Source organism: Rattus norvegicus, chromosome 4 (genome assembly GCF_021556685.1).
Source record: "Rattus norvegicus strain SHRSP/BbbUtx chromosome 4, alternate assembly SHRSP_T2T, whole genome shotgun sequence".
Classification (NCBI taxonomy): Eukaryota; Metazoa; Chordata; class Mammalia; order Rodentia; family Muridae; genus Rattus; species Rattus norvegicus.
This window is the reverse complement of record NC_141537.1, coordinates 70780776-70852864: the sequence shown is the minus strand read 5'-3', so window position 1 is coordinate 70852864 and position 72089 is coordinate 70780776. Positions and strand designations below refer to the sequence as shown.

The 72089-nt window shown below is 38.4% G+C and overlaps 1 long non-coding RNA gene across 5 annotated transcripts; it reads left to right on the top strand.

Moving 5' to 3' along the window:
• Positions 1–32744: 32744 nt before the first annotated feature.
• LOC147994823 (uncharacterized) lies at positions 32745–70804 on the top strand. 5 transcript variants are annotated; one of them, XR_015686506.1, is made up of 6 exons: positions 32745–32926; positions 40764–40976; positions 57840–58066; positions 59538–59650; positions 65111–65152; positions 65834–70804. It is a non-coding gene; the product is annotated as an uncharacterized LOC147994823 (long non-coding RNA). The 5 variants fall into 5 exon arrangements; XR_015686505.1 differs by having other exon boundaries at positions 57799–58066; XR_015686507.1 differs by having other exon boundaries at positions 57799–58066; positions 59435–59650; positions 65834–69450.
• The last annotated feature ends 1285 nt before the right edge of the window (positions 70805–72089 follow it).

Sequence of the window (72089 nt, the reverse complement as noted above, 5' to 3'; positions counted from 1 at the left end):
AGCTTATTGAGTTTTGATTTCAACAGGTTACTAGAAGAGAAGAAAAACAAAAGATGTGAATACAGACAAGAAGGGGCCTTGACAAGGAAAAATACACAGAGATGGATTGGCAATCTCAAGATTAGGGATTGTCGTTTTGTCCTCAGAACTCACCTGCTCCTAGGTGATAAATGGCTTTGTAGCAAAGGAGCCTTATAGTCAGGGGGGCTTAGAAACAGGAAAAGAATGAAGACTTCTCATGCTTCTTCATCACTTCCTGTGACGTGACACCTGTAGCTTCATAGTTGTCACATTGCTGATTCGTGTAACTTTCCAATATAGTTCACGAAACAGTAGGAAATATTTTACCCTAAGACTGCAACTAGACTGGGTGATACTTCATATATTTAAATTTACTTCATAGAGATAAGGATGTATGCAGTGGAAAAGTGGGCTTCCCTTTATGTATGAACGGATGAGGGTCTAGATTCAATATGCAGGGTTTCCAAAAACGGTTTTGTAGCTATTTTCAGTAAGATAGACAGTATTCCATATTTATAAATTTGTTTATAAATTTAGCACAATAAAAACCTCAAAATACAAAACCATACTCATTGTTCTCATCCTTAGTCCTCCATGCCCCAATTGATGGAAATTGCAGGACTATGTGCAACAGCCAGGCATTTTTTTTTCACTTAAGCATCTATATCCTAACAAAATATTGCACTATTACTTATTTTATTGTACTGATTATTTATGTTATCATCTGTATTTTATGATAAAAACCAATGATGCTTTGGGAGAAAACAAAATACCAATACCTCTCAATATGACCTATCCAAGTCTGCCTTGATCTACATTGCAAGATAAAGTTATAACGATCAGGGAAGAAGCTCAGTGTGCTCATTACAAATTGATCCTACCTCTTGAGATTTAAAATCCAAGATACAGAGACTCAGGCTGATCTTTATCAGGACGTCAAAATCATGCAATAGAATTTGTGATCGTTAGCTACCATCTTGTTTCCGCTGTAAGTACGGTATGGAAAGAGAAAGATACTAAATATGGAAAGAATAACGCATTGCAGACAAAAGAAGAAAAAATATGTGGTGCAGATAACAACCTTTTCACACTGAACTCAGGCTGTATTGAAGCTGCCCTTGATGGCTGAACACACTCTGGTTTTGTAAGGAGCAAGCTGTAGCTCACGCTGGCTCCAGTCAATATCTGGTATTCACTGCCATCTCACATGGTCACCTTTTCCTGGATTGGGTCTGTGACTGGTTTGTGCACTAAAGGAAATGCACATTTCCGTGCTGCAGACAAACTGCTTGCAAAGAGGTTCAGTGTTGGGTGACCTGCTTTTGAGGACTGGATTCCCAGTCTGCACTTGGATGCATTTAAAGGATACTCGGTGCAGATGTCCTCCTTGACCATACTTGTTGACTATGGAAAATGGCCTAAAATTTTAACTGTTTTCTTCCTCTTAATACCAACAAGCAAAATTGTGTCCATTTTCAGGATTACAGCTCATGTGTTTTCTTAAAGTCTGCGTAATAATTTCAGCATCAAATGAACCTGGAAAGGAGGAAATATAAGTAGTGAACACAAGACAAAAAAGGGTTGGTTCTATGACTGGAAATTTTAAGACAATGACTCTCCTTTTGCACTCAGGACTCACCTGCTCCCAGGAGACAGCATGCTACTTAGCAGTGGAGCCTTTCATCCATGGTGGCTTTGAGATAGCACAATATTGAGGTGTTTTCTCTCTCGATCAGAAGCCTTCCTGTAACATGATCCCTTTGCAGACTCATAATTATCTTGTTGCTGCTTTGTTATTTGCTGAACTACTTCTTGCTGTAATAAGGTAGCTTTTACAAAATCTCAGCAAATAGCCAGAATGACAGTTTAAACATGTTTTATATTGATTTTATAAATCCAAACTTTAAGAAGTTATAAAGAAAGTAGGAAAATAAATTCTCATAGTATTAGTTAACAATATAATCCTAGGTCACTCAGTCATATTCTTTCTATCACCCCCTTCACCCCCGGCCTCTTCGTGTGTGTGTGTGTGTGTGTGTGTGTGTGTGTGTGTGTGTGTGTGCGTGAGAGAGAGAGAGAGAGAGAGAGAGAGAGAGAGAGAGAGAGAGAGAGAGAGAGAGAGAAGTGAGGTATGCTATGTAGCCTATTCTGGACTCAAATTTCTCAACTTCCATCCATAGCATTATTACTCTCAAAAATTCAGGCATACACAACCATACTCAGCTTTCTCTCTTTTATTTCTATACCTACTTTTCCAATTAGATAGTTTATTTTATTTACTATTTCTTAACTTCTCATCTGAATTCTATGATCAAATGGTGCCTTTAGAGAAAGCGAGAGTCTTGTATGTTGTGATTTAATGACACCGCTAGACTGGCTCAAACTAGATCACAGGATAATAATGCCACAAGCAGGTAGGAAAGAGAAAGAAGAAGCCCAACTTAAGTGAAAATTTCTGGTTTCTTTGGAGACTCAGTTGTTTTATGTTTTGTTTTTCTTGAACCGGTCTTCTGAGAGGATGTTTCTCCTGAAGACAGACGTGGTGTTATTCTGGAAGCAGCCTGGAGAAGGGCATGTAATATTTGCTAGAGCAGACACTTTAGAGAACATGTGATGTTTGGAATGGGAATAAATATAACCCACCAGACAGTAATCAATGCTGTGTTGGCCTTTGGTGATGCTTGCTAGTCTTCATTCACAATTCTGTATGTTATTGGTTTGCCTTGCCATGATTTGCTCGCCATCCTTTGTCATGACTTCATAAAGAGAAACACCACCAAAGAACTTCTGGTGGTGGTCTCACAGCTTTTTGCTGCTTTTGAGGATGATTGGCAGAGACTAGTAGTTCCCTGTGGATTGATCTGCCATTACTGATTCATGAATGCTGTTTGAGAGTGGATTAAGTGACTGTTGCTGGTTTGTATAAAGTGAACTGCAGATATCCTGACAACACAGATTGGGTTGGCTGCAAAGAACTATTTCTAAAGACATCCCCATCCCCTTTGCTCTATTATTCTTTCTTTTCGACTGCCTCTGGTCGATGGTGGAATAGAAGGGAGGTTAAACCATTTAAGCACCCTTATTATTTTAGAACTTTAGAGGAACCCTCCAGCGATTATGTCAACACACAGAGTAGCATAAATATATATTCTCCATCTCTCAAATATCATGACTCTGAGTTAGTATATAGTACTTACTATAGATGTTTATAAAAGTGTAGGAAGGACTATATGGAAGACTCCATACAAAGCTTTATAGTGTTGGTAGGATATTGGAGTTGTTACATGAACAGTTTGAGTATAAATGTAAGAATCATTTAGAAGGGACAGACTAGATGAACACACACACACACACACACACACACACACACACACACTACAGAGCTTCACTCAGTTTGAGCTTAGGGTTGAAATCTAAGTGGCAGATTTGAATCATTGATAGAATAACAGTTATGCAAGTTTAAAACACATTGATATCTGGCTATAACTGCTTGTTTCTTGACAATATCAGGATCGAATTGTCACACATCAAAATTTGTTCTTGAGATTTGTACATTTAAGCTCAGACAGATCAAGACTGATGCTTATTAGCATGGTAGAATGAAAACATGGAAATGTATGATTTTGGGTAGCCATATAGCTGTTACGATGAAAATTGGATACAAAAGAAAGACAGTCATGGGTGGAGGGGTCAAGAGACAGAAAAAAAGAGAAATATGTGATACGGAAAGCAGCTTCCTATGTTTCACTTCCAGCTTGTTACTCATTTACTTCCTGTAATGGCTATTGCTGGGTTCCTGGTTGTCAACTTGACTATATTTGGAATAAACTGCAATCTAGATCTGGAAGGCTCACCTATGACCCAGATCCTAAGGCTAGGAGATACAAATTTTTGACCTAGATCTTGGCATGGAGATCTTGGGGCATGGTGACTAAGAATCCCAGGAGACTAAGGCAAGGACACCTCTAAGTTTAAGGTCAGCCTGGGACAAAAGAAGTCCCAGATCTAGTCGTGGTGGTACAAACTTTTAATCTGTGCCACACCTTCTGCTGGACCTACATAAAGACATTGGAAGAAGGAAGATTCACTCTTCTTCACCTGCTTGCATTTACTTGCTAACACATCTGTTGGAATGTACTAGCCTTGTGGAACTGAGCAACTACTGGATCCTCGGACTTCCTGTTCACAGGTGACCATTGTTGGGCAGTTAGACTACATAACAAATCCTCTTACTATATAGAGACTATACATAAGTTCTGTGCCCCTACAGAACCCTGACTAATACACTGCCCAACAACCCCTAGCCACTGCTCTGGCTTGCACCAGCTCCAGTTAAGTTCTGACACTTCCTTCTCAGACTATCACCTTCTACTTAGGTTGGCTCCCTCTGTGGTGGGTTTGTTCACAGGAGGGAATGCACACTTCGGTGATGTAGACTGACAGATGGCACAGAGGTACTGTGCAGTGTATTTTCCCTCAGAGGTTTTGATTTCCAGGGTTGGGTCTGAGACTAACAACTTTGGAAACAGAAAGGTTTCCTTATGTTTAGGTTTCACTTTTCTCCAGGAGACAAAAGACTACAGAACAGAGGAATCATGCATCCATGGCCACCCTGGATCTATAAAGGAAGACAGTATATTAGGTTTTGTCACCAGCCTTCCTGCTTCCTGTTATGTTTTTCCTTGGCAGAGGAGTCTACTACATAATTGCTTCTAATTATCACCAAAATATTCATGATGAGAGAGAGAGAGAGAGAGAGAGAGAGAGAGAGAGAGAGAGAGAGAGAGAGAACTTCTCCTACACGGTAGCTATGATTTTTGATGCTTTATCCACAAAAAAGTATTTTATAACTATTTTCCTAAAATAAAAAAGTAGTAGAGTTAACACATTGTATTATTGCTAGGTAACACTCACATTAGAATTTTCTTTTTTAATAATATTCTTTTTTTCGGAGCTGGGGACCGAACCCAGGGCCTTGTGCTTCCTAGGCAAGCGCTCTACCACTGAGCTAAATCCCCAACCCCTTTAATAATATTTTAAATTCATACTTTGAAATTTTTATACTTGTGGACAATGTAGCTTGACCATGTTCACCTTTATTCTTCCCCTTCTCTTCCAACAACATTCCAGAACCTGCCAACATGTGTTCCTCCCTGTTTAATTATGTAGTTAGTTAGCTAGCTAGTTACTTAATTAGTTAGTTTTAACCCATTGAGTTCAGTTAGTGTGATCCATACACAAATGGGCATAAGGACATTCAGTAGGATATGAACACCCTACTAATGGTGACTTACCAAAGGAAAGGGCCTTTCCCTGCCCTGACAGCCATAATTTACCAGTAGCTCCTCAGTCAATGGTGGGGACTCAGAAGCTTAATTTCTTCACTTTCTTTTGTTCCTTCCCTATTCATTTATGTATAAACAATGAGATATGGTCATATTCTCTCACATTGGCACCCATTGCCTTCTTTTCTTCCTTACAAAACCCTTTCTTCCCAAGAGTCCTCAATCTCTCTCTCTCTCTCTCTCTCTCTCTCTCTCTCTCTCTCTCTCTCTCTCTCTCTCTCTCTCACACACACACACACACACACACACACACATTCTGTACATCTCTTGTTATGTATTAACATTTTTAAGTCCTCTTTCTCATTCTAATTACATTATTAGCTTTTTATTTCTTTTTTATTTCTTTTCTTTTATTTTTTTTATCTTTTTCCATTAGCCCTCATCCCCTATCCCTACCCCACATGGGTGTTCCCTCCATCCATCCCCCTTACCGCCGCCCTTGCATTCCCCTGCACTGAGGGTCCAACCTTGGCAGGACCAAGGGCTTCCCCTTCCACTGGTGCCCCAACAAGGCTATTCTCTGCTACATATGCAGTTGGAGCCCTAGGTCAGTCCATGTATAGTCTTTGGATAGTGGTTTAGTCCCTGGAAGCTCTGGTTGGTTGGCATTGTTGTTCTCATGGGGTTGCAAGCTCCTTCAACTCTTTCAATCCTTCCTCTAATTTTCCCCAAAGGGGGTCCTGTTCTATGTTCAGTGGTTTGCTGCTAGCATTGAGCTCTGTGTTGGACACACTCTGGATGTGTCTCTCAGGAGAGATCTATATGCAGACTCTTTCAAGCTTCATCAATCTTATCTAGTTTTGGTGGAGATATTTATATTTATATTTATATTTATATATATATATATGCCACATGTGCGACAGGTTGTGAATGGCCATTCCTTCAGTTGCTGCTCTAAACTTTGCTTCCATATCCCCTCCCCTGGATATTTTCCCCTTTTAAGAAGGAGTGGGAGCATCTGCATTTTGGTCATCTTTCTTCTTGAGCTTCCTGTGGTCTATGGATTGCATCTTGGGTGGTTCGAGCTTTTGGGCTAATATCCACTTATCCATGAGTGCATACCAAGTGTGTTTTTCTGTGATTGGGTTACCTCACTCTGGATAATATTTTCTAGTTCATTCCATTTGCCTGTGAATTTCATGAAATCATTGTTTTTGATAGCTGAGTAGTACTCCATTGTGTAGATGTACCACGTTTTCTGTATCCATTCCTCTGTTGAAGGGCATCTGGGTTCTTTCCAGTTTCTGGCTATTATAAATAAGGCTGCTATGAACATAGTGGAGCATGTGTCTTTGTTATATGTTGGCGCATTTTTTGGGTATATGCCCAGGAGAGGTATAGCTGGGTCCTCAGTGGAATGTCCAATTTTCTGAGGAAACTCCAGACTGATTTCCAGAATGGTTGTACCAGTTTGCAATTCCACCAACAATGGAGGAGTGTTCCTCTTTCTCCACATCCTTGCCAGCATCTGCTCTCATCTGAGTTTTATCTTAGTCATTTTGACTGGTGTGAGGTGGAATCTCAGGGTTGTTTTGATTTGTATTTCCCTGATGACTAAGGATGTCGAACATTTCTTTAGGTGCTGTTTGGCCATTCAATATTCCTCAGCTGAGAATGTTTTGTTTAGCTCTGTACCCCAATTTTAATAGGTTTTTTGACTCTCTGTAGTCTACCTTCCTGAGTTCTTTGTATATTTTGGATATTAGTCCTCTAGCTTCTTTATCATAAGTGATGTCTTAAGACAGAGCAAAACATTGTGGACTAGGCTGAATTTACTGTCACTGCTAGACTGGCTCAATCCAGTTAGTGGGTAAAGACATGAGAGAAACGCTTGTGCACCTTTATGAATTGGAGATAAAGGGTAATTTTGTTCAGTATTCTGTTAATATTGAGTTATGTAAAATGAAGCACACATGTAAAAACCTACGTCTCAACCATCATATGTGTTGCTGTACATTTTCATGTACAATACAAGGCAGCCAACATAAAATATTTTCAAAGTATAAGATAAACAGACAAATTTGCTAACTTACTGTAAATGATCAGCAACATTACAATTATGAGTCTGAAGGGTTCACTTCACAGGAAAGCTTCTACTGAGGTGTGATCATTTCATCATCTCCATAAGTACTGAATTCAAAAAGAAAGTTTGTAGGTAGGAGAACACAATAAGGAATATAAAGGAAGACAACAGTGTGATATAAAAATTCACTGCCCTACTCAAGACTCACAGTAAGGGGGTTATGTTTCAATTTTCAGCCTGTCATTCCATGACTTCTAGACACCATGAAGCCTTGTGAGAAATGAAGCTCTTTGCAGGATGCACTAACTCCAGTTAACTTCTGTGACTTCTTTCCAACCAAGAGCATCACCTTCTCCTTGAATTGACTACATAAAGAATATCTGTACAAAGTCGAGTGCACATTTCAGAGCTGTTGGCACAGAAGTACAACACAGAGTCACCTACTTCTAAAGATTGCATTTCCAACATGAAGGATGAGTTTTGGGAACAGTCTGCTCAGGATGACTGCTTGATCATGTCTAGTTGTTGAATAACTTCTTGATCCTGTAAACACACAAAACCCTAAACTCTTTATTCTTGTTCTGTGATATAAGAAGACAATATGCCACTTAGGACTATAAGCTCATATTTTCCCCCTGTCCTTTCCTCTTTACCAGATGAGTCTGAATTAGAGTCTAAATAACTGTGTCATCAAAAGAAAATGGAAAAGAAAGAAACAGAAGATAAAATGCATGCCAAAAGGGATATAGGCAAAGAAAGGCAAGGATGTATAACTCACAATCTCTGGGCAAGAATTGCCCTTTTCCCTTGATGACTCATCTGTTCCCAGTAAAAAGAAAGCTGTGCAGCTAAAAAGTCTTGAAACTAAAATGGCATTAGCAGCTTTCCTGTGAAGCGATCCCTTCAGACTCATAATTGTGATGTTGCTGATCATTTACAGTAAGTTAGCAAATGTGGCTGCATATCATACTGTGAAAATATTTTATGTTGACTGCGTTGTATTGTACATTAAAATGTACAGCAACACATATTTTATTTCGATAACAAACACCATAATTAAAACAGTATACTACAAACCATATAATCATTGGTGATAGTCTCTCTCTCATCCTCTCTTTTAGTTCAGCTATACAGGCCATGTTTGATTCTAAATTGTGATCTTCAGTCCTCCTCATTCCATTGAGGAATTATAGGCATTGAATACCACGCTTCTGGGTTTTCTTTTATTTGTGTATTTTTCTATTAAGTATTAAGTAATTATTGTATCTTAAGCTATCATTTGTTTTATGATAAAAACCAATTATGTCTTGGGAAATTTCTAAATGCTGTTTTTTAAAATTTTTATTGCTTATTTTATTTATGTACATTTCAAATGTTATCCCCCTTCCTGGTTTGCCCTCCAGAAACCCCCTTTCCCACCCCCTTCCCTCTGGTTCTGTGAGGGTGCTCCCCCTCCCACCCACCCACTCCCACCTCACTGCCTGAGCATTCTTCTAGGCCCAAGGGCCTCCCCTCCCATTGATGGCAGTCATCTGCTACATATGCGTCTGGAGCCATGAGTCCCTCTTTGTGTATTCTTTGGTTGGTGGTTTAGTCCCTGCAAGCTCTGGAGGGGGGTTATCTGGTTTGTTGATATTGTTGTTCTTCCTATGGGGTTGCAAATCCCTTCAACTCCTTCAATCCTTCCGCTAACTCCTCCACTGGGGTCCCATTGGTCCCCACATCCAGTCTTATGGGTGTCTGCAAGCATTCACATCTCTGTCAGAGCCTCTCAGCAGACATTCATATCAGGCTCCTGTCAGCAAGCACTTGTTGGCATCAGCAATAGTGACCGGGTTTGATGGCTGCATATGAGATCGATCCCCTGGTGGGTCAGTCTCTGGATGGCTTTCCTCAGTCTCTGCTCTATTCTTTGTCCCTGTCTTTCAATGTGTTTTTTTGTTTGTTTGGTTGTTTGGTTGGTTTTTGCTTTTGTTTTTGTTTTGTTTTGTTTTGTTTTGTGACTGTGTTTCCTCACTCAGGATGATATTTTTTAGTTTCATCCATTTGTCTGCAAATTTCATGAGGTCATTGTTTTTAATGGCTGAGCAGTACTCTACTGTATAAATGTCCCACATTTTCTGTATCTGTTTCTCTATTGAGGGACATCTGGGTTGTTTCCAGCTTCTGCCTACTATTAATAAGGCTACTATGAACATTTTTAATGTATAGAAAGTTCAAGACTTCTGTGACTAAATAACTAACTAGTTTCATGAGGAGACATGAGGATAAAGGAAGTCTCTAGTATATGTTAAAGTTAGATTTACACTATATAGTAATTTTCAAACACTGTGGTGTTATGTTAATAATTAAAACAAAGTAAACCAAAATAGCTCTCTGCATATCAATAATCATTATTCTGGGAGTATAATACCATAATATGATTTAAAGGGCACATGATAAGTACATGGGATGCTCCTTATAAGTGTTTTCAATGCTAGGAGAAGACTAAAGGAAAAGTGTTTTCTTTTTCAGAAAAAGAAGATACAGAATGCTGTAGTTCATTAGAAGGAAGAGGGTGCCTGACTCATAGAAACATGGTTTTGTTCATTTTAAGCTTAGGAGAGAAACTGAGTGTCAGAACTGCATCCTTAACAAAATGACATTTGCATGACTTTCAATACGTACCAAATGTGGCTAGACTAGGGTTCTCTTCAAGAAAACAATTACTATACCAACAAAATTTGTTTCATTCTCTTAAGATTTAAACACAAAATCAGGAAGCTAGAAAGATGGTCAGCAGTTAGGACATCTGGCTCTAGGAGATGACAGGAATTCAGAGCCCAGCACTTAATCCAGTGGCTGACAGTTGTCTATAATACAAACTCCAAGATACATTCCCTTTTCTTAACTCCATGGGCATCTCCAGTCAAATATGCACATGTGTAGGCATCCTCACATGTGTGTACATACGCATACACACACTTAAATATTTTTGAAAAACTGAATCTCAAAAATTGTTACTTAAGAACACCAGTGTTCTGGAAGGATGTCAACAGAAGTTGTGATCTGTAATGACTTTCTTACTTCAGTCATGAGCTCTGTGTGAAGGGAGAGTGATGGTGGATAGGTACAGACAAACATGAGGCAAGCAAAAGAGGAGAGGAATGTGGTATGAAGAGCAGCTCTCTCAGACCTGGCCTGTTGCTCGTGTGCCTCTAAATACCCTCCAACCCAGGGTGAAATCTGCTGTAGTTGATGCCAGATCTTGTAAATTTCTGTTACTGCCCTCCAGTTTCTGGCATCACCCACTTCCTGAGTTGTGTCCACACCAGTTTATGCACAGAGGGGGATGTACATTTCAGTGCTGTGTACAGACTGCTGGCACAGAAGTACAATGCTGAGTCTCCTTCTTCAGAGGATGGGATCTCCAGGGTGCAGTGTAAGTCTGGGACACACTGAGCTGAGAATCTCTTCTTGACCAAGTCTGTTTGGTCAATAATGTCTACCTTTCGAAAATTAATCAAAAATGTAAGTTCTTTTTTCTGGTTCTGTTGATACCAGTAAAAGGCAGTATGCGCCTTTTCAGGACTACAGCTCATATTTACTCTCTGTCCTTTCTCTTTGATCAGGTATCTTGGAGTCTGGGTTACTTCAGCAACAAAGGAACCTAGAAGAGGGTGAAACAGAAAATGAGAACAGCTCAGGAGAGACTCTGAAAAGGAAAAATGTTGGGAACTGTAGTTTGCAGTGTGAGGACCATTCTTTTCCCTTTTGACTCAGTACTCACCTGCCCCAAGCAGACAAAATGCTACACAGCACAGCAGCCTTGTACCCATGATCACACCAGGGCAGCAGAGGAGGCAGTGTTTTCGTGTGTTATCTGCAGCCTTCCTGTGACGTGATCTTTTGCAGACTCCACTACTATATTACTGCTTTCTGTGACTAGTGAGAATGAGAAAGTTCTTAGTATCAGAAAGCAAACTCTTCTTCACCTTTGTAGAGATAGCTCATTGACTATTCATTCAGAAACAGTTTATATGTATTTTACTAACAAAGTCAATGCATTTGTATAAATATAAAATCATTGGGCTATCAGATTAAGATATACTACCACTAGACAATGTTTACAGTTCTGTATTTTATTCTTTTACAATTGTGTTATATACATGCTCATTATACATTCATATATTACCTTGATTATATTCTTGCTATTGTCTCCACTAATTTTCTTCCCTTCCCACTGAACCTTCTTTTATTCCCAACAAGTCTCCCTTCTATTTTCTTGATATATTAGTGAGTCTTTCTCTCAGACATTGACTGTTGTCATTACAGGTTCAAACAACCACAGCAGTACAGCAGTTCTCTCTCTCTCTCTCTCTCTCTCTCTCTCTCTCTCTCTCTCTGTCTCTCATCTCTGCACATATTATTGACCCAAATCTTTTCCATTAATATTCCCTAATAAATTATTGACATTATGTATTTATTATTAAGTCTTTGTCTGCACCCCTTTCATAGAATTGATGATGTCTCTAGATAGAACAACATGAGATTTTGGAATATGGTGAAGCTACTGGCCGTGTGAAAAATGACTTGATCTGGTCAGTGGACAATATCAGTGGAAGAAACGAGGATATGAGAGAAAGGTTTGTGTGCTTCATAGTGGTGGGGGTTGAAACACACATTAATTGTGAGTAATTCTTTGGTAGTATGCAGATACGTAAAATAAAACAATAGAACATTTCATATTTCAACTCTCATATGCCAAGACACGCAATATTATAAAGTTATTGTAATTGTCTACAAAGTGCTATGAGCAGGGGTTACAAAGCTATAAAGAAACTGTGAACAATTTATTTCCTTTCTGGAAAAAGTAGATTTTAAATGTATTCTTTCATTTAGAAGAGGCAGATTATATGAGCACACAGAAACATGAAGTATTTCACTAAAGTTGAGTGACAAACAGCAGTATTGTAATATATGATTAAGATACATCAGATGTGTGTAGACTTGAATGTTCACCAAGAAAACAAGGGATATCATTACAAACCCATTTTCTCTTAAAATATAAGTTCAGAATGAACCAAACTTATCAGTGTGCAAACTGATGCCAAGTAACTTTATGATACTGGTAACCATCTGACTCTTGCCGTGAGGACCACATGAAAGCAAGAGCATGGCATACAGGGTCAGAAAAACACAACAAGGGGTTGGGGATTTAGCTCAGTGGTAGAGCGCTTGCCTAGGAAACGCAAGGCCCTGGGTTTGGTCCCCAGCTCCGAAAAAAAGAACAAAAAAAAAAAAAAGAAAAGAAAAACACAACAAAAGAGAAAAAGGAGAAAAGAGAAGAAGGAAGAGCAGCTTTTCCTGACTTGGTCTGGGTGTGCTGTTCTCCTGTGTGAAGTCTGTTGTGGTTTGCACTGAGGCCAGTTAATTTCCCTTACTTCCAACATCACCTGCTCCCTAAGTGACTCCCCGGTGAGTTTGTGCACAGAGGGGAGCGTACATTTCAGTGCTGTGGATTGACTGCTGGAGCACAGGTACAGTGCTGAGTCTTCTACTTCAGAAGTACTGATTTTCAGGCTACAGCGTGAGTTTGAGGGCCACTCAGCTGAGAATCTCTCCTTGACCATGTCTATTTGATCGACAGGCCGTTGATTCTGAAAGTAAATCAGGAACTTTAACTCTTTGCTCTGTTTTTGCTGATACCAGAAAACAGCAGGGTGATCCTTTTCGGGGTTACAGTTCATCTCTACTTGCTGCCCTTTCATTTTGATCAAATGTCTTGGCGTCTGAATAACAGCAGCATCAAAAGAGCCTGGAAGAAAATTCAAGACAAAGCATGAACACTGGCCCAGAGAAACGTTGGCAAGAAAATTATTTGGGTGTGTTTGAATCTATTTTGCAAGCTTAGATCTCACCTGCCCCCAGGAGGCAAAGTGCTACACAGCAGACAAGCTGTGCATCCATGGCTCCACTGGAGCAGCAAAGGATGTGGTGTCTTTTTGCTATATCAGTGACCTTCCTGTGACATCATCCCTTGGTAGACTCAGTTCTTACATTATGGCTTCATGTTACCACCATAACAGCTCATAGTATTAGAAGAGCTTTTCTGTAACCAGTAAATAGAATTTGTTAAAGTTTTATTCACTTGAAAGAATTTTACAATTACGTTGCTCTTATAACAATACATTTACATTTTATAAGCCAACAGGATATCAGGAGTCTCATGCAACTGTTAGGTAATTCTTATACCTTTAATCCATTAATTATATTCTTTATGATATGGTATTCTAGAGTTTTCTCATTCTCCTCTCTTCCTGTCAAGGTCAGTTCGGAAGCCCATCAATCATAAGCCTGAGCCACCATAACAATGCACTGTCTCCTCTATATACACGAATAGATTTCTACCTCTCCCTTTTATTGATTTTAGTTATTGTTAAGTCATCATCCGCATCTTTATCATAAAACAGATCTTAGCAAGTGGAAAAATGTGGAATCTACTGAACTGACTATCACCTCTAGATTGACTTTGGCTATCTCCTGGGTTGTGTCAAGAGCAGATATGAGGACAGGGAAGAAATGCTGTACTCTGCCAGGTATTTCTGAAGATATAGTGAAACTTTTAAGATGTGTCCAGTGAGCCATATATGTAATAGTCCATGTCTCAACCCTCATGTTTCTCACAGTGCTCTTGGTATTATAAGAGCTCATGACAGGTTCAGTCTAAGGGTTTCAATGCTGTCAGTCAGCTAGAAAAAATTGGTTTACTTCCTTGAACAAGTGGATATGGAGGGAATACTATGGACCTGTGAGGGAAAAAAACAGAAAGGAGATGCATATAGACACATGGGTGTTTCACTCAGTTTCAGATTAGGAAGGAAGGGAATCTTAAGTATCATATTTGTATCATTAATAAAATAACCAGTTATGAAGTGTTAAAATAGATACATGTGTATATAGCGATTTTTCTGTGACACAGACTTGCCTGGATGTTCACAATTCCCTTTTGTCTTGAGATGTTTTCATAATTATCTTTAATCTTTCTTTAATGGTATAGTCCTTATTCCCTTCCTGGTCCACCCTCCCTCTGACAGTTCCTCATCTCATTCTTCCTCTCCTGTCTCCAAAAGAATGTCTCCACTCCCCACCTGACCCCAGCAAGCCTCCCCACTCCATGGGCCCTCAAGTTTCTCCAGAGTTAGATGCATCTTCTCTCACTGAGGCCAGACCAGGCAGTTTTCTTGAAATTTTAAATCTAAGCTCATAAAGAGCTGTGTTAATGTTTAATGAGACTACTGGGACATGTTATCTTTAGTGACTGTCTTCTTCCCATGAAGACTGTATCAATGAGAAAGAAAGCAGGCTGAGAGAGTAAACCAAAAGGGGGATAAAAGAAGAGAAAAAGTAGTCACATGAAGCCATTAAAGGCCTCACAGGCACCCTTTCTCTGACATGATCCCTTTGCAGATGCAATTGTTACATTATTGTTTCAGTGCCACCAAAGCAATTTATGGTGACTGAAGGAAATGCCTCATTAAATAAAGCCCACTAATATTTCACTCACTCAGAACTATCTTGAATTGTTTTATTAATATAAGCTACACTTCTATATTTTGAGAATTCATAAGATAAGTATCCAAACTAATATATCATTTTACTTTTGGATAACACTAATATTGATTCATTAGTTTCTTTTTGTGTCTCTCTGCCTCTGATTCTTTGTCTCTCTGTCTCTTTCTGTCTCTCTCTTTCGCCAAGATCTTGACTAAAGATATTGTAAAACTTACATTATATTCTATATCTGGCCTTACATGTGAATTTCTCCTGTTTTTTGCTTGCTTGGACCCCAGGCCCTACCTATCACTGAATCTTTTTTCTCTTCTTTCTTTTCCTCACCCTTTTGTATTGAAGTATTGACTTTATGTTTCTGAAATTATCTTCTTCAATTTAATGGTAACACTGGCAGTATCTTAGAGAGCGCTGTTTAACTAGTCATTCCAGGTCAGGGGAAACATCATAGGAAGATGTGAGGTTTTGGAGGAAGGCTTTGAACTTGAATATTAAGAATGCAGCCAAAGTGAGCTGTCCCTAGAGTCCTTTCATAATCTATAGATAGAGAAAATAATATAATCCTTCATTTCTCAATAATCACATCTCTGAACATATATTTCACATTGACAGTAACAGACTATGAGATGCTGTCTTTACTGCTTACAGAAAACTTGAAATACTTTTCTGGAAGAAGTCCATGCGTGAAGGACCCACAGAAGTACTGAGTCTTTCATTCATCTTGACCTAGGGAGTAGAGTGAAAATATTGTAGCATCCATAATAAAGTAACATTTATATGATTTTAAACACATGTACAAATGGCTAGTATTAGGTGTTCCTTGGGAAGGGATTGATAGATCATCACAATTCTATTCTCTTGAGATCATTAAACTCAGGCTCTGAAAGAGGAATCTTGATCTTTATCAGCATGGTGAAATGGAGAGAGTTTGAGATCTTGGTGATCAGCTTATTTTCACCACGAGTACCACATGAAGAGTCAAGGAGTAGACACAAACAGAACCTCACAAAGCAAAGAAAGAGGAGGAAAACACCATAGAAAGATCGTTCTTCCCATGTCAGGCCCCCAAGGTCTTTCTGAATTGTGAGACTGTCACTCTACTTCTAGACACATTCTTGACTTGTGTGAAATCTGCTGTGGTTTGCACTGGCTCCCGTTCATTTCTCTTCCTTCCTTCCAACCCAGAGTGTCACCTGCTTCCTGAGTTGGCTCCATGGAGAGTTTGTGTGCTAAGAACAATACACATTTCAGTGCTGTGGACAGACTGCTGGCACAGAGGTATAATGCTGAGTCTCCTGCCTCAGAGGACTGTATTTCCAGGCTGCAGGGAGAGTTTAAGGGACACTCAGCTAAGAATCGCTCCTTGACCAAGTCTATACTGTCACGAGGTTCTTGACGTTGAAAATAAATCAAAAATTTTAACTCTTTGTTCTGCTTCTGTTGGTACCAATAAACAAAAGTATGTCCCTTTTCAGCAATACAGGTCATTTTTGCTTTCTGTCCTTTTCCTCTGAGCAGATGCTGTGGAGTTTGGATAACTTGGCAATCCAAAGAGCCTAGAAGATAAGAAAACAAAAAGTATTAAAAAGTGGCCCAAGAAGAAATCCTGACAAGAAGGAGGGTTTGGAGTTATTGTAAAGAATCCCCAAACCAAGACTCACCTGCTAGCAGGAGATAAAGGGCTACACAGCAGAGAAACCGCATGTTCATGACTGCAGACTAGCAAAAGGAGACACCAGACCTAGGCTGTGGCTTTTCTGTGACTAGATCCCTTTTCAGATTCACAGTCGTCATGTTACATGCATGTTGTTGCTGACACACTTCATAGTATGGAAGGAAAATTTTAACACAGTAAATAAATCTTTCTTTTTTAACGAGTAAAAACAACACTGCATAGTTTAGATAGCTAAAAGTAAAAAGAAAAGAAAAGGCATGGTACAAAGCATTTTTTTTTATCTTTATTAACTTGAGTATTTCTTATTTACATTTCTTTTTTTATTTATTTATTTATTTTTATTATTAACTTGAGTATTTCTTATATACATTTCCAGTGTTATTCCCTTTCCCAGTTTCCGGGAAAACATCCCCCTCCCCCCTCCCCTTTCTTATCGGTGTTCCCCTCCCAACCCTCCCCCCATTGTCGCCCTCCCCCCAACAGTCTAGTTCACTGGGGGTTCAGTCTTAGCAGGACCCAGGGCTTCCCCTTCCACTGGTGCTCTTACTAGGATATTCATTGCTACCTATGAGGTCAGAGTCCAGGGTCAGTCCATGTATAGTCTTTAGGTAGTGGCTTAGTCCCTGGAAGCTCTGGTTGCTTGGCATTGTTGTACATATGGGGTCTCGAGCCCCTTCAAGCTCTTCCAGTTCTTTCTCTGATTCCTTCAACGGGGATCCTATTCTCAGTTCAGTGGTTTGCTGCTGGTATTCGCCTCTGTATTTGCTGTATTCTGTCTGTGTCTCACAGGAGCGATCTACATCCGGCTCCTGTCGGTCTGCACTTCTTTGCTTCATCCATCTTGTCTAATTGGGTGGCTGTATATGTATGGGCCACATGTGGGGCAGGCTCTGAATGGGAGTTCCTTCAGTCTCTGTTTTAATCTTTGCCTCTCTCTTCCCTGCCAAGGGTATTCTTGTTCCCCTTTTAAAGAAGGAGGGAACCATTCACATTTTGATCATCTGTCTTGAGTTTCATTTGTTCTAGGCATCTAGGGTAATTCAAGCATTTGGGCTAATAGCCACTTATCAGTGAGTGCATACCATGTATGTCTTTCTGTGTTTGGGTTAGCTCACTCAGGATGATATTTTCCAGTTCCAGCCATTTGCCTACGAATTTCATAAAGTCGTTGTTTTTGATAGCTGAGTAATATTCCATTGTGTAGATGTACCACATTTTCTGTATCCATTCCTCTGTTGAAGGGCATCTGGGTTCTTTCCAGCTTCTGGCTATTATAAATAAGGCTGCAATGAACATAGTGGAGCACGTGTCTTTTTTATATGTTGGGGCATCTTTTGGGTATATGCCCAAGAGAGGTATAGCTGGATCCTCAGGCAGTTCAATGTCCAATTTTCTGAGGATCCTCCAGACTGATTTCCAGAATGGTTTTACCAGTCTGCAATCCCACCAACAATGGAGGAGTGTTCCTCTTTCTCCACATCCTCGCCAGCATCTGCTGTCACCTGAGTTTTTGATCTTAGCCATTCTCACTGGTGTGAGGTGAAATCTCAGGGTTGTTTTGATTTGCATTTCCCTTATGACTAAAGATGTTGAACATTTCTTTAGGTGTTTCTCAGCCATTCGGCATTCCTCAGCTGTGAATTCTTTGTTTAGCTCTGAACCCCATTTTTTAATAGGGTTATTTGTTTCCCTGTGGTCTAACTTCTTGAGTTCTTTGTATATTTTGGATATAAGGCCTCTATCTGTTGTAGGATTGGTAAAGATCTTTTCCCAATCTGTTGGTTGCCGTTTTGTCCTAACCACAGTGTTCTTTGCCTTACAGAAGCTTTGCAGTTTTATGAGATCCCATTTGTCAATTCTTGATCTTAGAGCGTTAAGCCATTGGTGTTTTTTTCAGGAAATTTTTTCCAGTGCTCATGTGTTCCAGATGTTTCCCTAGTTTTTCTTCTATTAGTTGGTACAAAGCATTTTACAGATGCTCGACAATGGTCAGACTGTGCGTCAGTAATAATCTCTGAAATTTTCTATGTCCTCTTTCCATTAGCATATGTATGAGTGTATAAGCATGTTTATTTTCACGTATGTGTGTATATGTAGTCACATTACCTTTTCCTAAATGGTCTTTAATTGCTCCTTCATAACAACTTTTGGCCAATTATTCTCCTTTCCTGTCACTGCATTGCATCTCGTGGACCATCTAATTTGCCTTCAGTGTTTCACGATTTTCTCCCAAGTGTTCTTTCTCTTAAACTTGTTCATAGGTTTGTATCTCACCAACAGACATTGATTCTGTCTATTTATCATCTGATTAGCTTTGTGTTACCAGTCCCTATTATCACTGCTGTTTTATAACGTTGTGACTGACCCACTGCTTTGAAAATATTTAGTCCTGTGGCCACTTTCATCTGTCTTTCAGCTTGTGCATTTGCTAGTGTCTGCTTTAGCTAACCCTGTTTTTTCCTTGGCTGCATTTTCAATCACTGGGTTAAGTTTTATAATCCTTTTTTTGTTGACTTTTTTGTCATTATTTTGTTCTCCCTCCTTCCTATTCTCATTCTATGGAAATAAGATGACAGCCTGAAGTATGTCTTTCCATGGATTTTTCCTTTCTCATTCCACTGAAGACGGTCCCTTCATTTTCTAAATCGATATTGAATATATTGATCAAAGCTTGACAAAACAATGAGTGAAAACTCAAGTAAGTTGAATTAGGAAATAGTTACCACAATTGTTGAAAGCTCTTTTTTTTTCTTTCCCACACTCATGCTCTCATTTTCTAGTGACAGTGAAGTGTTTCTGCTGAGAGTGGCCCTTTCTCAGTTCTGATTTTTCTGGGATGGTGCCATATGTCTGCTCAGACTGTCCTCAAACTCAATTCTGTGTTTCCTAGCATGTTCTTGATAGCCTTGACTCTTGTCTCCATCTCCTGGGATGCTGGAAGAGTAGGCATGTGGACTTCTTTTTTACATTTTACTGCATGAACTATTAATGGGTTTTGTATCATTTAAGACTTTTGACGCTCTACAACATAGTTTTCATTCAAATTTCTAAAATCCTATTGTATTCATTTGCTCACTTTTAGTTAATGTTCACTGTCATTTCAGTTTTGTAATTTCCATTATGTATTTATCCATTGTATGGTCACTGTGCATTTGCAATATTTATGTTTTGCTATCATAATTAACATTACATTGTGTGTTCTTACTTTGTTCTCACATATAAGAAAATAATTTAGTGAAGGTATGATCAAAGGGTAGCTCATGTGCATATCTGTAACTTTATGAAAAAGTGTCAAGTTGTTTTCCAAGGTAGATAAGTGATCTACCTACATCTTAACTAGCAATTTAAGACATGTTTGGTTAAAGGTGATGCCCCTCCATGGCTTCCCCTCTGCAAAGCCCCTATCCAATCACCCTCTTCCCCCTGTGTGGGTTGACGTCTATATGCAGGTGAGGGCAGGTACAATATAAGGCAAGGCATGTGATTGGGCAGTCAAAAAGAAAGGCAGGCTGAGAAATTTAGAGATGGGACAGAAAGTATGGTAAAGGAGGAAGATGGAGGAAGAAAAGCATGGCCCAGATCTGAGTGGCATTAAATACCCATAGGTAGCTATGAATATCTTATAAGGGATGGATAAATATAGGATAATTTGTCTTATTTATGTGGACAGTTTATATTAATATTAATTGGCTCTGAGTTTATTGTGTGGACATTTTATAGTGTGAGAATTTACTTCTATAAATCTGATAAATTACAAGCCTCTATAGTTTCGATTTTGCCATGGTACAGGTATTTGTGACAGCTAACCGTGAGATGGGCAGTTGTTAGATGGGGCTGGTGTGGCAGTGACCCACCATGGGAACTTAGCAAGATGGTAGTCACTGCTGGGGCTAGCCATGGAGGCAGTGAGACCTCTGGGACCAGAAATTAGCCGGTCCTAGGGTGGTATAGTGCTGCCTTTTTTATTATTTCTCACTACGCCCCTGCTTCTGTATGGGTACTCCCTCACCTATCTACCCACTCCAACCTCACCACCATAGCATTCCCTTACACTGGGGCATCAAGCCTTCACAGGACAAAGTGCCACCCCTCCCACTGATGCCAGATAAATCCATCCTCTGCTACATATGCAGCTAGAGCCATGGGTCCCTCCATGTGTACTCTTTGGTTGGTGGTTTAGTCTCTGGGAGCCCTGGGGAGTCTGGTTGGTTGATATTATTGCTCTTCCTATGGGGTTGCAAACCCCTTCCGCTCCTTCAGTCCTTCCCCTAATTCCTCCATTGGTGTCCTATGCTCAGTCTGATGGTTGGCTGCAAGCATCTGCATCTGTATTGGCCAGGCTCTGGCAGAGCATAGTGTTTTCAGTTTATGTAAGTTCTTATTTTATGAGACGTTCATTTGGCATTTTGCTTATTTTTTAAGTGTTTTGCATTTATTTTATTGATTTCTAAGGTAATTAATCTGTAGGTACTTTTAGAAGTTCTCTGTACTATCCTTATTTGAGTATATAAATGTTGATAAAAATAACAGAATTGGTATGGATAAAATATAGATATGTGCTCTTGATAATCAACTTTGATAACTATCTCAACTTTGATATATTCATTTTAATCAATCTCTAATAATGAAGGAGATTTGTAAATACCTGATTTCTTGAGAACTTCAAACATTATTAGTATTTTGAATTATGGGAACTTCATGATTGCATTATTTTACAACTGGAATTGATTGTGGATGTTCTGTGAATTGATGACCAGTTGCATTTTTGTATATGCATACATTCAACTTCCCACCATCATTTGTCAAAAGTTCTATTACTCAGCTCCTGCATTTTCATTACTGCTCATGAGTGTGCAAGATATTTTCATTGATCTGTTCATACCACCATCGCTGTGTAGTACAATCTCCATTACTGTCACCTTTGTCAAACTCATTCCTCCTATCTGCTTCTTTTACTCCAAGAGTACCTTGGCTGTTTGTAACCCTTTATGGCTCCATGTAATCTACAGATTTAGCTTATAAAATTGTAAAGAAAAATCACTCATATTGTAATTACTTGATTACATTACATAAGCAAATTTAAGAAAACTGGCATTTAAAAAATAATTACTATATTCAACTCCTAATGCTGCCACTATGGAAATCAGTATAGAAGTTATTGAAAAGAGTAAGGGTGGAACTGTCCTGTGGCCCACTATACCACTACTGGATCTATAGTCAACGGAAACAAAGTTTGCATAAAGAAGGGATAATCTGCATAACGATGTTTTATGTGACCAAGCTACACAGTAACAAAATGTTGGAATCCATGCAGATGTCCATCACGGAGTTAATGAAGAAAGTGTAGCATATATACAACAGAGTGTTATACAGATATTTGTAGGAGTGAAATCATGTTCTTTGAAAGAAAAATTTATAGAACCAGGAATTTTATAGTTCCCGATTAAATGATATGCAGATTCAGAAAGATTTAGAACATATATTTTTTCTATTTTATATAAATCCTTTCACATCCCACATAACCATGTTTAATGTGACAAACTTGCACAATAGGAAATACAGAGAGAAGCAATCAGAAGGAAAGGTAAATAATAGGCTCCAAGGCTTGGCACTGTTACTGATACTAGGATGTACTTACAAACAGGAGTCCAGCATTGCTGCCCTCCAAAAGGCCCAACAAGCAGCTGAAAGAGTCAGATGCAGATACTTACACCTAACAAATGTATAGAAACTGGGGACCCCTGTGGTGGAATTGGAAAAAAGCTGGAAGAAGCTGAGAAGGAGGGCAACCCCATAGGAATACCAGCAGTCTCAACTAACCTGGACACAGTCTTCCCAACCCCGACCCCTGAGATCTCTCAGACACTGAACCACCAACCAGAAAACATACACCGACTAATCCCTGCCCCCTGCAACCCCCGAAACATATTTTGCAGAGAACTGCCTTGTCTGGCCCTAGTGATAGGAGATGACACACCGCACCTAACCCTCAAGGGACTTGAGGACCCAAGGAGTAGGGATGTCTGATGGATTCAGAGTGAGGGTGGGAGGTGGGTGGTGGGGACATCCTCTTGGAGAAGGGGGAGGAGGTATGGGATGAGGAACAGCCAGAGGTCAGACCGGGATGGGGATAATGACTAGACTGTAAAAAAGATGAAAGATTAGAGACTTTTTAAAAAATTTCAATTTTTAAAAACCTGAAATATGTATACGTGCATCCTATGAAGTGACTAGTTAGGAATGTTGTGTGTTTCTAATCTCATCCTCTTAGCATGTCCATACTTTGAAGTTCGAGTTCATGTTCTATGTCTAATTATCCTATGGAGGCTGATTCATATTCATTCATTGAGCTTTAGTGTGTGTGTGTGTGTGTGTGTGTGTGTGTGCGCGCGCGCGCGCGCGCGCGTGTGTGTGTTCTATAGTTCATGTCTTTCTGAATATAGCCTAAAGAAACTTCAATTGAAAAGTCCTTCCAGTATAAACTGTCACATTACACTTCATAGAATGCCATTTGCTCCCAAGACACATTTTTGATGAATTCTGGGAACTTTCTAGATTTTTTTCTCACTTCTTTCTTAGATATATCAAATATTTGTTCATTTTTCTTTAAACTTTTATTTTATAATATACTTACCCCTAGTCCTTGGATTACTTTAATTGCCCTAAATTAACAGAAAACTATGTTTGTATTTGCAAGGATTTTTTTGTCTCTGCTATCTGTATTTCTATTTTTTGAAGAACTGTAGGACACAAAAATTTGATCCTTTTATACACTGAGTTCTGCTGAATCTAAACCACATGCTAACTGTATTGCATCTTTATTTCAAATTGAAATACTTTTCAGCCTACTTCAGGTTTTCACCCAGTGTTCTCTAAACCACTGAGTGCCTTTTTTTACCCAATGAAAATCACTACTGTTGGCAAGATCCTGCTTCATTTTAAATTGTGGTCTCTGTAGAGAACCAGTGTCGCAGAAAGAAAATCTAAAATAATCGTGTTGATAGCTTGTCTCTATCGAAGAAAACCAATAGGAAAATCTGTACTCATATCCAAAGAATCAAAAACTGAATGTAAAAAGAAGTAAGTAATAAGTTTATTTTCTCAAATTTCTCTCATTGAACATAGCAGGTCAGATTCTTCTCTGATAATTGCTCCCCAAATGCTGCTTTTGCTAATAACTTTTGCAGAAGTTACTCCTCTTGGTATTCATATTCTGCTCAAGACCAGCTTAATCTGCTATAGTTCAGATATGGCCTCCTTTTAGCATGTTCTGATCCACCAGGGAAAAAATTGGCATGTGCCCTGACCTTCCAAGCAAGTCCAATTAGAATTTTATTTACTACTATAATACATTCAGTCCTGCCATGTTCTTTTATAATTATGTACTCATTGGATTATTAGCTCTGTGTATTAATGTGTTTACTATTCAACTAATCCTCAGTCTTTGAAAAAGTAGAAAAATGGCAGAGAAAAATCTCAAGAACAAAAGCATATCTTGTGAAACTGTTCTCAGGAGTATTCTATGAGAATTCAGCAGGGAGAGTAGGAAGTAGTAGCTAGTGGAAGAAATAAAGTAAATGAGGATATATTAGGAGAACAGATGTGGAGAATTTCATGCACAAAGGTGATTGACCTGTGCTATTGAGGAACACTACCATGAAAGAGGTCCAAAGCCATTTGGCTAGTGCAGATCTACTTTGTGGTGATGAAAAGAAGCCCCTCTTTTTGAGAAAGACACTGTATCATCACATATCCCCTCTGAGCATCCTTTTCAACTGTTGAAAGTTTCAGTTTCAGTCTTTTCTCTAGGCTCTGCTGGTACCAGTACATGGCATTATATACCAGTTCCTCTGGCAACCCAGAGTCAGTCCTGTCAAGTTCCACTGAATAGAAATTCACTGAAAGATTATAGCATTTATGGATCCTGTGGGCAAAAGAGACAAGGACTGAGGATTGTGCTCAGAAGGGTGCCTGATCTTATTGAGAGAAGAGGGTGTGGAACAGGAATCTGGCAAAGCCTGGAAAAGGAATTTGTTGTGTATTGAACTTAGACTCATCTCATTCAAAGAGACAAAAGATCACAAGGCAAATCATATAATTATCAGTTTCGGTGGACAAAAAATCTCTCTGTAGCTTCATAGGTTCTCAGAAATTGGGAGGCAAGTGTCCCACATAGCAAAGTGTGTAGAACTCCTCATTGACCCAGGACAACTGTCAATCTATTATTTCTGATGGTAAGACAAGGGTTGAGAAAGTTCCAGTCTCTTGCACTTTTTTCTGCTTCTGGAAGCTGTGTATATCCTTTATAAATGAAAATAGTGCTAACCAAATGGAATGATTTCATGCTCAACGTTACATTCAGAATGGTGTGTGTGTGTGTGTGTGTGTGTGTGTTAGCTTCAGTTAGAGCTGGGAACGCAAACCCCTACAATTTTCAGACTATTGACTCCTTTCATTATCATTATTTTGCTAAAATTAAGAAATCCACTCATAAGAAGTAGTACAGATATACTGTTGTTTCTTTTGAAAAAAATCTTTTTTTGCCATGACCTATGTCTACCACAAGCATTTAATGTGGTGTGCTCCTAGAAGATTGCAACCACAGAAGGTCTTTAGCATTAATCAAAAGGTTAGAGAAGAGGACTGGAAGGTAGGGGAGGTACTGCCATTTTTCAGCTGAGCATCCTTGCTAACATTGACCTCTCTTTGATTTAATTTTCTCTTCTGTAATAGGCAATAATGAGTATCTATCTCAGAATAATATAGAGAATTTAGGCAGTTCTTTACCCCAAACAAACAGCATATGTATACTTGTTATCATTAACTTTAAGATCTGATATTCTAATAAAAATCACATTAAGAATTTAATACCATGTTAAGAGAATTCAAACATGTATTGACTGGGAATTTCACCTGCTAATGAAATTATTTCCTAACACTGAGTTTGATTTAGAATTTGCACAAGGGTAAATTTATTGTATGAAATAGGTTCTTCTCAAGAGTCTTAGGAAAGAACATTAATAATTTCTTAAAGATGCTGCTAATCTGCTTAATAAATATTATTTTATGCTTCATTCAAGATCATCTGTAATGCAATGCTTTTACAATTATCTTTTGGTTGGAATACAATGGCTTTGTAGTTGTTTGTGACCACTGACAGAAGCAAGATGGAAGTCAGAGAAACCATGATGACAAGAAAAGGAAAGAGGTTGGAAGTACGGGTGGGAGGAGAATGAGAGAAGAAAAGAAATGGGCACTACTCATTAAGAGAAGCTATGTGGCTGCTTTCAGTGTCTACGTCTTGGTTTTAGCCTTTCAGTCACACAACAGAGGTGGGGCCTCATCCCATATAAGGGCCTCTTTATTTTTATCCACCTGACAAACCCCAAAGACCCCTTTTGAGTATAATATCTAAAGGTATAAAATGAAATTCATAATATTACAGATGAAACTGTCTTTTCTAATGCAGATATCTAAATATTACTTAAATTTTTATTATTGTATTAATGTATAGACAACCTCAAAATAAAATGAATAAAATATATGCTGATTAATCTGAAACTGAAATCTACTGTTTTGATTTGGGAACAGTAGTAAAAGCAAATGGTATTTGCTCTGTGTAATGCAATATGAACAAGATTGACTTTCAAATCTCTGTAATGTATGCAACATATACAAATGAAAGGAATGTGATTTACATTATCAATTTTGTTACAAACATACCAAAACTGTTACTTTATATTCACTATTTTTATTGTGAAATTAATGGTGTGATTCATTTAGACATTAGTGAAAATACAGATGCATTTTTCCATTCAAATTTGAGTATTCTCGAAATTTTATTTGTGTTGCCCCAAGAGGCCCAGAGATCATGGGTTAAACATTTCTTTAGGAAAGAATATGCTTTACACTTGAAGCCATGCTGGAAATCTTGCATAACTCAAAAACCCTTTGAAGACCTGTATAATTCCTACTCTTGTCAAAGGGTAACAGTATCAATTTCTTTGTATTGACATTGATATTTAAAATAGAACAATCATTTATCATTATTGTATCCCTGTCTTTGGAAAGTGAAGAAAATTTCCATAATCAGTTCTTCTACAAGGTATATTTGCTGTCAGTCACACTTCTCATTACCCTTTGTCATTATTATCACCATCCTCCTCCACACACATATGTGATTCCAAAGAAACTTCACTGTGATATGCTTGCACATATCCTCAAAAATGCAAGATTGAAATTTTTGCTAAGAAATCCTGTAATCAGGAAAAATCTTATAATTAGGAAATCAGAATCTTTGAAAGATATATACACTACATGTTTTTTAAACAATTTGCTTAGGATCCCAGCATCAGGAGGCAGAAGCAGGAGGGTCTCTATGGTTTATATATAAGGATAGCCTTGTCTACATATGGAGTTCTAGGACAGCCAGGATTACACAATCAGGCATTGTCTTTAAAAAATTCTTTGCAATAATGTGTGTAACTAATTCCATATCTACCTTACAATTCAGTGATATGGCATGTTCATGTACACATTAGTATTTCTGAGAGAAAAGTGGACAATTCTACTGGGAAAAGGTCTTTGTTTCATTGATTCTTAGGCAATAAAATAGTTTAAAGATAATTCAAAGGGGTAAATAGTGAGGAAGGTTAAGCTGCTAAGTTCTGTGTACATAAGAAATTTATTTATCAAATTATTTCTGCAAAGAATTGACATCGGGTTAATTTATTATAATCTTAACACTTATCAACTAATACCTCTACCTCTTTGTGATAATTACTCATCTGAATGTTTGTATATTATTAAATTAATAAACTATTTTTGTAAAATGTTAAGATTACAGCAAAGCAAGTGGGAAAGTAGGGATTATTGCTCCTGAGAACTACCTTGGCTCTTTACTGTTGACATCTGTGATATAAGACTGCAGGCACCATGAATGTGGCCCATGGGAATGTGCAGACTGGACTATCCAAGGTACAACACCCAAATTCCCACACTACATCATTGCTTCCCCATACAGGCTCTTTTAAGTCTTAGATGTTTATTTTTCTTGGGAAAAAATACCCTTCTTAGTGAGCACATTGCTCACTAAGTTTCACAAGTTTTCTGACAGGTTAAAAAAAGCATTTTCTAACTTAAAAGAAAATAGCTAATATTTGATTCATGTGAAAATAGATGGTATGAACAACTCATCTAGGTTTGTTTGCAGTTATTGACGTGGTAGCAGACACCTTTTTTATGTGTGTCCACTATGTCAAAATATGGATGTCATTTTAATAGTTTTATAGATGCATAATGTATATTTTGATCATATTCACAATTCCATACTTGGAAGAATTTAATGTAATATACTGGGGTGTATCAATTGAGACATGTAAAGACTATAGTGATTCAATCTGATAACAATTTTGTATAAAAATGGTTTAATACATATGTTTCTGATGGATATTATAAAATAATTCATAACTAGATAAAATAAGTTTAAAAGCTGTATGTATTTGCTGAAGTTGCTAATCTCAGAACTTAGGAAGTTCAGACAGTATGATAATAAACTAAAATATATTCAGAAATTAACAAAATGTGTTGAATACTTACATAGTGAAAATGCCAAATAAATACTGAGGTTCTGTTTTTAATATCAAAGACATCACCACAGGGCTCAGGAACCATGGAGCAACTGGGGACAGGATACTTCTGGTCTCCATCTGCCACCATCCCCCCACTTCCCAAAATGTTAACCCTGTGGCACATCTCTCTGGACACAAATCCCACCCAGAAAAAGTTGGTCTCCCAGGATTGCTGTCACTCCTAAGGTCACAGGTGAGACAAAAACTTTGCTCCATTAGCTTGCTAAAGAGGGGCCTGCCAGGAGACTATAGGGCTCAGAAACTGCAGAAAACTAGGGACAGGATCCTTCCAGTCTCCATCTGTGTCTGAATTAACTGAGTGACATAGCTCTTGAAACCCAAATACCACTCAGAGAGAGATAGGCACCCAGGAGTGCCACCACACCTAAGATCACAGGCTTAGAGACTTACAAGAGGGACAGGCTCTAGTCAAAGACAGCAAGACCAACTAACACCAGAGATAATGAGGTAGCACGAGGCAAGCATAAGAACCTAAGCAACACAAACCAAGTCTACTTGGTATCATCAGAGCCCAGTTCTCCCACCAAAGCAAGACCTGGATACACCAACACACTCAAAATGCAAGACTCTGATTTAAAATCACATCTCATGATGGTGATAGAAGACTTTAAGAAGGACATAAATAACTGTCTAAAAGAAATACAGGAGAAAAACTTAGAGGAAACACAAAAATGCCTTAAAGAATTACACGAAAATACAACCAAAGAAATGAAGGAATTATACAAAACCAACCAGGATCTAAAAATAGAAATAGAAACAACAGAGAAAGCACAAAGGGAGACAACCCTGGAGATAGAAAACCTAGGAAAGAGATTAGGAGTCATAGATGCAAATATCACCAAGAGAATACAAGGGACAGTAGCAAGAGTTTCAGGGGTAGAAGGTAGCATAGAAAACATTGACACAACAGTCAAAGAAAATGAAAATGCAAAATGCAAAAAGCTCCTAACCTAAATAATGCAGGAACTCCAGGATACAGCGAAAAGGTCAAACCTAAGAAAAACAGGCATAGAAGAGAGCAAAGATTCTCTAATATAAAGACATACCCCTAAGCATACAAGAAACCTACAGATCTCCAAATAGATGGGACCAGAAAAGAAAATTTGTCTGTCACATAATAATCAAAATACAAAACACACAAGACAAAGAATGAATATTAAAAGCAGTAAGGAGAAAAGGTGAAATAATATATAAAGGCAGACCTATCAGAATTAAACCAGACCTCTTAACAGAGACTATGAAAGCCAGAAGATCCTGGACTGATGTCATACAGACCCTAAGAGAACACAAATGCCAGCCCAGGTTATTATACCCAGTAAAACTCTCTATTAACATTGATAGAGAAACCAAAAATTCCATGACAAAAGCAAATTTACACAATATTTTCACAAAATCCAGCCATACAAAGGTTAATAGATGGAAAACTGCACCACAAAGAGGGAAACTACACCCTAGAAAAAGCAAGAAAGTAATCTTTCAACAAACACCCCAAAAGATAACCACACAAACAGAATCCCACCTCTAACAACAACAATAACAGGAAACAATAATCACTATTCCTTAATATCTCTCAACATCAATGGGCTCAATTCCCCAATAAAAAGACATAGACTAACAGACTGGATATGTAACAGAACCCAGCTTTTTGCTGCATACAGGAAACACACCTCAGTAACAAAAGAAGACATGAACTCAGAGTAAAAGTCTGGAAAAAAATTGCAAGCAAATGGTCCCGAGAAAAAAGCTGGAGTAGCCATTCTAATATCGAATGCATTTGACTTTCAACCAAAGTTAGCAAAAAAGATAAGGAAGGACACTTCATACTCATCAAAGGAAAAATCCACCAAGATGGACTCTCAATTCTGAATATCTATGCTCCAAATGCAAAGGCACCCACACTCATAAAAGAAACCTTACTAAAGCTCAAAGCACACATTGTACCTCACAAAACAATAGTGGGAGACTTCAGCACAACACTCTCACCATGGAAAGATCAGGGAAACAGAAACTTAGTAGAATCACAGTGAACCTAGCAAAAATTATGAATCAAATAGTTTTAACAGATATCTATAGAACATTTGATCTGAAAAAATAATCAAATATACCTTCTCAGTACATCATGGTGCCTACTCCAAAACTGACCATATAGTCAGTCACGAAATAGTCCTCAACAGATATAAGAAGATTGAAATAATCCTCTGCATCCTATCAGAACACCATGGACTAAAAATGTTCTTCAATAACAACAAAACAAGAGAAAGCCAGCATATAGGGAAGCTGAACAACACTCTAGTCAATAATAACTTAGTCAAGGAATAAATAAAGAATTTTAAGAATTATTAGAATTTAATGAAAATGAAGAGACAAAATACCCAAACTTATGGGACACAATGAAAGCAGTGCTAAGAGGAAACCTCATAGCTCTGTGTTTCTCCAAAAGGGAAATTAGAGAGAGCATACACCAGCAGCTTGACAGCCCCCCTTGAAATCTTTAGAACAAAATGAAGCAAATATATCCAAAAGGAGTAGAAGAGCAGGAAATTATCAAACTCAAGGCTAAAATCAACCAAGTAGAAACAAAAAGAACTATACAAAGAATCAACAAAACCAGGAGCTGAGGGGTTGGGGATTTAGCTCAGTGGTAGAGCGCTTGCCTAGCAAACGCAAGGCCCTGGGTTTGGTCCCCAGCTCCGAAAACAAAACAAAACAAACGAACAAAAAAACAAAACAAAAAACAAAAACAGGAGCTGGTTCTTTGAGAAAAATCAACAAGATAAATCAACCTTTAGCCAGACTAACCCAAGGGCACAGAGACAGTATCCACAATAACAAAATCAGAAATGAATAGGGAGACATAGCAATAGATATCAAGGAAATCCAAAAAATTATCAGATCCTGCTCCAAAATCTTGTACTCAACAGTACTGGAAAATCTGAGTGAAATGTACAATTTTCTAGACATATACCAGGTACCAAAGTTAAATCAGGATCAAATAAACTATATAAATAGTCCCATAACCCCTAAAGAAATAGAAGCATTCGCTAAAAGCCTCCCAACCAAAAAAGGCCCAGGACCAGATGCTTTTTGTGTAGCCTATTAGACATTCAAAGAAGATCTAATACCAATACTCTACAAACTATTCTACAAAACAGAAATAGAAGAATCAATACCCAATTCATTTTATAAAGCCACAATTATATTATGTTCATACCTAAACCATACAAAGACCGAACAAAGAAAGAGAACTTCAGACCATTTTCTGTTAGGAATACCTATATAAAAGTACTCAATAAAATTATTGCAAACTGAATCCAAGAGCACATCAAAATGATCAATCACCATGATCAAGTAGGCTTCATCCTAGGGATACAAGGATGGCTCATATGGAAATGTATCAAAGTAATTGACTACATAAACAAACTCACAGAGAAAAACCACAGGATCATGTCATTAGATGCTGAGAAAGCAGTTTGACAAAATTCAATACTCTTTCATGGTAAAAGTCTGGGAAAGATCAAGAATTCAAGGCCCATACCTAAACCCAGTAAAAGCAGTGTACAGCAAATCAGTAGCACCAGTGTAGGGAAATGCCAGGGCGGTTAGGCAAGATTGGGTGAGTGGGTGGGGGAGCACCTTCTTTGTATCAGGGTGAGGGAGGATGGCATAAGTGGTTTCTACAGGGAAACAGGGAAAGGAGGAATATTTTATTGAATAAAATATTCAATAAAAACATCCAGTATCCTGTCATCTAGAGTTGCAGAATATGCGACTCATTTGTATATCCATTTTAATTAAAAATAACTGGAGAAAAAAATCAAAGAAATCAACAAAGAACTGCTGGGGTATATCTATATAAACTATTGTCTATTTATCATCTCTATACGAGAAGCACGGTCTTGCTTCTTGCTTATATACTTTCACATTGTGTTTATGTTAGCTTTCAACAAGCTAATTTACCACTTATTTCCTGAGCAGGGTAGACTTATAAGGAGTTTGTGTTCTAAGAAAAACCAGTAGTCAGCACTGTGGATTGACTGCTAGCACAGTAGTACACAGCTGAATCTGTTAGCTTGCTGGACTTGATCTCTATGGTACATGTTTTGTTAGTGAAGCATTCTGCTGAAATGATTTTCTTGATCATATCTGTTTTATCAATGATGTCTGTATTCTGAAAGTAAACCAAGAATTTGAGGTCTTCTCCCAGCTTCTTGTAGTACCAATAAACATAACTATGTTCTTTTATGGGGGTGCACTGCATTCTGGCTTTCTGTTCTTTTCCTTTGACCAGATGTCTAGGACTCTGAATGACCCCAGAGTCCATGGAACCTGTGGAGGAAGGAAAGAGAAGCTCAAGGTAAGTCCAGAAGTGAGTGTATTGACAGTGATGTAAGCGAACATGCTGGAACTGGAATACAATCCACTCAAAACAGGGACTTACTTGCTGTCCAGAATAAAAAGGTCATACAGTAGAAAAGTTTGCAGTGCATGGCTGATTCATAGATAGTGCTGATCAGCTGCCTTCTCTGAAGGGTTCCTCATCACCCTTAGGCTATCTTCTCATGACATAATCATTTCCATGGAGTACACAGTTGTTAGATTCGAGAGGCAGAGACACTGTACAGGATGTGGGAGGAGATGCTGAAGCTGAGTCTTAGTCGATGTGAGTTTCGGACCTGCTTTTATTTTTCTTCTCCTGTGATTTACTACCTTGCTTGTTTTCAATAAAATTTTTCGTAATTCATTCATGCATTATTTATTTATGTTATTTTTCACTTAATTTGCTTTCTATATTCCTTATAGAATATTATTCTGAATAATTCCTAGATAAGCTTTATAGCCTTTGCCACACAAAGCAGCTTCTTTAGAGATTCGAATATTGAAATTTGCAAAATCATTTAGACAAATATGCAGTGTCGTTAGAGCATTAATAAAACAAATGGTGTTGACTTAAGCAGCGAGCTGAAGAGATAGATTATAGCTGAAGTTTGAGTCTGTAATGGTCTTAGATTTCACCACACTGTTATGTGCAGAAAATAATCTTGTCATTTATTTCTTTTCATTACAGTGTTTAACATTTATATCTAAATATTCAATTATGTCATGCAATCTCACATACCGCTCATATGCCATATGATATTTTTATTCAGATTCATTTTGATATGAACAATTGTAGACAATCATTCCCATTCATACTTAGTCTTTCATTATACTCATTTGCTGGACGTCATTAACCATTCTTGATATTTATATCAAAGTAGGTTTTTACTAATGCAAACAATATTTTACATGTCTTGCAAACGTGTTTGGACTATACATATGGCAAGATTTCCTCTGACTTTGGAAATAAACTGACAGCCAAATTAACTTTATACGACATGACAAAATGACAAAAATCATTCTACCAGTACTTTATGAGTGTGTTCAATGAGCACCACCCATGACTAAAACTGATGTTTAGTATTTCTCTAATTTTTTCTGTTAAACTAAAATTGTGACTCATGGTAAAATATAATTTAATTTACATTTGTGTCTGACAAAGAGATCAAATATCTTCTTCAATCATAGGGTACTTGTATATCCTAGAAATGGTACTGTGCATTAAACTTAGTTTTTGGCTGATTAGCTACTTTTACTCATGGTATTTTTGTATCTCCTTGGTATTAATCCTTTTTGGCTATCTTGCTATTCTTTATTTATTTATCATTTGTATTTATACTCTCCTTGAAATAATTTTTGTTACATTTTTAATTCATTAGAATCTACTTCTTCGAATATTCACATGCTGTATTATTTACAAGTGATTCTCCAAATTCAACCTCCTGATTATCTACCAAGGCACTTAACATTTTGAATTTACATTTAAGCACTTAAACCATTTGTGGTTTATTTTGTTTTATGCCCACGAAGAAAGGTTTAAATTCATCATTTTTTGTGGGGCAAACCACTTATTCTAGATTAATTCATATTATATTATAACACCCAGTACACTGTCTGCAGTGACATTTCTATCATATATTAAATCCACCTATAAATTCCTATTGTGTTACTTGCCTATTATTTTCATATGTTACCTGTTGAAAATAATTTTAAAAGTACAGGGCAAATTACTTTACATTATGGTTTTTCAGTATTACCTATATGACTGTATCCACTTAAATATTGGGTTTTTCCAGTGTTTACGAAAAAGAAGTTCCTTTTGCGATTGCACTTAGTGTTGTTCTGAATACTTAAGGGGTGTTGTGGAGAGTGGACAGTCTCACTATTGGGCTCATTTATTTGTGGCCACAGTGTATATTTTCACTTATTTCAGACTTCTGAAATGTGTTCCTCTGAAGTCTACATAATTCCCTGTATTAAAGTTTTTCTTATCTTATCTTCTAGTGTATTTGTTCCCAGCAGTTTTGAACTTAATACTGTTACTATTTTAAATACTTTCTTATTTTGAAATTTTGATATAGTTATATCATTTCCTTACACTTTCTTTTATCCCTACTTTCCCATATACCCCTCCTTGCCTCTGTTTTTAATTGCTGTGTATTTCTAAGTTGTCTCTAATTGTACATATTTATGAAATGTTTCGCTTTGAACTGTTTGTTATTGTGCACTAGGAATTTTGTGTGTATAAATTAAACAGATCCTTTACGGTTGTGTTGTATCCAGTAAACCTATTGAGGTTAGCTATTAGTGGTGTAATGTTTCTCTGGCTATTTTATTTTATTTTTTACATCTCTAAACTTTATCTCCTTTTTCATGGTCACCTTTCTCCTTGTTCCACTAACTGCATAATCAGCACAATGTTTAGTAAAAGGGTTGGTTGGTCTTGATGGGTTATTTAATTATTGAACAATTATTGATCATATATCACTAGAACAATTAATTTCAAGTTTTGCATCCTGGTAAAAGTTCTGAGGATTGCAAGATCTAATATTTTATTCAGCTAACTCAGATATCTCTCAGATATCTCAACTTACTCTTTTTATCTATGTCATCTGGAACATCCAAGCAATCTGACAAATCTTTCCAAGTGAGGCTTTGTGTCAACTCTGTAAACCAAGCCACACAAAATAGTTTACAGAAAATCCTACACCACCCCCTAGTGTTCGGAAGGGCGAATTCATCTGTGTCTGGTTATTTTATTGGCCCTTTGTGAGGGGACAGTATGCACACAAAGACCTTATGCACAATCATTTTTCCTATACTATACTAAATAACACAAATATATGCCTCTCCTACTAACCATTTTCTGGTTCTTCATGAGTACACTGGAATGGTTTCAGCACATCCCTAGGATCTGAGCTCCGTAAATCCAGATCTTCTTTCCATGATCCCCTGATTCATCTGGCTGCAATAGTCATTTCCAAACCTCCTGTATATTGTGACCCTCCTGTATATTGGGCCTAATCAATTCCGAAGTTTTTAGGCCCATGTCCTAAACATTTTTAAAACCCCTCATTTTCTCGTATTTTGAATAATACTATCACCATCCGAGTCAGCTTCATTACTATTCCCCTTCTAGTCATTAATTATGACAATTTCTTTCTTGAACAGTTTTTCAAAGCTCTTACATCTTTCTTAAAGTTCTTTTAGGTTACATTATCTATCCCCACTCCCACTTAATATATTTGGATCATAGTAATGTGAACCATCCGGTAACAGTATTTACACAATTTCCTTATGATTTTTCTTAAAAGAAAAATAACCAGAGCAATTCACTTGGACATGAATAACATGTACAATAAAATCACTTCAGGTATCTCAGGGTCACTTGTAAGAACTTAGTTACATCCATTTTGTTAAAAACAGGATAATTTTAACTACAGTGTACATTACTGATAAATATGTGAACTACTCATGGATATTTGGAATTGATATTAGTCAAACAAAATAGAATGCTGGGGTGGTATCTGTGGTTAGAAACTGTGAGTAGCTAATCAAATGATGGCACCTGAGCTCAGTGTGCTGTAGCAATTGAGTGACAGTTCCATAAACTAGTGCCAGAGAGTGTTTCTGTGTGGCACTGGATGTCAATGCCAGTTAACCTCATCTGCATCAGCAAGGTGTGGTGAAGGAATGGAGCCTCAGAATAAGGCTATGTTACTCCTATCCCAGTGAATTGCTCTGGTTAGTTATTGTGAACTTGACATAATTATAGTTACCTAAGAAGAAACCTCAACTGAGGAATTGCCTCCAGCAGAGGTGGAGGTGGACACATGTGTAGGACATTTTAATACAGACATTGGAAGGTGGTGGTATTCATGGGCAAGTAGTCCTGAATTGTTTAAGAAAACAAATGAAGCAAGCCAGTAGGCGTCATTTCTTCCTGGTTTCTGTTTTAGTCTCTGCCTTTAGACTCCTGTATGAGTTCTTTTCTTGACTTCCTTCAAAGATGGACTCTGTGTCTTCCAAATAAGCCATCTCTTCCCGAAGTTGGTTTTGGTCACAATGGACAGCAAATCAGGACAGAAACGAAGGTCCTGAAGCACATAGTAGCTCTTGAAATTCCCCATCTCTATTACAAGATAGCCCAGTGTTTCCTCTCTCTCTGTCTCTCTGTCTCTCTGTCTCTCTGTCTCTCTGTCTGTCTCTGTCTGTCTGTCTCTCTCTCTCTCTCTCTCTCTCTCTCTCTCTGTGTGTGTATGTGTGTATACATATTTGTGTTTTCTAGAGGGTACTCTAGAGTATATCTCCAAAGTTAACTTTGTTTTAAATACAACATAACCCAGAACATAGAACTAAAGTATGATCTCTTGCTTAGCCCCTGGCAGTGGGCAAAAAGAAAGCTTGGTAGTAGTGGTGTTCTTATATCAGTCACAGGCAGAGCACATGTCAGTCTTTTGTTCATCCTAGCTCAATGCCCAGTTTGGTGGCCAAAGCTGTCTTATGCCTAGGACTCCTTAAAATCAAATCAAATCAAAATCAGGTGGTGCAGCGCAGGAAAAGGAAAACAGACAGAGACCTGAGGACTGATATTCCACCCGTAGAACTGCCCTCCATTGCATGGAACAGGCAGACTATAGACACCCATTTGCTGCCTTGCCACACAGCATAGATGGAGGATGTCATCTGGAGGCCCATGAACCTCATACCCAACCTGCAGCAGGAACCAGGACGACATACAAGTATGTGTTCTCCAAATGGGAAAGAAAGATAAGTTGATCAACTTGAACATTATGAAGAGAGATGGGAGTGGAAATGTGTGCTTGGAAAGAAGCAGCTTGTTGTGAATGGACAGTAGTCTTATACCTGGGGCCATGATGAAGTCCCTGCCTGAGGGGCCTCTGTAAGCCATGTCTGGGTCCATGGTTATGCAGGCCCAGGAGTCAGTATTGATGTCATTTTACCACCAGAGAATATGGGGACTCCCTGGTTGGAGCAGCTACAAGGGGTCACCAACCCAGATGTCCAGGGTGTGTGCTTAGCTGGCCTCGCCTCTCATTGGATGAGGTGATTTGGAGGACAGACCCTATTCCTCACCACTGGCAGCACTCAGGATAAGTGAGCCCTGTGCCTCTCCCAGACAGCAAAATTGAGCTGCCTTGGGATGAGGGTATGGGTGAGCCAGCCCTAAGGTCAATAGTGTGGGAAAACTAACCCCACTTCTCATCTACCATAGAATGGCACCAGTGTAGCTCTTCACCACCTCTGGTCATGAGTTTGGAAAAGCTCTCTCTGCTTCTCATCAGCACAGCACTTGAAAAGCCGGCTCTTCACCTTGCCTGGACAGCACAGCAAAGCTAACTCTGATGGTGGGAGTGCAGATTAACAGCCCTGAGAGTGAGAGCTGTCCCTGCCCTTGTCTACTCTTAGGTGATGTCGGTTGCAAGGGAGTCTCCTCATCCCTAGCCACTTGCTGCTGTCAGGAGAACTGGTTCTGAGGTTATGAAAGTTGGTGCTCTGATTGACTGTGACCCTCACTGAGTACAACACTCAGAAGAGAAAGCCCTGCAACTAACTGTCTGGGCAATACAATAGATCTGCCCTGGTAGGAGGGGGACATGAGAGCTGGCTCAGAGGAAGGGAGCCTGGGAGAGCTGCCGCACCACTCATCTGGCATGGGGTGGTGAGGAGACAGGGTGACGCCCTCCTCCTTTCCCCCTTGCTACCTGCAGCAGTAGCAAGAACTATCCCTAGGGTCATGAGAAGGGGAGAGCTAGCCCTGCCCCCTCACTCACTGTAGCACTTGTGAGAGTAGACACCTCTCCTAGGCAGCACAATGGATCTGAGCCTGATGGTGAAGGCATAGGATAGCCAGCCAGGAGGGTGTGAGAGCAGGAGAGTTGACCCTGCCTTCTGAAGATGGTGGCATTGCATGGCCTACCTGGAGCAGTGCTGCAGAGCTTGCCCTGATAGCGGAGATAAGAGAAACCCTGCATTCTGATAAGTTTAGCGGCTATTCATGCCCAGATCCAGGGCTCTGAGTAGGCCCACCCCAAAATCTATATTATCTGCAAAGAGTTGAGATACATGAAGGCATCAGTCCTGCTGATCCAGGGCTGTAGAATCTGCATGACACAGGGCAGCAACAGGATGATCCAAGGAGTCTTGGGGAGGAAAAAATATTGATGGTGTCACAGAAGCTAGAGATCTTGGTCCAGAGCAACAATTCATTGCAACGAACATTTGGAAGCAAAGAATGGTGAACCAAAAGGATGCACTGAGGGACATATTGTGGCAGTGTTTTTAATGTGTTATTGCTGTTGTTTGTTTGTGCGTGGTTTATTTTTCTGGGAGGTCACAAGGGAAAGGGGGGGATATGATCAAATAGGGTGATAAATGAGACTGGGTTTCATGATGTGAAACTCACAAAGAATCAATAAAAATTTAAAACACATTCACTCGTTAATGGAACACATTATTACGATAGTTTCTATGAGCCTCTTTCAGGAAATTCAAGAACACACAATTAAATTGTATTATATGCAACGGTATTACCATATCTCCCACAAGCAGTCCCCCACAAACGGTGTCTCCAATAGCCTGTTGGAGTCGATGGCAGGATTGAACATAGTGGCTCTCTATAGTGATAGACTTAAATATCCTTCAGCTCATTGTGTGGAAGGGAAATAAATGACTCCAGGCAATAGCCCTGTTACCATGTTCTCACCAAATTTCAAACACATTATCCAATGATCCATGTCACTGGTGATGTGTGTGGTGTAATATTGAGAATTACTACACTAGCTCTTTTCTCTAGGCAGAAGCAACTGGAAGAATAGAAGCAGAAGCAACTGAGTTCTTAGTTTTAGACTTAATATGCATGATACAAAAATGACTGAAGCAGCAGGAGCACAACACAGTCACTGTGTAAATGTCACATGGCTCCATTTTCATTGCAGAATTTTCCTGCTCACATGAATTGAAAAGCCATCAGACATTATTGGTTTGAACACTGAATTCTTAGAGAAATTAATCCAGACACAAATCAGTATGACTAGTGATAGATAACAAAGCAACAACAAAAGGGACAAGAATGTAGTTTGGCACATATTTAATAAGTCAGAAACTAACAAATATACCTAAGCGATCAATCTTTGTGCCTTGGTTGGGGGAAAAACTTGTAATGTTTTCCCACAGTACACCTCCCCCAGTACACGACACACCCTTGGTAGTACTAAACCATGTGCACTTTGGCCTTACATTATTTATGGATTGTTCTCTATTCCAATCAGCTATTTTGAAATGTAATCTGTACAAATGTATCACTGAACAGTTCTCATCCATATCAGTTGCTCTTCTCCTATTATTGTGACAGAAACCGTGACAAAGCATCTTAAGCAAAGAAAGGCTTCTCTTGGTTCATGTTGCCTAACATCTGAAAGCAGGTGATAATCTTTGGCTTTTGGTCAGTGTTTGAGCAGGTAAGAATTAGGGAACTCCTAAGATGGACTAAGTTGGTTTTACATTGTGAGATAAACATGAGATTTTGTGATTCAAGGGTGGAATGTTATGGTTTAATGCGACATGTTTGGATATCGAGATGACGAGGAAGAATGGACAATTTTCATTATTTCTGGATTGAGAACCATTGCGGATACATATGCCTGGGAGTGTCCTGGCAGTTTGCTGGAAGGTTTGGTAAGGAAAGGTAACCTACCTCTAACATAAATGGCACCACGACGTGAACTGACATCATTCAACTGGATATAAAGATGAGACAGTTATCTGGACATTAGCATTTACCATCCCTCCTGACAGGAGACCGGAATCCTACTATCGTGTGTAAACTCTTGTCTGCGTTTCTTCACAGACAGGACAGATTATATTCTGCAATCATAAGTGGAAATAAGACTTTTATCTTTTAAGTTACCTCTGTCAGGCTTTGGCTACAGCGATGACAAAAGTAGCTGGCACTCCATTCTATTTTGTTAAGTCTCAATTTGGGGAAGATCGAGGAATATGTATAACAGCATTCCATCCTGCAGGATGCTCCTTAAAGATTGTAAATAGCTTCAGAGGTTCTTGAAACTGACCAGATTCTCTGTCACCTTCCCTACCAGAGTAAGCAATAAAAGCTGAGAGTTCTCTCTGATGGAAAACAGCTGAGTTACAAAGAAGACTCTCAAAAGAGAAAAGCTACAGAGAGGACCAGACTGGAAGAAGCAGAAAGTAGCCAGGCTGCCTAGAAGATCGAGAGTGGAATCGCTCAGAAAGGACACTCTCCAACCTGTCTAGCTGCCTGCAGGCTGTACAGTGTGCTCCTGGTTTCCCAGGTGGGCTTTGGTATGAAGCTGTCTGAGTAATTTCTGCTCCTGTAAGTCTCCCCTTACCTAGCGTCCTGTAAATAACCTACTAAAACTCACTAGCTCACCAGTTTGTACCTTGGTGGTATCTGTACTTCATTCTCTCATGGACTCTCTAGATGGAGTGAGCAGACTTGTGTTATCTATTTCCCCAGGAAAAGTTTTGTCATACATCAATGTACTACTAGCTAGAATAATTTGGGAATGAGAGCCTCTTGATGAAGGGCCTAGATCAGATTGGTCTGCTGACCTGGCTGTGACTTATATTATCTGATTTTCTTATCAGAATGTTTTCCACTTCCTGAATGTGGAAGGCATCATTTCAAAGGCTCTCCCCTCCTCTGCTCCTCCCATTTCTTCCCTCTCTCTTGCTCTCTTTCACTTCCTCTTTCACTTACACCCAGATGTCTTAACCAGAGGAGCTGTGGTTTTTATTCCCTTACACCTATTACAGTTTCTGTGTGCTGAGGAAGGAAATCTGTTGCAAAGGTTCTTGCTGAAGTGTCTTGTTCCTGCCCAGCGCTGTGTCCCTAGCACCACAGAAATATAAGCCTCCGTCATCAGGATGTGCATTTAAAATTGTCATAGATGAAAAGGATAAATTTGGATGACTGATGGAAAACTTCTCTTTGGTAAAATTTTTTTCATATTTGATTGCAGAGTTCACAGTAGAAAGTGCTATCAGGTCAAAGGTCTCTTGAGGCAATTGACGATACCAGGCTACAGAAGTGGCCTGAACACCCTCAGTGTGACACTCCATTCTCAGGGAAGTTCTACTCTTACAGATGGTCCTTCTGGGAGATTGGTGGACGAGAGCTCCAAGCCCATAGCCTGACAAAACAGAAGTTAAAGACTTCAGAACCCTGGAAGCAGATTAAGCCTGAATCAAAGATAATCCCAGAAAATTTGGGTTTACTCCATTTTTCTTTAAACTCCTGGAAAATCTTCATTGTTCTTATGCAATCATCTTCTGAGAAGCTCCATAATCACAGTCCTCTACTTTCTGTAGATGGTATCATTTATTACACCTTAAGTGTACCAGATGTGTCTTCTTATCTGATCAGCACAAATCGTCCACAGAGAATCTTCACTATTTCACTCAGTTTAACACATACACGTACACAGACACACAGACTCTCTCTCCCTCTCTCTCTCTCTCTCTCTCTCTCTCTCTCTCTCTCTCTCTCTCTCTCTCTCTCTCTCTCTCTCAACAAGCTTCAAGGTATAACATGGCTCATACCAGGCCCCAGAAGTAGCAGAAGCAGCAACATCTTCAATGTTGACTTCACACCACCTTCTCTTAAGAGAGGCCTGACCAAGTCCTTTCCCCAGCTCTAAGAAAAAGGATGCTTGACAAGTTAATCCTGAGAATGCTCTAGTCTGCCCCTGGTGGTAATCCTTGCCAGTGATAACAGAATACATCAATCCTCCTGATGATTAAAGAAGCATACATGCCTCAAGAAGCCACTTCTAAATGCAGAAAACACACTGTCTACACCACTGAAATGATTAAGTGTGTTTCTTAAATGGAAATGCCGTGTGCTTAAGTAGTAAAAGCATTAGTCAGTCCTTTGTTTCTATTAGCATATCCTCAAAATACTCACACCAAGTCTTTCATGGATCATGGTTAATCACTAGGACTGCAGGTTGACATTGTCATGTTCATGTGTTCCTACAATGCCCACGCCAGTGCCTCCGCTGGAAGTTCAGGATTTCTTCACAATGTTAATGAGGACACTTTTCTATTTTCTAAATACATCACCATTATAGCAGGAAAATATAATGTAATATTCTCTTAATACTGAGGGACATAATTGTCACAATATTTATTTATGATCTATGTTTTCATGTAAACAGGGTATTGATAATTTATTTATAAATATTTTACTATAATGGAAGTCATACTAATTGCTGGCCAATCAGTGGTTTATGGTACTTAAGAAATTTTGTTTTGTATGTGCTGGGTGAATATTGGAAGTGGGGGATGGATAAGTATTAAAAACACAGGGAAATGGCCATGTGCTGGAGGGTTTTCTGTTAGGTTGTCTTTCCTAAAGCACTCTGCTTTCGCCTGCATATCAATCTCCAGGCTGAGCTTTCATTATATTTGAACATCTGCTTTCCTGGGGCTGAAGTACACTAGGAAGGAATAGTTAAGAACTGACCTGTCAGATATTTGTTTGTGTTTATGGAAATAGATTTTATTATTATAAACATAATTAGTCCCACATTTGCAATAATGTGGCTGTTGAAGAGTGGTTTCTCTTACTGTGACTATACTCCTTTTCCTGTCTACTCTGGGTCTCATCAGTATGGGGCTATTACATGGAAACAACTCATTTTCTACAACAGACAAGGACAGCCTGTTTAAGTTGCCTTTTGGGTAGAAGTGGCTGAAAGCCTTCAGATTCAGAAGAAGAATATCTTCCTCTTTCTTTGGAATAAAAATTGCTATCAAAAGCAGGAAATAGGTTTCTGGGAAGTTCTCTCTTGATTCAGTTCTTAGCCGGAGTTGTTTACAGGGTTGGGGGAGGCAGATTTTAAGTAAAAATGTTTGCCATCATTTTACTGAATGTCACTATTCAGTCTGAAGCCATGACAAACAAGGTCCAAAGTGCTAGGCTGTGATTGTAACTCAGATGTAAAACATTGGTCAAGTTCAATACCCAGCAATGATAGAGTTAAAATTTATCAGTGAATTCCAAATTGATCAGGGTTTTCTCTATTCAATATACAGCTCTCCATACTAACCACCACTCACACTTATCTATAGGGACCTGCAACCCACATCCAGATGCTTTTCTGAGAACTATGGGGCAGTCGAAACTCATAGCCAGCAACCTCGCATATCCATCCACCTTCACCACACTCAGAAGGATTTTAACTCATTGTTTGCTTTTGTGTTTTGTTTCTGTTTTAATCTAATTTTACCTCCACTTGTATCAGACCTGATTTATATAATCAATTATCTTTTCCCAAATACTGGCAGTTTTTCCTCTTCTGGTTAGATATTATTTAAGACTGGGTTAATATTTGTGTTTTCACTAATGCTGCTGTACAATTCTGAATTAGCCATGGGCCAAACCATGTATTTTGTCAATAATCAAAGTATGCTGTAATTCCTTATTTTTCTTAGAATATCTCCGTGTTATTGTCTTTGTCTATTTTTTTGTTATTTGAGAGATTTAATATCTTAATACTTGTGAGAATCAGTGATAAAGAGTCAGAGTTAAAGTCCAGGAATCACTGGATTGAAGAATAAATAACAAAAATCTCCTTGGTAATATGGTCTGATACTCCCTGATGAGACACTACATCTTTGCTCAAAATATGTTTGCCATCAGTATTAAAGGCAAGCAGCACAGCACTATGTTTAAAAGGGAAGAGGCAAAGCACGGTGAACTTTCTGCCCTGAGTTGGTTTATACAGAAAATCTCTAAAGCGGAAATACTGACTACAGTGCATTTATCCAGGAAAGTGATTCTAAACACTATCAAAAAGATAATACTTCTAACCATTAAAGTCAAACAGACCTAAAATTCTGATCATCCAGTGTATTAAGAACTAAGAGGGGAATAAAAGTGCTATTGTAAAGTTTCTATATACTCCAGGAGAAACATAAAAATAAGATTAATTTCAGGCTTTGTTACTGTGATAAAAATTTTTATGGTTAACTATCAAAAAATAGAACAGAAATGTAATTTTTAGAAGGGAAAATAAAATAAGATAAACGTACTTAAAAGAAGTCAGAAAATAAGGGAAAAGGAAAACATGCAAAAATAGATATGTAAAAATTGAAAATAAACCCCAGTATATTAGCCATTATGTATGATAGCATTCTAATGAATTAAAATGCAATAGTTTGAACACTCTAGTTGAATAAAACGTGAGACTAAAATGACACTACGTAATGCTTATGAAATATTCTCCTAAAGAGAATATTTCTAAGAACACACTAATCAAAAAAAATACAGATGAGAACACCCACAAGGTGCTACCTTATTCTAATAAGAATTGTTATGATCAAAAGCTGTGCATAAAGTGCTGTTGAGATGGCTTGGTGGTTGGACGCACTGGCTATGCCTCCACAAAACCCTCTTGAATCTTGGCGCTAATAGGGAACTTCTCAGCTCTCTGCACTTCCCAATCCAGGGGATTCCACACCATCTTCTGGCCTCCATAAGCACTGCATACACATGGTGCATAGACATAAGATACAGGCAAAATAATTTTTAAAAACATTTATGATATATGTTGGAGCACCTTTTGGGTGTATGCTCAGGAGTGGTATAGCTGGGTCCTCCACTATGTTCATAACAGCCTTATTTATAACAACCAGAAGCTGGAAAGAACCCAGATGTCCTTCAACAGAGGAATGGATACATATGAAATTCTTAGGCAAATGGATGGAATTGGAAAATATCATCCTGAGTGAGGTAACCCAGTCACAAAAGAACACACATGGCATGAACTCACTGATAAGTGTCTATTAGCCAAAAACTTGGAATAGCTAAGAAAAAAAAATTCATAGATCATATGAAGCTCAAGAAGAAGGAAGACCAAAATGTGGATGCTTCATTCCTTCTTAGAAGGGAGAACAAAATATTCACAGGAGCAAATACAGGCACAAAGAGTGGAGCATGAACTGAAGAAAAGGTCATCCAGAGACTGCCCTACCTGGGGATCCATCCTATATGAAGCCACCAAAGCCAGCCACTATTGCTGATGCCAAGAAGTACTTGCTGACAAAAGATAGATATGTGTGTCTCCTGAGAGTCTCTGCCAGAGACCTACTGATACAGATGAGGATGACCACAGCTAACCATTGGACTGAACAAGGGGACCCTAATGGAGGAGTTAGAGAAAAGACTGAAGGACCTGAAGGGCTTTGCAACCCCATAGGAAGAACAGTATCAACCAACCAGACCCCATCAGCACTCCCAGGGGCTAAGCCACCAACCAATGAGTACACATGGAGGGACCCATCACTCCAGCCATCACACATGTAGCATTGGATGGCACTGTCCAGCATTAATAGGAGGGAAAGCCCTTGGCCCTGTGAAGGCTCATTCCCAAGGGGAATGCCAGGGCGTTGAGGAGGGAGTGGGAGCATCCTCATAGAAGCAGGGGGAGAGGGCATGGGAGAGGGAGGAAAGGGATAACATTTAAAATGTAATTACATACAATATTCAAGAAAAATAAATTAAAAACTATTTATGAGATAGATGTGTAGAAGAACAAACCTTGTTGCACTCTATTATGTGGGACATAAGTTGATAGAGTCATTCCAAAGAGTATGGAATTTCCTCCAAACTTAAAAATAGAATTGCATATGGCCCAGCAATCCTCCAAAGGCAATGAGATAAGTATGTCAGTGACAGCTGTACTTATGCACATTTACTGTGGTATCATTAACAAGAGCCTCTGAAGGGAAGCAGTCTAAATTATATGGAAATAAGTATTCAAATGCAATGTTATTAATCCATAAGATGGTATTATGTTACTGCAACAGTGCAGTGGAAACAGGGGTAGTTTTACTGTGTGAGATAAACCAAATACACAAAAGGTAAATACTTTGTGACCTTAGTCATATGTAGAATTAAATGGTTCACCACACAGAACCGTAGTAAAGGATCCCACTTACAACAGGCTGAGGAAAAAAGATTTTAGTTAGATTGAAGTGAGAAGTTCTTGGTGTCCTACTGTCCATATGGAAAATATTTTTAAAAGCTGTAAGAATATTTTGAATGTTTTCACCATAAGCAATGATGAATGTTTGAGTATTTGAGGATCTATGTATGTTAAATCTTATTAAATTATCACTATTTTATGTGTGTGTGTGTTGAAACACCACACAGAATCCCATTAAGATATATAATTTTTACATTTTAGATACATGAAAATAGATTTTACTTAAAAATAATAAAGACAGTGAAGGTAAATATAACAAATTATTAAATAAACATTATATTTAAAGAAAATAGGAATAATAGAAGTTTGCAAAGTAATGACAAATGTTCAAATAATTGTGACATCTAGTCTTTAAGCATGCGACTGACCAAAGTTTCTTTTCAGCAGTCACATCCATATCAAAGTTCTCCTCCTAAAAATCACATGTGTATGAATTCTTTGAGAATGAGAAGCTCATAAATTTACATGATATATTTAGTTAATAGCCACCCCTTACTACTTCCCTTAACTCTTCCATGTCTACCTCAGATCTACTTCTACTCCTCACCCCTTTCAATTTTGTGTCCTCTTTTCTTTAATCTCTTAATAATCCATCAAATTTAATTTGCACTGACCAAATATATATGATATGAAGTCAATTACTAAAACATGGTGAAGCTACTATACAATCAGTTACGATGCTCACTAATCTCTCCCCATTCCAAGCTATGATGTTGATTCACATCCTCTTGTACGACTCTCACCTAAGCAGCCAGAGCTGATGTGAGTTTGTGAGTGCTGGGTACTCTCATGTCCAGAAGACCTTGTGTCTGTTTGGTACTGCACAAACTCTGGCTCTTATAACTTTTCTGCCCCATTTTCCAAGATATTCCCTGAGTCTTATGACCTTCAGAGCTTTCTTATGAGGTATAGAATGCATATCACAGACCACATAACTTAGATGATAAACAAAGCTCAACCAAATCAATACAATCAAGTAGCCACCACCTATATCAAAATATAAAATATTTTTAGAGTTCCAAAGCTTTGGTATTGTTTATAAGACAAACAAATGATATAAACAAAGGAAATCATGGTTCAGACATCATTAGAATGCATTTATTTGCTTATAATCTTTTCTTCCATATCACCTATCTTATTTCCAATCATGTAGGATTGTTAAGTGAATCTTGTTATGTACCAAGTGTAACTCAATCCACTTACATAGTCCATTGTTGATGGCTACTTGTGCATTCTTCAAGTTTAGGGCCTTTATGAGTAAAAGGTACTACTTTATTATGTTAGACTATGAAAGCCCATTGTATCTCAGGTTACTGCTCTGGTCTGTCTTTTTATTGCTATTCTCCACTTCTTTTGTGAATGGGAATATTTATTATGTACCACTGTACAGCAAATGTTTATGAATGGGCATCTTTCTTCTATGCCACTATACAACAGATATGTGTGTCACTTGTTTTGTTTTGGTTTGAGAGTGGTGCACGAGTAAAAGAATGCCTAGAATCTTAAAGGCATTAAATTTTGGCTCTTTGAATAGTGTTACAGAATAGTTACAGAAGTTTCACTTAATCTCTTTTGCATTATAAGAAAAATATTAACCTATTAAAGCCAAAAGTGTTGCATTGTAATTTAAATGTCAAATGTACCCTACAGTAGACTCGTGTTTAAACACTTGATAGCCTCCTGGTAGTTCTACTTGGGAAGATTATGAAACCTTTGGAAGTGCAGCCAAGCTAGTAGAAGTTAAGTTGAGCAAGCATTGAAGACAATAGGTTTGTAGTTCTTGCTTAAGCCCTTTACTTGCTGTTTGGTGCTGTAAGAAAAGGTGATCCTATAACCTCTACTTCTACAGACCAATATTCTCCATCTGTCAGACCTTCTCCACCTTAACAGAATTGCACCATATGAAACTCCTCTAAGCTGTAATCAACTTCTCTTCCTTAAATGGCTCCTTGGTGGCATGCCATTAGAGCAACAGGAATGGTAACTGCGGTTATTTGAATGAAAATGGTCCCCATAGCCTCAGAGGGAGTGACACTATTAGGAAGTGTGGCTTTGGTAAAGTAGGTGTGGCTTTGTTGGAGGAAGTGTGCTACTAGAGGTAGGCTTTGAGGTTTTAGGTGTTTAAGCCAGGCCCAGTGTCATTCTTCCCTTCCTGCTACCTGCTGTTCCAGATGTAGAATTCTCAGCTCTCTCTCCAGCACCGAGTCTGCCTGCATGCTACAATATGTCCTACCATGATTATAACAGATTAAACCAGCACCAATTAAATACTTTCCTTTATAAAGTTGCCATGGTCATCCTGTCTCTTCATGGCAATAGAAACCCTAAAACAGTAACATACCACATACTTGAAATTTTGGTCTTTGTGTGCTTGCCTGAGTTATAGTTGAGAGGAAAACTCAAAGCTAAACCCAGTATTGAAGAAGGAATTCAAAAAGAATGTACAATGTAGAAGAATGCAGATCGATCCATGCTTATGACTCTGTACAAAGCTTAAGTCCAAGTGGATCAAGGACCTCCACATCAAACCAGATACACTCAAAGTAATAGAAGAAAACTAGGGCAGCATCTGGAACACATGGGCACTGGAAAAAATTTCCTGAACAAAACACCAATGGCTTATGCTCTAAGATCAAGAATCGACAAATGGGATCTCATAAAACTGCAAAGCTTCTGTAAGGCAAAGGACACTGTGGTTAGGACAAAACGGCAACCAACAGATTGGGAAAAGATCTTTACCAATCCTACAACAGATAGAGGCCTTATATCCAAAATATACAAAGAACTCAAGAAGTTAGACCGCAGGGAGAGAAATAACCCTATTAAAAATGGGGTTCAGAGCTAAACAAAGAATTCACAGCTGAGGAATGCCGAATGGCTGAGAAACACCTAAAGAAATGTTCAACATCTTTAGTCATAAGGGAAATGCAAATCAAAACAACCCTGAGATTTCACCTCACACCAGTGAGAATGGCTAAGATCAAAAACTCAGGTGACAGCAGATGCTGGCGAGGATGTGGAGAAAGAGGAACACTCCTCCATTGTTGGTGGGATTGCAGACTGGTACAACCATTCTGGAAATCAGTCTGGAGGTTCCTCAGAAAATTGGACATTGAACTACCTGAGGATCCAGCTATACCTCTCTTGGGCATATACCCAAAAGATGCCCCAACATATAAAAAGACACGTGCTCCACTATGTTCATAGCAGCCTTATTTATAATAGCCAGAAGCTGGAAAGAATCCAGATGCCCTTCAACAGAAGAATGGATACAGAAAATGTGGTACATCTACACAATGGAATATTACTCAGCTATCAAAAACAATGCCTTTATGAAATTCATAGGCAAATGGTTGGAACTGGAAAATATCATCCTGAGTGAGGTAACCCAATCACAGAAAAACACATATGGTATGCACTCATTGATAAGTGGCTATTAGCCCAAATGCTTGAATTACCCTAGATGCATAGAACACATGAAACTCAAGATGGATGATCAAAATGTGAATGCTTCACTCTTTCTTTAAAAGGGGAACAAGAATACCCTTGGCAGGGAATAGAGAGGCAAAGATTAAAACAGACACAGAAGGAACACCCATTCAGAGCCTGCCCCACATGTGGCCCATACATATACAGCCACCCAATTAGACAAGATGGATGAAGCAAAGAAGTGCAGGCCGACAGGAGCCGGATGTAGATCTCTCCTGAGAGACACAGCCAGAATACAGCAAATACAGAGGCGAATGCCAGCAGCAAACCACTGAACTGAGCACAGGACCCCCGTTGAAGGAATCAGAGGAAGGATTGGAAGAGCTTGAAGGGGCTCGAGACCCCATATGAACAACAATGCCAAACAACCAGAGCTTCCAGGGACTAAGCCACTAACCAAAGACTATACATGGACTGACCCTGGACTCTGACCTCATAGGTAGCAATAAATATCCTAGTAAGATCACCAGTGGAAGGGGAAGCCCTTGGTCCTGCTAAGACTGAACCCCCAGTGAACGTGATTGTTGGGGGGAGGGCAGCAATGGGGGGAGGGTTGGGAGGGGAACACCCATAAAGAAGGGGAGGGGGAGGGGTTAGGGGGATGTTGGCCCGGAAACCGGGAAAGGGAATAATACTCGAAATGTAAATAAGAAATTCTCAAGTTAATAAAAAAATTAAAAAAAAGAATGTATAAGATCAAGGTTGTATACTCTTCGTAGATACTCCAGAAATCCCAGATTAAGGTAGCTGGTGTGACTATATTACAAATCTCTGAATTAACTAATCCTGAGATTAAAAGACACAGCAGAAACTTTGACATTACTTACTACTCAACGTTTTTAAAAGCCCATTTCAATAAGCAATCATAGTTGTATGCTGTGCATAACAGAGACTGTTGCATATTTTGAGAAAGAGAACTATGTGATCATATAAATATTTATAATCAAACATACTCCTAAAATTTGACATTAATTTTCTAATCCAACGTGAAGATGCTAGCACATAAAGGAAGAACACTTACATCAAGGTCATTGCCAACCACCTGTCTGCTCAGCAGTGACTCAGAAATTCCTCTCCAGTACAAATCGCTTTCATAAGTGCTAGACATAGATTTACATATTCCTCCTACACAGAAGCCAAATGAAGGCCCCACTTATATGTGTGTATGTTGTTCAGTAACACATTTTGTTCTTCCAAATACCCTCCTCGCATCTGGGGCAGTGTGGACCTGTCCACTGTCCTTTTCGACTTGATCTCATCACTTCTTTCATACATCATACTGCCTGTTTTCACTCTTGTCTGTTTGCAATTTTTTTCTCTTAATCACAGAACTTAATTCTTCCCAATCCCTTCTAGATATTATAAGACCAAATGGGCTGCAGGAGTTCCTGCACTCTAATTACTTTAGTAAAGCACACATATAAGAATATGACTCAGTTTCTCTCTCTCTCTCTCTCTCTCTCTCTCTCTCTCTCTCTCTCTCTCTCTCTCTCTCTCTCTCTCTCTCTCTGTGTGTGTGTGTGTGTGTGTGTCTGTGTCTGTGTCTGTGTCTGTGTCTGTGTCTGTGTCTGTCTGTGTCTCTGTCTGTGTCTGTGTCTGTGTCTCTTGTCTCTCCACTTTCCCCTCTCCCTCCTCTGGAATTGTATTGGTTTTTAAGAGAAGGTTTAAATTTTTCTTTCTAGTGTTCAGTAAACAATTTAAAGCTGTATGTAAAAAAAAAACAATCAACCCCTGTCTTCTCTTTTCTCTTTCTGACTCCTTCTCTCATGTATATTTAATAGATATATATTTGTGTATTATGAATATGTATGCAATTTTAAAAAGCTAATTTAATGAATGGATTTTACCCCATTCCATAAAATGTACAGAAGGCAGTAGCTACTTTGCTTTAGGTCCTGGCTGAGTGAGAGGACAGTGGTTAGGGGAGGACCTAAGAGCCACCTGGTGGGAGAAGCAGGACTTGGGCACATTTATGCATGAACAGGGGGTAGCTGTTCTCCACTGTGCTATGCTGCTGGCACAGAGATAAACAGCCATCTGCCTCTTCTGGGCAGATTTCACAGTGAGAGAAAAAGATGCCTTCTCCTTTCGAGAGGCATCGTAGCCTTCAGATAGGTCGCCTTTTTGAAGATCGCTTTCAGTTATTGAGTAGTAGATCAGTCTCAGTCCTTTCCCTGGATCTTGTCGGTACCAGAACATTGAATCATGATTGAAATTCTGTTTACATTTCAAGGTCAGCTCTTGCCCTTCATGACCAATCAGGAATTTGGGTGTCTGAGTAATGGCACCACCATGTGTGGTTCCTGGAAAAGAGAAAGAGAGTCTGGAAATAGGCAGGGGGGAGCTTGACACTGCTACCCAGGGAATAGGGGTTAAGATGTGCACTTTGGGACAGGAAACCAGAGAGACCAGACTCACCTACTGTAAGGAGACAAAGAGCTACCAAGCAGAGAACCTGCTTGCTCATAGCGTGCAGGGTTTTTCTTCAACTCCGAGCATCAGTTAGAAGAGAAACAAGGAGAGCTTCTTTGCAGGGGGCTCCACCTGGCTAAATATAAGGACTAGAGTGGGAGGAAGATTCTTGAGATGTTCAAAATGAGCTTCTTAGTGTGGCGGAAGGAGAAGCACACTAGACAGCAAGCCACTGGCTCCAGGCATCTGCACCAGTTCTGAGAGGAGGGGCTGTCTTACTCAGATCAGCCCTCTCTGGTTTGCATCTCTGAGATTTTATTTTGACTACCTTCAGTGGATTATTACCTTTGTTTATAAATGGCTGTAGCCTTAGCCTTCAATGCCTTTAGCTCTCCCAGGGTATATGCAGGGTATCTCTGGTGGGAGTGTAGGACAGTGTGACCCAGAAGCCAGTCCCATCTGACCACCAGCACTGTCCTGAACCCATCTCATTTCCATACTCCCTTTGTGCTACCCTTCAGCCTCTTCCCCTTGGTTGATTTTACCTCTTTCTTTCTTTTTTCTTTTTCTTTTTTTCATCTTTATTAACTTGGGTATTTCTTATTTACATTTCGAATGTTATTCCCTTTCCCGGTTTCCAGGCCAACATCCCCTTAGTCCCTCCCCCACCCCTTCTCTATGGGTGTTCCCCTCCCCTCCTCACCCCATTACCACCCTCCCCGCAACAATCATGTTCACTGGGGGTTCTGTCTTGGCAGGACCAAGGGCTTCCCCTTCCACTGGTGCTCTTACTTGGCTATTCAATGCTACCTATGTGGTTGGAGCCCAGGGTCAGTCTGTGTATAGTCTTTGGGTAGTGGCTTAGTCCCTGGAAGCTCTGGTTGGTTGGCATGGTTGTTCATATGGGGTCTCAAGCCCCTTAAAGCTCTTTCAGTCCTTTCTCTGGCATTCGCCTATGTATTTGCTGTGTTCTGGCTGTGTCTCTCAGGAGAGATCTACATCCGGTTCCTGTCAGCCTGCACTTCTTTGCTTCACCCATCTTATCTACTTTGTGGCTGTATATGTATGGGCCACATGTGGGGCAGGCTCTGAATGGGTGTTCTTTCTGCCTCTGGTCTAAATTTTGCCTCCCTATTTCCTCCCAAGGGTATTCTTGTTCCCCTTTTAAAGAAGGAGTAAAGCATTCGCGTTTTGATCATCCGTCTTGAGTTTCATGTGTTCTGTGCATCTAGGGTAATTCAAGCATTTGGGCTAATAGCCACTTATCAATGAATGCATACCATGTGTGTTTTCCTGTGATTGGGTTACCCCACTCAGGATGATATTTTCTAGTTCCCTCCATTTGCCTATGAATTTCATAAAGTCATTGTTTTTGATAGCTGAGTAATATTCCATTGTGTAGATGTACCACATTTTCTGTATCCATTCCTCTGTTGAAGGGCATCTGTGTTCTTTCCAGCTTCTGGCTATTGTAAATAAGGCTGCTATGAACATAGTGGAGCACGTGTCTTTGTTATATGTTGGGGCATCTTTTGGTTTTTACCTCTCTAAGCCCTTTCCAGCCCCACATGCATTTTGTTGTCTCTCTCAAATGCCTTTTACTAAATTTTCGTTTGCACTGGTTCTTCCTTCCACATATATTTACTTATTTAGATGTTTTTCTTTCATTTCTTTCTTGAGTTTCTTCAGTCAATTTCTTCTTTCGTTTCTTTTGGTTTTGATGCTCTTCTTCACTTTTATTAATAGGCCCCTGTCTTGCCTACTTGTGTTATTGAAACACTCTTTAAAAGTATTTTTACCTAACTCTAAGTTTTTGTATGGAGTCTTTTGTTTGTTGTTTGTTTATTGTGAGTCCTCTTGTGCTTTGTGAAGTTTGAGTTTTCCCTATTTTTCTCTGCTTTTCCTTACGTGGTGGTCAGAAGACACTCCAGCTTTCTTGGATGGACAATTATATTTTCAATATGCTTATTATTATTATTATTATCATTGTTGTTGCTCTTATTATAATAATCATCATTATTTTAGATGCTTTGACTCTGAGTATGTTAGAAGAGAGACAAGGAAAGCAGCTTGCCAAGGGGCTCCACGTGGCTAAATATGAGGACTAGAGTAGGAGGAAGATCTTGAAATGTTCAAAATAAGCTTTGAATACCTAGAAGCAATACTATTGGAAAAGTGTCCTTTTAAGTCACAGGCTTTGGGCTGGCATGCTAACTCAGCTGGTAAAAACACAATCTGGGCAAGTTTGATTCTGAGTTCAATCCTAGTTCCTAGGAGTGAACCAACACCCACAAGTGTCCACTTGATATGTGTATACACAGACATGATATATACATACACATATATACAATGATAATAATAAAATCAAAATATAACCTAAATAAACCACATGCCTTGTGCTGTAAATAGAAGACTTTTACATCTTCTTTCACTACACCTGTTTCTCTTGGGGCATCAGAGGGCATGTTCTTCAAGTATTGTTTCTAGCCACCATTTCTTTTCTGTCTTATGGGAAGTTTGTCTGCTTTGCTCTTTATTTTCTTTCCTAGTTCGTTCTTTCTTTCTTTCTTCCTTTCTTTCTTCCTTTCTTTCTTTCTTTCGTTCTTTCTTTCTCTCTCTCTTTCCTTCTTTCTTTCTCTCTCTCTCTTTCTTTCTTTCTTTCTTTCTTTCTTTCTTTCTTTCTTTCTTTCTTTCTTTCTTTCCAAGATGGGTGAGGCAAAACCAGAACCACCTGAAGTTTTTTTTTTTTTTGAGAAAAATCAAGATGTATAAAACATGCAGAGTGGCCATAATTTATCTTCCTGGCTGACAATGCTGGACTTGTCACATGACCAATCTCCTGAAATGACTCTGTACTTGTTTGTTTCACAAAGTGTTTCATACAAGCAGAGAGGAAAAATGTCCTGGTGCCTAATAATGGACCAATAAAACAAACAAACAAACACACAAATATCACGGAGATAAGAAAAAGTAGAGGTGTCACATTTCAGTGAGCAAAATCTGTGGGCTGGAGCATTCTTTTGTATTCTAGGATATATACAGTTTGACTTCCAACATCTCTCAGATACTCTAGTTTTGTGGTTTATTTTTGAGACAGGGTCTCATGTAGCCAAGGTTGGGAGTAAACTCATTATATGGCTCAGAATGACCTAGAACTTCTAACACTCCTGTTTCTACCTCTCAAATGCTGAGATTATAAACTGTGGTTACTGGCCTGGGCTACGGCCATGTTTACAGAGCTGGAAATGCAAGCCAGGATTCCATATCTGCTAGGTAAGCACTCTACCCACTGAGCTATTTATCTGCCCCATCTCTTAAACATTTTAATCTTGTAGCAGAAGTTATGTATCCTGGCTTGTATCCAAGCCTGTGTGGGAACTGCTTGAAGAACAAAGCAAGGATTATGCAGTAAAGAATACCAGACAGCATGTTATAATATAAAGCACACAACTATTACTAGACATACTTGGATTACAATCCTGTCTTTGTCACCTATTTGTCTTCATTTTTATTCCTCTCATTTACTTTTATTTTAGAGAAAGAAAAACTAACTGGTAGAGACAAATTTACTTGCAATGGAATTAATAAAATGTTCCCCTTTACCAACTCTCCTCCAGATCACGTAGCAATGAAATTAATAAAATGTTCCCCTTTACTAACTCTCCTCCAGATCACGTAAAAGTATATATGTAAAAGATATTTGACTTTATATACAGTGTGGAGTTAGGAGAGCTATATTGGCCAATGCCTGTTTAATCTTAACAATTACTGTCTTTAAACATCCACTCTTTGTAAGTGGAGTTTTATTCCCTACTCATAGTGGGCAGAGATGTTCCATATACCATAATGTTCCCCTACTTTTATCCACAACCTGCAATGTCTGTTGAGGACGGCATGTTGTTAGCACAGATGCATCTCCCTTGACATGCTGCTGTCGGATGAGGAAACGTTTAAGTCTTTATTGTTGTGAGTGGGGAGCTGGCAGAGAAGTATATCACTGCGTCCTGCTCTGCTGCCTCCGTCTTTAGGACGTTCAGTTCCTCTTTGAGGAATTGATCCAAGAAGTATTTCTCCAGCATCACTGGCCTCTCTAAGACTCTTTCTCCACGAACTGTCTATACCACATACCATGACTGTGCCCTTTCACCTCAAAGGGTTGCATCCTATCATATGTTCCTCACCATGAATCTTGGGTTCTTGGTTACACCAGCATTCCTGAGACATTGGAAAAGGAGGGAGTTCACAGCACAGAGCTGTCATGTGTCTAATTAATGAAGTAGACAACTAATTGACCTATAATGTGAAGTCAAATACCTTTGCAGTCCCTTATATTTCCCTCAATGTTTACATGAGTCTTGCTTTTTTACTCCCCAAGGAAATTACTTACTTATATGTGTTAGAATAGACCAGAAAATCACAGGATACCTTATAGGTTCAGGATATACTTTTGGAGACAAGATACAGTGTACAGAACCCAGTAAAGCTGAGTTTTTGGTTCAGAATTCATCTACGGAGAGAAATGGTAACATAGGAGAGGAGTCTAGTGTCACTGCAGACCTGGATATAAGCGTGAGCTGTAGATAAAGTCAGGCAGGGCATTTTCAGCCACAAGTCAGGAAACTAGACCTCATAGCTACTTCCTGTGAAATGGGTTTGTTGCCAGGTGCCTGCTACTCAGTGGATAGTGTTCTAGAACTAATCTTGTATTTCACTTTTAATGGTGGTTATTTTATTCTTAACTATATACAATGTGGCTCAACATATTTGTGGTGGAGGGAGAGGTCAGGATGCTTTTCACTTTGAGTTCATTGTTATTAAGCATTGAAATGTTTAAACATGCTTTTTAATTGGATTTGTTTCATCATCTCAAAGCCTGTTTCCATTTTCTGGCTGCTGTGAAACAGAGATATTTGCCAGAGGTCACTCTTAGATACACATGTTAAGAGACAGGGAAGGGAAAACAAGCATCACCGGTGACAAAAATGGCTTCGCTTTTCTCACTTTCCTTCCCTCCCACCTCAGCTCTGGAATAGCTGCAATAGTTTTGAAGGAAATTTATTTTACAGCTTTATTATTCTCATATGCATTTGCCTTAGACAATTCTCCACAATTACAGATACATGCCAAGGTTTGGGAGACCTTTCTTTTACGAATATAATTGATTCCAATATTTACTTTCTTTTCTGGGTACTGTAAAAAGATTTTTTTTAAGTCATCATTTTACCTGGATGGAATCCCTAGGCCTCGGAGGCAATGACATCATGGATACCAATCTTTGCTCTTGGAGTTTGTCTGGTCCAATCTTCAAATTATAATCCTTCATCTCTAATGGAAGCACAGATCGTCTCTCCACTCCTGAGCACGCAAAGGAGTGAGATTTTTCTTCTGGTGGCAAAATTCTCAACGTATAGAGAGTCCTCGCCTACAGACAATTAAAGGTGTCTCAGATGACTCACCGTCAGAGAAATGTAAGTCAAACCTATTATGAGGTATTACCTCATATCCATTAGGAAAACTATTATCAAACAAGACATGACAAGTGTTGCTTACTGAAGGTGTGGGCAAGGAGATCCTTCTCTTCTGTCTGTGGAATGCAGACTGAGGTAGCCACTACCCCAAACATCATGGATATTCCCAAAGAAATACAAAATGTGACTACCAATAGACTGGACAGATACTACCCTGGATATATACATGAGAAATTAAACTGAGCATCTCATAAAAATACCTGAGCTCTGTGCTCATTATGCTATTAATCACAATAGGTAGGATAGTAATAACTTTAGTATGTGTGGATGTGTGGGTAGGAAAGAAACTATGGTAAATATATACAATGGCAAGGAGCTGTTTGTCCTTAAAGGGACATCCTGAAATTTTCCACAAGACAATTTAATGTGGAGTATATTATGCCAAGGGAGATTAACCACACATCTAAAAAAAATATAGTGCATGATCTTACTTATATTTAGAAAGATAATGTCAACTTAAAATCAGCGTTGCTGAACAGTGGCAAAATATACTTCAAACCTTATGAAGTAACAGGATTCTATGATAAATGAGCCTAGAGTCCTTAGCACTGTAGTTAATATCACAACACAATATAAGATTCTTACTTAATAAACCTTTCGCTGCCATTGTCACAAAAATAAAAGTAACCGTGTGGAATAACAGGTAGATAGTTTTGCTTTTATTAACCACTTCACTATCTCAATGCATCCTCTTAAATATATACAATAAAATTTTATTTGAATGATGTTAAAATGCAAATGTAATGAAAAGAATAGACTGCTTCGTGAATCTAATACTGCCATCTGCTGGCAGAGGCAGGTGTGAAGGTAAAAAGGTTAATGTAGACATTTATGTCTCTTTATGTTGATGTCTGGTTTTGTGTGTGTGTGTGTGTGTGTGTGTGTGTGTGTGTGTGTGTGTGTGTGTGTGTGTACATGTCCTAGCAATCAGTGATGACTCCAGAGGAAAAGGAAACCTTTGATCTTTAGAATAAATGTAAGGGTTTATCTTTTTATCTTAGATATAGATCAATTGTGTACCCTTATTCTTGGAAATTAGGGTCATTTTAATCTAGCTTAACTTTTGCCACTTCTAACATTAAATATGTAATAAATTTTATCAATTCTATACCTAAAGAAACAAACCACTTATCTGTTGTAAAGTCTCCTCAATAACTCTTTAAGAGAGATTTGCCTTAGTTAAGATGAAATTATCTTCCATGAGAAGTCTAAGTAGTTTATCCTAACAAAGAAATAATCATTAATTTTATTTTTGTTCTTGTCATTATCCTTCACTGAGATTTACTAGATTGCTCATAATTTTACTAGTTCCTGAGTTTTATTAGGTCTGGGGCCACTGATCTTCCCTAATACTCAGAGACTGTCATCTCCACATTCTGCTACATGACTTTATGATTTGACATCAAGACAGGCTCCTGTTGCAACCAGCATTTATCTGCCTCTGCTTTCTGATGGTGGATGCAATATGACCAGAAGCTTCAAACTCCTAATACCAGGATTTCACAACTATGATGCCCTTGAAATGTAAGCCAAAATAAACCTGCATTCTCTCTGTCTCTGTCTCTGTCTCTGTCTCTGTCTCTGTCTCTCTCTCTCTCTCTCTCTCTCTCTCACACACACACACACACACACACACACACAGAGCAACAGGTAAAGTAACTAAGACAGAATAGGTTAATTAGGGGTGACTTCACAATTCACTCTACTACAAGAACACTGTGTCCATTCCTAGACTCAATATGAGATATCCCTTGGGCTCTTTCCTAGCCTGTCCAAATTTGTGCATCTCACTGAACATAATCATCTGTGGATTACTGAAGGGCCCAGAGGCAGAATATGGTCAGAAAAAGGAATATACTAATGAAACTACCAGAGAAGCACTTAGAGCCAGGGACCTGGAGAAAAATAGGGCATCAATCTAGATGCCAGGACAGAGGCAGTGGAGCGTGGAGAGTCTAATTGTCTCTGAGTTTCTCAGAAACACAGTACTTGGCATAGAGCTTGCATCTGTCTCTCTGCAGCTCCCTTGGTCAAACTCTAGTGGGCTGGTCTGGGGCACCTATGAATTTGTTCACGTGGCCCTTGATCAGTAGGCTTTCCACCTTTTACAGAAGCTGAAGCAGAGGTCATAATAGTCATTGCAGCACCCCCTGCACTCAAGCACTAGAAACAACAGGGTTGGCAAAGATGTGAACTCGCAGAGAATGAGGCAGCAGCATGCACAGGACCTGCACAGGTTTGTACCAGATGGAATCCTCAGCCTGAAAAAAGAAGAAGATGCACACATCATCCTTAACCCAGCAGTTGTAGCCAACTGACAACCCCCTTCCAAAGGAAAAAGTTCCTTTTCTCAAAAGGAGTCACACTGGGAAAGCAAACTACACATAAGGACAGGCTCCATACCCAGCCGTAGATAACCAACACAAACCTAGGTCAATGGTATCTTCGGAGGTTCTTTGTCCAATGATATGAAGTCAGGACATTGATTTTTGTTGGTGGTGGCTTTTGTTTAAATTTTACCTTGCAGGTTTTTGTGTATATATTATATCTTCCAGTTCTATGTTTTTATGAGATTTTGTATGCAAATATTTGTGTCTATGTATCTACATGTATTATGAAATTCTTGTGCCTTTGTTTTTATTTTTGTTGCTGCTTTGTCATATTCTAATATGTTTTGTTTTGACTTATCTTTTAATTTTATTATTATTATTATTATTATTATTATTATTATTATTATTGTTTATATACCTATTTGTTTTCTAACAAGAGACAGATGTGGATCCAAATGAGAGGAGAGAGGAGAGGTGGGGAAATCCTGAGAGTCATAGGGAGAAAGAAAACTATGATCAGAATATTTTGTGTGAAAAAATATTTTCAACAAAACAATAAAATGAAAAGAAAAAAGAAAAAGTAAAAACCTGTATATATTAAAAACTGTTATATTGGTAGCCACCTAATCCCGTTCCAGCCTTCTCACTGGTCAAGATTTCTGAATTCCTAAAGCAATGTGCACTAGTTACTTCTGCATGACTCTGACCAAGTTATCTGTTGTAAACAATGTAAGGGAGGAATTACCTATTTAGCTCAAACTTACAAAACAGCCAGCCTAGGACAAGTGCAACTTAAACCCCAACATCCAGAAAGCAGATAGAGGGGCACTTCACATGCAGATGGACAGGAATCAGAAGAGAGCCATAAGAGAGGGACCACAGTCAGAAGTGGCCCCCAAAGACACACCTCCCACCAGACCCACATTTCACAACCCACCACTCCCCAAATTCCATTCAGATTTTGAATCCATCCATACCTTAACCTAGTCACTGAGTCAGAGTCCTTACACCAAATCATACATGGAATCATCACCATCACACCCAGATATTTCTTAATCACTTTGATGTTTCTTAATCCATTTGAGGTGATGATGAAGATGATGATAGCCTTGTTTACAAATTCACCAGACAGGAGGAAGCATCAGAGCTTCCAACTGTGCCCAACACTCAGAAATGCACTCGGCCTTATCTTTCTCCAGAGAATTTGCTTCTTTTTATCTTTCTGAACACGTCAATGCCGTCTGGCTTCCCACTTTTCTAATAGTCATCCATTGGCTGTCTGTATCCCTGAGTGTTTCTCTATCTGCTTGTTCTAACACCTTTGGTGCTTTTAATTAAACATGATGATAACACCAGTGAATTGAATCCAATGAAGACATTATTTCAAATGGGAGGCAAGCAATCCGCTTACTGTGCATTTTACTGACTTTCCTTTAATATATTGAGAACACATCACAGGTCCTTTTTTGATACGGGAGAAAAGTCAACAGAAGACTATGCGTGAACTACCTAGCACAGTACTTTTTATATTCTGATGTCACTACTTAGTTGACCCTTCTTACACTAAATTCCTGCCCCTTATATTATATCATATGTTCCACTAGGACATAATTTCTTTAGCTATGAGATGCAAACACACATGAGGTAATAGCGTGTGAAGAATCACACGAGAAATTGGTAGCATTACAATGTTTCTGAAGGTTCAACGAACTTTTTTAAAAATAATGCATATAATGTATTGGAGACATGGCAACCAGCAATAGAGCCTTTGGTAACTTCACTGCATGCCAGTATCAAATTAGTATTAAATACATTTTGATTATAATTTTTAGGGAATTCTCAGTTTTAAAAAGTGATGTTTTAGTTGTTGTCTTGAGGTTCCTATAAACATATCTAAATGCATTTAGACTTCAGAGTAGAACAGAATGCATAACAATTTATAAAGTGACATTAAATTTTGACCACTTTGTATTTTATACTGTGTAAATCATCATTCTCGGCACTGTTATAGATTAAAAATATTAATCTACTTTGCAAAACATTGAACATGCTATCCTGTGGTATAAAATATCCAGCAGCGATTTAATTCCTAATGCAAAAATGTACAAATTCATCTTCTCATTACTGTGAAACTTCACTTAAGTGGTTAATGAATGATAAAAATATATGTATGTCAAAACTTGTTTACAGATAGATTTGTTTGTGATTTATTAATAATGCATATTAGATTTTTTGTATGTCTATTGTGCTGGATAGTTTTGTCAACTTAATATAAACTAGAGTCAATTTTTATTTAATTGAGGAATTTTAACTGTGAAAAAGTTTCCATTTGATTGGCATACTGGCACTCCTATGTGGCATTTTTTGATGGTTTGTTGTTTTAGGAGAATGAAACCCATTGTGGGAGTTATTAATCCTGAGATTCACCAGAGAAAAACAAGTTCCACAAATCTGTGCCAAATTTGAAGCAAGCTTTTAATTGAATACTGACCAGAAATCCTTTGGTCAGGACAATTCTCTGGAATTCCCAGTTGAATGGTCACAAGACATATTTTGCAGGGACTATTTAACAACAAACTCAAACAGCTACTGTATTTTCCCATGTGGCATTATTATTTTCCAAGAACTACGACTCCCAGCACTCCAGAAAGTTACCTGGTCTTTGCTTTACAGATTAACTTCAGATGTTACAAGGTGTCATCCCTGAGCAGGTGATCCTGGGAAGTATTTTAAAAAACAGCTGAATTTGAACCTGGAAGCAAGCTAATATGAAGCTTTCCTCTATGATTCCTCTCTGCTCACTCCTGCTTGAGTTTCTGGCCTGACCCCATACTGTAGGAATATGAATCTCAGGAGCTAAGTCTCCAGTCTACCAGGACAGGGCAGGGCACAAAGGCTCAATTTAGAGGAGGCTGCAAAGTCCATCATCATACTATGACTAAAAATGAAGGCACCTCGTCAACATTTTTAAAAATATGATGGCAGTTTACTGACAAAATTAAAACAAAATTTTAATTTTGTTTGAGCTAGGACAGGCTATTAATGTCACTTAAAGTATTACATATCAACATAATGTTTAATTCTGTGCTCATGAACAGTCCCCAAGGTTGTGTGATCTGGCACTTCGTGCATGACAGGAGCAGACGTTGCTGGCACAGCTCAATATGTGGGAGCCGCAGCAAAGGTTGTCCATCTTGATCACAATGTGCCATCTCCTGGAAGGAAAAGGTTCCACACAATAAGAACATAGTCATAACATGGCAGGATCAAGGTCAAGATAATGTGTCCGCTAGGTCTAAAGGTGGTCTCTATAAAAGGGAAAACCCAGATTTCTGATATTGACATGCCTCAGACAGACCATCGAAGATGACCATGACCATCCTTAGACCCACTAACATGTGTCTCTTCTGAACAGCTTGTTACTGAAATACTTGTTACGAGGAATCCATGAACCATTGCTTCAGGTTAACTCCAATCCTAACCTTAAACCAAGAAACAAGATTCATAGCCTGATCCAATATTTACTGTTCTTATTCATGAATATATGTATATGAAAAGACTTCAAGTCAAAAAACTAGGTTTATTTAATAACCCCATATAAAACATGCATTTTTTCAATGTGCATTTGAAATTTATAAGATAAATTATGAAGAGGGGCTACCCAGTGTGTTGTGTTTATTTTCGGGAGAACTATTTTTACCTAAAAAATTATCATAGCTGCTATATGTAGAATCTAAATCCTAGCATCAATGCATTTTAAAATCCTATGCCATGTCTACTTTGACTCTAACTCTGAATTTAGTTGAAGCATGATTAGAGCTAGCACATTCCCTCATTGCCTCTGCCACACCTGGAGCACAGGAAAGTTACCCTGGACTGCACACCAAACCTCTCCTGACCTGCACCTCTACTGTCAACAGCAGAGGTGACAAAGAAGAGATTTTTTTTTGGTTCTTTTTTTCGGAGCTGGGGACCGAACCCAGGGCCTTGCGCTTCCTAGGTAAGCGCTCTACCACTGAGCTAAATCCCCAGCCCCCAAAGAAGAGATTTTAAATATGATCCTATCACTTTATAGTTTCCGTTTTTCTTGAGGACACTGTTATCACCATGTATGTTAATTTCAAGATAATATATAAATATGTACTCTCAAGTCACTGTTAATAAGGCTTGAGTGTTTTGTGTTCAGCACTTGTTTAGCTTGGACAAAAGATCCAGTGTCTCTCATCTGCTCATCCGTAGTTGTATGTACTCTGTAGGTTTCCTTGGAGACATTCTCCTGAGTTTTCATCTCCTTTTGTGGCATGATCATCTACTGATATACAGATGACTATAAGAGCTTTATCCTCAAACTTATTCTCCTTCTCCTTTCAATATAATTGATTAATCTACTAATGGTTTCCATTTAGACATGTCAACAGCACCCCATACCCAGATATCAATATATGCATTATTTTCTCCCAAAATGATATTTTAACAATATTTTTATCTTGAGGAATTGATAATTTCCCCTTCCCATTAAACAGATTTTTTTTTTTTGGTGACTGAGATGAAAATGTATGGAGTCTTAAAGGCTTTAAAATGCCTTGAGAGTTCCCCAAATACCAGACACTTTCCTGTTTATAACATTAGGTTTTTGTCGTCCTTCATATAACAGGGCTTGTGTTTGGAAGAATCCTACCGAGATGAAAAGAACCAGGTGTGTTATTTTCTATTTTCCCACTGAAAAGTAAAGAATTGGAGATAAAAATGAAAATATCACAAACTGGATGCTATGCACATGTAACCACTATTCCATTCTTGACATAACTGTCAAATGGTTTTAGTGGTTTATGGTCAACCTCTATCTGTGAATGAGAAATGACAGTCACAAACCCATTTCCTACTGTTGCAAGAAATAGGGGTGATTCTAGAGAAATACTTGGGTCTGTGAAAAGAAAATGTTTATGAGCAGGGAGTAGGTGCTGTTGTAGCCCTGTGCCTCTACTGCTAGCACAGAGGTACATGGCAGAATCCCCTAGGCCTGCAGAGGTGATGTTAAGAGAGCAGAAAGAAGTATTATGCCGGCTGGATTGGAAGTTATCAGAAGTGTCAGTCTCCCTGTTCAAATTGCTGTCATAGTAGTAAAGAAGCAACTTTGGTCCTTGGTTTGGCTTCTGCTGGTACCAGAACATGGAATCATGATCCATAGTCTGAGAACAGATCAAATTCACTGGTTTTCCAACTCTTGCAACCTTGTATCTTGGGTTCTGCATAACCATTGTATCCACAAAAGCTGCAAAGAAAAGCATTAAGTTAGTTAAAGTGGAGGTCAATTTGACACCAAAAAACTAAGGGCACAGATCTAAGAAAATTACAACCTTATTTCCTTTTTGCTCAGGACTCACCGGCTGCAAGAAGACAGAAGATCACACAGTAAAGAAGTCTAGCATCCATGGAAGGGCCAGAACAGGAAAAGAATATTTGTCTCTTAAACGCTTTAACCTACTTCTGGTCCTTGAGAGGTTGCGAGTGTCCCTGGCCCCTTATTAGAAGATCTGTCTCTGACTTCACTGCATGAGAGTCACTGCTCATTGCAATACTAGACTCAACTTCCTCATGGTGGGGAAGTCTGGGCTCGGCTACGCAGGTGTAAAGAAGAAACTTACCTTCGGTATCGCTGCTTCTCTGAGACATGTTTTCCCTGTTTTGTTGCCCCTGCATCCGTCGCACGTCCATCTAGAACTCCCCCTCCTGTTCCTAATTTCTCCCATGGCAGCTCAGAGTTCATCCAGTCATATGTCCTATACTCCGAATTGTAGGCTCTTATATCCAGATATGCATAGACTTTCTAAGAACAATGGCAGAAACAGGTGAATAATTTTTGAATTTATTCGAGATGTATCAGTGAGTGCTGGAAATTCCTAGAAAATGGCTTCATAGTAATCATAGGTTACATATGCAAGTTATTAAGATGTGCACGTACCATGAAGTTAGTACTAAGGAGGGAAATTTATTTATCAATGATATTATGAGAAAACAAGACACTGTTCCTTCATTTTCTTCATCCCACAGAGAACTCTGCTATGCTTATAGTTCTGGCCTCCACTCTCCAGCTACTTGTTAGTACCACGTTCTTTCCTGATTCACATAGGATTTCCCCTATACGGTTAAACATATAATTCCTATACATCATGGTTAAGAAAGGGCCAGTTGTTAAAAGGCTCCATCTTTTACTTATTTATATTGAATTCAAGGTGTAGCTTTTTTAAATCCTGAAGAAAAAACCTGAAACTCTCATCTCTACTTGCTCCAATAAGCTGCCTTTTTTCCTAGCCCTCTCTGTCATTTAACTGACTAATAATATCTATTATTTGTGACATTGATACATCTTTCAAACTCAATCAAAATAGAAACTGGTCAATGGGGCGTGCTTTAACATTCTTGGAATTCGCTGTATACCATGCTGACTGTGGTGAATCATACTACATTGTATGCTTGAAAACTGGCAAGAACACAGGTCTTAAATATTTTCACACAAAAGTGAAAGGAAGAAAATGTTATCTAAATGATGAGTTATTTAGTTTTAAGTAGTAACCATATCAGACATGCACATCCATCAAAGTATTTCCTAGAATCTTTAAACATATGTTATTTTTATCTGTTAATCATAACTCAAAATGTTTAGAAAATTGAATAAATTAAATAATAAAAACAAGGTGTCTGAGCTTACAGGACCATAAAGGAAACAGTGCTCTGTCCATGATAAGAGGTAATATTGAGTGTCCATAGTCTCAGATGTCAAAGTACTTGATTAAACTCTCACTGACTATGCTTTGGAGTCAAACAATTTATCCATCAAAAACCTAGCCTTCTTGCGAGCTGCCATTTTCAGTTGTAATTGTGAGACTAAAAGGTTGAAGAATAAATGAACAGCTTTCTGTGTGTTCTGGTCATGAATTACATAGTGTAACAAAAGAAAGAACATTCTGCATGTGTCCCCACCTGTGATTTTAAGTGAAAACTTATGTGCAATATATGACTATTTGAAAAATCAATGTTTGTGCTTATTATTCTAAGAAAGATAATGGACAAGTTAGATGTAAGAAATGTATTCATCATATTGTAACGAAAATTGAATATCACCACATGTATAGTCAAATAGATTGCAGAATGTCTAAAATTTCAAACCTTTACAATTTGAATAGGAAAATAAGATTTGAAAAGTTGAAGAAAATTGAAATTTAATGTCATTATCCATCTATCTAAAGAAATAGAAAGTGAATTAATGATTATTTGAAGTACTAAAATCAACCAAATTAGAAAAATAAAGCATTTCAGGGCTGTTTACAAAGCATGGCTAACAGAAAGAAGGAATATTCGATTCTAAACATTTACAAAGAACTATCAGATCCATGTAAATGTATCATTATTTATCAGCCTGGCAAATAATTTGACAGTCAAGTTTCTACAACTAAAAATGCTTTTGGCTGGTACACATTTCTGTAAGTATTATTAATCATTTTTCAAATATTTAAAAAATCAAACCTTATCTAGGTAGAAAGTTAAGTTTAACCTCTGAGAAAGGGTGTGGCTAATCCACTCAACCGTGAGACTTCTTTTAAAGCTCTTTGACAACTTATACAAACTATACACATATGACTCTTTGGTATGCTCTGCTGACCCCATTTCTGTCCGCATCACTGATAACTCTACAAACCAAGAATGAATAAACTAGGTTTCCACGTTTTTATATCCATCTGGGAGTGTTTTCAATGTTATTATGAGAAAGGACATGAAGTTGTAGGCTGACACTCTAGTCACAAACCTTCCAGACCAGCAAAGTGGGCTATAATTCTGCATTTACTCCAAGATAGAGTATACTCAAAAACTTAAAATAAAATAGCAAATGCAAATTTCAACTGTGGTATAAGCAAGCTGAGGAAATCTCTCAAAATTCAAATATTACAATCCACATTTTCTTGACTACTTACATATTCCAAGAATGAATTCAAGTGTTTCCCACTTCTGAGTGGAGGAAGCATAGAGACATCCTGCTCCTGGGGTCGAAGACAGAGGGATGTTGCCTGCATCTGAAGGCCTTTACTGAGTATGGTATCATAACCTTTAACATGGAAATAAGCACCAGTGCCCTCCAAGCCCTCAGACTGGTCATCAGGGTGGCTATGTCTTATGGGCTCTCATTCCAAGAGCTAATTGTATCTACGTGTCCCTCTGGTTACAATGCTCTTCCCCCTGATTTCTGCAAGTCTCTCTGTGTCAGCCTCTTGCTATCCTGGCTTCAAGGGCCAATTCCTTTTGGAATTCTCTGAACAACTTATTTATAGTTTCAAGACTCTACTTTACACCCATCCACCTCTCTATGGTTTGTTTCCCTTTGCTGTGCAGCAGGTGTCATCTTTAAACATGCTATTTACTGCATTCATTCCAGCTAATACTCTTTCCTCTTTTTCCCACCCAATACAATATTTTCATCAATAAGACATGAGACCTTGTCTTCTTTTTCATTTTATCGATGTGCACTACTTAAAAACAATGACTAGAAATTTTTGGAGGGGACATGATCTATCATTGAATTTTTATTTATTCACTTTGCATCCTGCTCCTCCTCCCAGTCGCCTCTCCCCCATTTCTTTTCCCATCTACTCTCTTTAGCTTCTTGTGGGTCTTTGGAGTGTAGCATGGGTATCCTATACTTTATGGCTAATAGCCACTTATAAGTAAGTACATACCATACATGTACTTTTAGGTCTGGGTTGCCTCACTGAGGATGATATTCCCAAATTCCAATGACTTGCCTGAAAATTCATGATCTTTTTCTAATACCTGAATAGTATTCCATTTCATAGATGTATCCACATTTTTTTTATATCTGTTCTTCAATTTAGAGACATCTAAGTTGTTTCCAGTTTCTCAACATTGTGGTATTGTGAATAAAGCTGCTTTGAACACAGTTGACAAGTGTCTTTGTGGAATAATAAAGCATCTTTTGGGTGTATGTTTAAGAGTGGCATAGTTGGGTCTTGAGGTAGAACTATTCCCAGTATTCTTAAAAAAAAACCACCAGATGGATTTCCAAAGTGGTTGTACAAGTTTGCTCCCCAATCAGCACTAGAGGAGTGTTTCTTTACTCCACATCCTCTCCTGCATGTGCTATCTCTTGAGGTTCTTTTTTAAATCTTAGTTATTCTGACTAATGTAAAATGGAATCTCAAAGTTGTTTTGATTTGCATTTCCCTGAAGACTAAGGCCCTTGAACATTTCTTTAAGTGTTTCTTGTCCACTTGAAATCCTTTTGTTGAGAATTATGTTTAGCTCTATATACCATTTTTAATTGGGTAATTTGGTTCATCGGTGTCTAACTTCTTGAGTTCCTTATAAATTTTGGATATTAGCTCTCTGTTAGATATAGGGTTGGTGAAGATCCCTTCCCAATGTGTATGCTCCTGTTTTGTCCATTTAACGGTGTTCTCTGTCTTACAGTAGCTTTGAGGTTTCATGATGTCCCATTTATCAATTGTTAACCTTAGAGTCTAAGCCACTGATATTCTCTTCATGATGTTGTCTCTTATGCCAATGAGTTCAAGGCTATTTTCAACTTTCCGTTCTATTCAAATTTATGTATCCAGTTTTATGTTGCGGTCTTTGACCCACTTGGAATTGAGTTTTGTGCCAGGTGATAGATATGGCTCTATTTGCATTTTCTACATTCAGGCATTCAGTTCGAACAGTGCCATTTATTATAGATGTGTTTTTCCATTGTAAGGAAATACAGTTGAATATTGACAGAAGATTTGAGCTTTGTGTGGGCGGGGTCCATGGAGTGAATGTAGGAGATGAAACCAAAGAACCTCACACCCATTTTAGTTTATAACAGTTTGAGAAGGATGTTAGATTTAAAAAGATGAAGACTAGATTTGCAATCTAGGATTTGAGTTTAGTCTAGTTTCAGTTGATGGGGTATATTAGATTTCCTCTAACTGCTTTCTTTTCTGGATTGAGTGGTTCTTTACCTAACCTCAAAAACTTCCCTTACTTGTGCTGATTAGAGCACATCTCCTTGTATTTCTAGAACTGAACACAAGAAGATCATCCAGGTCAGCGCCAGGTCCCATACAGCCCACAGATTTCCAAGTATTCAGGTATTAGGTGGAATGGCCACAGTACTTCCTTCGGTGTGCTCCATATTCCGTAGACCTCTGTCTTTTATCTTTGGTTTACAGTAAAAAGTCTTAGCAACTCATGTTTCATATGTCCTTTGTTATGTTTTTACAAAAGCTCCTTTCAGAGGGAGATTAACTTTTATCCCTGTTAATCTACCTTGTTAAGAAATAAAAGTGCCTGCCGGAGCAATATTAAGTTTCTTGTTTGATTTCCTCAAGGATTTCAATGATTATGGCTTCCTTTTAATGAGTTTCTGAGCATGTAATTTTCTTTCTTTCTTTTCAAAGATTTATTTGTGTGTGTGTGTGTGTGTGTGTGTGTGTGTCTGTGTGTCTGTGTGTGTGTGTGTGTTCTTTCATGTGTGTGCCAAATGTGTGAGTACCCGTGGAGGCCATAAAATGGCCTCAGAACCACTGGAGTTGAAATTACAGGGGGTCATGAGCTATAGGACAAGATGCTCAGAAGAAAACTCAGGTCCTCTGTATGAGTTCACTGAAGAGGTTCACTGAAGAGCCAGCTTCCCAGTCCATGAGAATGTGATTTTCCTTCTACACAGTAACATACAATTTCATTTCAGAAACATGTGAGACACAGCAGGAAGTTTCAATTTCTCTCTGCTAATTTATCTTTTTTATCTTTCACCCAAACGCCAGATCAAATATTTAATCTTCTAACATCACTTCTGGATTTTCAGTTGTAATACTTTTTGTTCACAAAGAATGGGACTATTTTGTACCTCCGAGATTAATGTGAGAGATGTAATTCTAGAACTTTTTGTGACATCTCTTTAAATGGTCCTTAAATTTTCAATTCCCATGGTGATGCTCATATTTGGAGTGAATGTATGTAGATTATTAGGATTTTAGCTTTTCCTATATTTCTTTTCCTATATTTCTGCTTACTAATTGCCTCCTTTTAAAATTATAATTAGTTTTCTTTTTATATTGCATGTGTACAATATTACCTTTATATTTAACTCTGGTCATAAGTAGTGCTTCTAGCTTAAACAGAAAAACAAATAGACTATAAACTAATAGACTAAAAACTAATAGATAAAAATGATCATTTCTCTTCTCTTCCTCTGTTTCCTCTCATTCTACAACTATCCAGAAATGTATTAAATCCTTTTTGCCTTCCTTATGAGAGTGGGTATGAATTTCAATGAAAATCTTTAGTGATTTATTGATTTGTTCTTTGCTTAAATAAGCTCATATTCCTTATATTATTTTACAGAGTATTTTTCAAACTATTCTTTTTTACAGTTCATTTTGCTTATCTCTTTTAATAAATAAGTAAATGTTGCTTTTGACTATTTTGCATTTGACTTCTTCATGCAATTTCAAAAGAATTATATATTATAAAATATAACTTATTCACCTCGGTGATTGTCATCTCAGAAGGCTTACTGCCTCAGTCTGCTAACTTAGGCCTAGTTCTGGAAGCTTCTAGCTTCTATACAGTCTAATCTAAGC